The sequence below is a fragment of the Dama dama genome, chromosome 4, assembly GCF_033118175.1.
Source record: "Dama dama isolate Ldn47 chromosome 4, ASM3311817v1, whole genome shotgun sequence".
NCBI classification, from domain to species: Eukaryota; Metazoa; Chordata; class Mammalia; order Artiodactyla; family Cervidae; genus Dama; species Dama dama.
The window spans coordinates 66115493-66176233 of NC_083684.1; the positions used below are offsets into that span (position 1 = coordinate 66115493).

The 60741-nt window shown below is 42.3% G+C and overlaps 3 protein-coding genes across 4 annotated transcripts; all 3 read right to left on the reverse strand.

Moving 5' to 3' along the window:
• Positions 1-6350: 6350 nt before the first annotated feature.
• On the reverse strand, positions 6351-14697 carry LOC133054804 (zinc finger protein 665-like). 2 transcript variants are annotated; one of them, XM_061140123.1, is made up of 3 exons: positions 14642-14697; positions 10839-10961; positions 6351-8099 (listed from the first exon to the last, which is right to left on the reverse strand). In XM_061140123.1, exon 3 carries the CDS (start codon positions 7871-7873, stop codon positions 6488-6490), a length of 1386 nt encoding a protein of 461 aa, XP_060996106.1. In that variant the 5' UTR covers positions 7874-8099; positions 10839-10961; positions 14642-14697; the 3' UTR covers positions 6351-6487. The 2 variants fall into 2 exon arrangements, with proteins under 2 accessions (XP_060996106.1, XP_060996107.1); XM_061140124.1 differs by having other exon boundaries at positions 10835-10961.
• An 18072-nt stretch (positions 14698-32769) lies between these two features.
• LOC133055184 (zinc finger protein 83-like) lies at positions 32770-59805 on the reverse strand. Its single transcript, XM_061140616.1, has 6 exons — positions 59578-59805; positions 57072-57157; positions 55131-55257; positions 50682-51930; positions 33179-33750; positions 32770-32867 (listed from the first exon to the last, which is right to left on the reverse strand). Exons 3-6 carry the CDS (start codon positions 55162-55164, stop codon positions 32770-32772), a joined length of 1953 nt encoding a protein of 650 aa, XP_060996599.1. The 5' UTR covers positions 55165-55257; positions 57072-57157; positions 59578-59805.
• On the reverse strand, positions 49573-50089 carry LOC133054806 (ATP synthase subunit g, mitochondrial-like). The gene has a single exon (XM_061140126.1). The coding sequence runs from the start codon at positions 49948-49950 to the stop codon at positions 49639-49641; it is 312 nt and encodes a 103-aa protein (XP_060996109.1). The 5' UTR covers positions 49951-50089; the 3' UTR covers positions 49573-49638.
• Positions 59806-60741: the final 936 nt, after the last annotated feature.

Genomic DNA, 60741 nt, shown 5'->3' on the forward strand with positions numbered 1-60741 from the left:
TTAGAACTGGACGTGGAACAACAGACTGGTTCCAAATAGGAAAAGGAGTATGTCAAGGCTGTATATTGTCACCCTGCTTATTTAACTTATATGCAGAGTACATCATGAGAAACACTGGGCTGGAAGAAGCACAAGCAGGAATAAGATTGCTGGGAGAAATATCAATAACCTCAGATATGGAGATGACACCACCCTTATGACAGAAAGTGAAGAGGAACTAAAAAGCCTCTTGATGAAAGTGAAAGAGGAGAGTGAAAAAGTTGGCTTAAAGCTCAACATTCAGAAAACTAAGATCATGGCATCTGGTCCCATCACTTCATGGGAAATAGATGGGGAGACAGTGGAAACAGTGGCTGACTTTATTTTGGGGGGCTCCAAAATCACTGCAGATGGTGATTGCAACCATGAAATTAAAAGACACTTACTCCTTGGAAGGAAAGTTATGACCAACCTAGATAGCATATTAAAAAGCAGAGACATTACTTTGCCAACAAAAGTCCATCTGGTCAAGACTATGGCTTTTCCAGTGGTCATGTATGGATTTAAGAGTTGGACTATAAAGAATGCTGAGTGCAGAAGAATTGATGCTTTTCAACTGTTGTGTTGGAGAAGACTCTTGAGAGTCCCTTGGACTGCAAGGAGATCTAACCAGTCCATCCTAAAGGAGATCAGTCCTGGGTGTTCATTGGAAGGACTGATGTTGAAGCTGAAATTCCAATCCTTTGGCCACCTCATGCGAACAGCTGACTCATTGGAAAAGACTCTGATGCTGGGAAAGATTGAAGGCAGGAGGAGAAGGGGACGACAGAGGATGAGATGGTTGGATGGCATCACCAGCTCAATGGACATGGGTTTGGATGGACTCTGGGAGTTGGTGATGGACAGGGAGGCCTGGCGTGCTGTGGTTCATGGGGTCACAGAGTCGGACACACCTGAGTGACTGAACTGAACTGAACTGAGCACCGTGGGACAAACTGGTCACAAAATGCCTCCCAAACACTGGCTGAAATGAAGGTAGAAAGGGAAGGGATTGAAAAACAGACAATGCTGCCCTCCACCCAGTTCTACAAGAATCAAGTCATTAGACACCTACCGCTGCCATGACAGGAATTCCCAGGAGTATCACCCTCTGCTCGGGGTGGTCCCAGACAGAACAAGCCTTTAGATCAAGTACTTCCAGAGGAGAAATTTGTATAAGCCTGTATTCCTGTATCTTCCCATATTTAGAAAAGCACAAAAACCATTAAGGAAGGCATCTGTTCATCAAGAAGAGCGGTAAACTTCCACCAAGACGTGTGCCTGATTAAACGGTTCCCTTCACCAGCATCAACTAAACACTGTCCTCCCCCCACTTATCTCTTCAGAACAGTTCTCAAGACCTGTGAGCGACTGTCTGCTGGGTTATAATCTTCAGGTCAGCTAAAGTAAATTTTCTTTTTAAAAATTTTTTATTATTATTTTTTAAAAAATTTCCTTTTATTCCTAGATTGACTACAAATTTTTCACTGACTACACATTTTCTAGCTGGGTGGAATTCGGGAAAGAAACACCAGATGTCACAGGGCTGGATCAGGTCACCTTACCCTACATGGGGCGAGGGGAATGGGTGACCAGAAGGGGAGGACTGTGGAGCAGAAGGACCTGCTGAGGAGACGTGAGGACAGAGGGGCTGAGAGGGAAGGGGGTCTTAGGAGAAGGGTGGGCTCTCCAGAATCCCAGGACTGGAGAGAGCACGGGGCCTCAGCCAAGGGCAAGGCTGGGACTGTGAATCCATCTCCAGGAAGAAGACTTCATGGGAGCCCAGAGGTACTAAAGGGTTTTATGAAGGAAAGTGTCTTGAAAGGCAGTGTCTACTTGGACTGAAGGCAAAAAAGCCAAAAAAGGCAAATACACACATCATATCAATAACTTTAAGCCATCAGTTACATGAGGAAACACTCTCATATCTCTCCATTTCCTCTCTTACTCCTACCATTAAATTTCCAAATCATTTTAGCATTCTTATACTGTAAATGTTTTTTTAAAAAACATAAATACTATATTATGAATCTAGTAATATAAGACTAAATCTTATTGAACAAATAATATGCAATAAGTGCTAATTTATGGTTCCATACCTAACAAGATGGTTTTTTCAAGCTTTTAAAGGATTGTAGTTTTCCATTGGTCTGAGGGACTAAAAAACTGGTGCAACCTCAAATAAAAGTAATAAACTTATTTACCTCCTTTACACTACTCACAATATTCATATTAACAATACCAAGTATAACAACAAACTCTAACAGTTATAGAAGTATTATATATCTATTCCTATGTAAAATCATTGTCTCAAATGTATCTATCATCAGTCTGATTTCAACAATATTCATACAGACAAGAAATAATCAGTTCAAATGAACACTGAATCATAATCTTAACCTTAAAATTATCACTTCGTTTCAAAATAGATTATTCCTCAATGTTTGCACCAGTAGTACTATTTGTCACATGATCTACTGTAGAATTTACAGTATGATACATACGCTCTGATTCTAATATTAATCATTTCTTAAGATATTTACTCCTGCCTCTTACCTGGGCTTCCCAGGTAGCAGAGTTGGTAAAGAATGTGTCTGCCGGTGCAGGAGACATGGGTTCGTTCCTTGGGCCAGGAAGACACCCTGGCGGAGAAAATGGCAACCTGCTCCAGTATTCTTTGCTGGAAATCCCAAGGACAGAGGAGCCTGGTGAGCTGCAGTCCATGGGGTATCAAAGAGTTGGACTCGACTGAGCACATGCTTTTTATCACAATACTAATTTTTTTTCCCCAACCAGGGATCAAACCCAGGCCCTTGGCTGTGAAAGCATGAAGCCCTACAACAGGATCATCAAGGAATTTCCACAATACTACTAATTCTTGTTACCACACTCTTTTCCAACTTTTCACAGGCTGGGAAAGGGGTCAGAATTATGACTTTTCTATTTATTGGGTGATGACATGGCCAAGCAGATACAAATACAGCTGCTCTTCAACAATTTTATACAATCACAATGGAGGCTCTGGATTCATTACATTAACAGCATAATCTCTATTCAGCTTACACCCATGTGACCCACAACAAATGTTTATGCTTAACCTAATCACTAAATCTAACCCTGACAGGACTTGTATTGGACACAACTGGAAAATCCGCCCAGACTGGCCTCCACTCATGACTTTCCTCAGTGACAGAGGGTCCTGCTGCCACCTCAGCCCTACTCCACTCTAGCACAAGGGCTGTAGCAGTCATCTTTATCCACTTTTACCCTTTCATAGAAAAGAAGAAAATTGCCCAAACAGTTACAAAATGTTTAGGAGCTCAGTTCAGTTCAGTCGCTCAGTCATGTCCAACTCTTTGGGACCCCATGGACTGCAGCAGGCCGGGCCTCCCTGTCCATCACCAACTCCCGGAGTTTACTCAGACTCATGTCCACTGAGTCAGTGATGCCATCCAACCATCTCATCCTCTGCCGTCCCCTTCTCCTCCCGCCTTCAATCTTTCCCAGCATCAGGGTCTTTTCCAGAGTCAGTTCTTCGCATCAGGTGGCCAAAGTATTGGGAGTTTCAGCTTCAGCATCAGTCCTTCCAATGAACAGCCAGGACTGATCTCCTTCAGGATGGAGTGGTTGGATCTCCTTGTAGTCCAAGGGACTCTCAAGAGTCTTCTCCAACACCATAGGTCAAAAGCATCAATTCTTCAGCGCTCAGCTTTCTTTGTAGCACAACTCTCATATCCATACTCACATCCGTACATGAGTCCGGCCTCTGAGGGCCAAAACTGAAATTACTCGGTGTGGAGGAGCAGGTGAGCGTAATTGGACGGTCCGAAGACCTCGCAAATGGAGGAGAGGGTACACCCAGGCACAGTTTAGGGAAACTAAGGTACCTCACGCTCCCCACAGTGACCTCAGCTCCGCAGTCACGGTTTCGGAGCCTGCTGGAAACTTGCGGACCTGTGTAAAGAAGGGCGAGGAGCTGGGGGCGGGGCCTGAGCAGAGGGGCAGGGCCGAGCGGGTGCACGTCCTTCCGTTTGGTTCCCACCATAACTTGTCTGGGTTTAGAAGTACTTGAGGGTCTTCCGTGTCTTGTGTTGCACCATTGATTCCTCCCTAGTTTAGATAACTGTCACAGAACAGTTTTAAAGTAAAAACTTAAAATTCTGTGGGATCATTATGCTGTAAAGTAAGGTTTATTCTTAATAGGAGTCCTGCTGATGAGGCTGAAGGGATTCTGAGGTCTGGGAACTGAAACCTAGGGTGGTGGCGGGGCTGGGGGTTAATATAGGGTGGTGGTTGGACCCAGAAACCCAGATATTCCTGCAATTAGAATTAAACAGTTTAAGTAAGCAACTGGATTTGTGTCGGGATGACAAGCTAGAATGTGAAACACACAACTCTTACAATCTGCTGCTTCCTACTAACACCTGTAAGGAGAAAAGTATCTTGACACCCCAGTTCTTCAAGAATCAAGCTCATTAGACACTACAGTGCCCCAGCGACTGCTGCTGCTGCTGCTGCTAAGTCGCATCAGTCGTGTCCGACTCTGTGCGACCCCACAGACGGCAGCCTGCAAGGCTCCTCCGTCCCTGGGATTCTGCAGGCAGGAACACTGGAGTGGGTTGCCATTTCCTTCTCCAATGCATGAAAGTAAAGTCGTTCAGTCGTGTCCGACTCTTTGAGACCCCATGGACTTCAGCCTACCAGGCTCCTCCCCATGGGATTTGCCAGGCAAGAGTACTGGAGTGGGTCGCCATTACGAATTCAGGATGGAGAGAAACAGGCACCAGTCTGTGCTTTGGAGATACTACCTTGGTAAATCAGTAAGCACCTCATGGACCCATCCACCTCCTCAGCAAGTCCAGATAACTTTGAGTCCCACTCAGTGTGTTTGAACTAAGCCCGTTAATACACTGCCAAGTAAAACTCAGGGTCGTCAACCAGTAACTGGGAGATCTGAAAACTAGGAGATAAAGTGAAATTATCACTCAGTTGTGTCCGACTTTTTGTGACCCCACCAAGCTCCTCTCAGGGCTACAGTCCATGGGGTCACAAAGAGTCTGGACACGACTGACCCAGCACAGCCAAAAATAAACAAATGAATCATCCCCACTTTAAACAGACCTTAAGTTAAAAAGACAATTTACAGGCTGGTAGAAAACTACACTGATACCGCATTAGTAACTGCTTGAAGCAATAGCTAGGCCACATTTGGGTCAATTAATCCAGTTGGAGATTGACAAAGGGTCTTGGTGATTTTTTTTTGACATGCCATGCAGCTTCCAAGGTGTGCAATTTGAGTAAGGCACCGACCACACATATCATATTTACATATTTATATTTTCATATTGTATGAACTCTCTGATTGACTATAAGGACTAGTATCTGACTAAAGACTTTGCCACACTCAGGACATTTGTAAGGTTACTCTCCATTATGAATTATTTGATGAACTGAAAAGTAGGTCCTGTACCTGAAGGCTGTGCCACACAAATTACATTTATATGGTTTCTCTCTTGTATGTATTGCTTGATGGTAAATAAAGGTTGAACATGCAGTATAAGCTTTGCCACACTCATCACATTTGTATGGTTTCTCTCCAGTATGAGTTCTGTGATGAACTGCAAAGGAAGCCCTGTACCTGAAGGCTTTGCCACATAAATTACATTTATATGGATTCTCTCCTGTGTGAACTGCTTGATGTTTAGTCAAGTCTGGATGTGCACTAAAAGTTCTGCCACACTCATCACATTTTTTTATACTTATTTATTTTACTTTACAACATTGTATTGGTTTTGCCATACATTGACTTGAATCCGCCACGGGTGTACCTGTGTTCCCCATCCTGAACCCCCCTCCCAACTCCCCCTCCCCCCATCCCATCCTGTATCATGCATCAAACCTGGACTGGCGATTTGTTTCACATGTGATAATTTACGTTTCAATGCCTTTCTCCCGTATCATCCCACCCTTGCCCTCTCCCACAGAGTCCAAAAGACTGTTCAATACATCTGTGTCTCTCTTGCTGTCTTGCATACAGGGTTATTGGTACCGTCTTTCTAAATTCCATATATATGCATTAGTATACTGTATTGCCACTCTGTATAATAGGCTCCAGTTTCACCCACCTCATTAGAACTGATTCAAATGTATTCAAATGTATTCTTTTTAATGGCTGAGTAACATTCCATTGTGTATATGTACCACAGCTTTCTTATCCATTCATCTGCTGATGGGCATCTAGCTTGCATCCATGTCCTGGCTATTATAAACAGTGCTGCAATGAACATTGGGGTACACGTGTCTCTTTCAATTCTGGTTTCCTCAGTGTGTATGCCCAGCAGCAGGACTGCTGGGTCATATGGCAAGTTTTTTAAGGAATCTCCACACTGTTCTCCATAGTGGCTGTACTAGTTTGCATTCCTACCAACAGTGTAAGAGGGTTCCCTTTTCTCCACACCCTCTTCAGCATTTATTGCTTGTAGACTTTTGGATAGCAGCCATTCTGACTGGCATGTAATGGTACCTCATTGTGGTTTTGACTTGCATTTCTCTGATAATGACACTCATCACATTTATACGGTTTCTCTAAAGTATGACTTCTCTGATGAGTTTTAACGCCTGCACTCTGACTGAAGGCTTTGCCACACTCATTACATTTGTAAGGTTTCTCTCCAGTATGAATTCTCCAATGACTCCTAAGGTATGAATTTCGACTAAAGCACTGGCCACATACATCACACTGATATGGTTTCTCTCCAGTATGAATTCTCCAATGGAGTGTAAAATAATACCTGAAACTGAAGGCTTTGCCACATAAATTACATATATATGGTTTCTCTCCTTTATGAATTGCTTGATATTTACTTAAGTCTGAATGAGCACTAAAAGCTTTTCCGCATGCATCACATTTATATGGTTTCTCTCCAGTATGAATTTTACGATGAATCCCAAGGTGTGCATTTCGAGTAAAGCACCGGCCACATATATCACATTTATATGGTTTCTCTCCAGTATGAATTCTCCTATGAACTATAAGTGTTCCGTTTTGACTAAAGGCTTTTCCACATATATCACATTTATATGGTTTCTCTCCAGTATGAATTCTCCTATGAACTGTAAGTCTTGTGTTTTTAATAAAGGCTTTTCCACATACATGACATTTATATGGTTTCTCTCCTGTATGAACAGCTTGATGTTTAGTTAAGTCTGAATGTGCACTAAAAGCTTTGCCACACTCATTACACATGTAAGGTTTGTGTCCAGTATGAATTCCCCAGTGAACTGTAAAATAAGACCTGTGACTGAAGGCTTTGCCACATAAATTACATTTATATGGTTTCTCTCCTGTATGAACTGCTTGATGGTCAGTAAAGGCTGAATGTGCACTAAGAGCTTTGCTATATTCATAATATTTATATGGTTTATCTTCAGTATGAATTCTCCGATGAACTATAAGTCTTGCATTTTGACTAAAGGCCTTTCCACATACATCACATTTATATGGTTTCTCTCCTCTATGGATCCCTTGATGTCCAGTGAGTTCCGAGTCCTGAACAAAGGTCATGGCACACTCAGTACATTTGTAAGGTTTTCCCCTCTGTGCTTCCTGGTCTTGTGCCAGTACTGAAGGGTGCATAACAGCACTCTCACACATATTAGAAATGCTGGTGCAGAAACTAGGAGTTCTCTGAAGTCGTAAATCTGAGGTGGTACTGTTGATACTCCTCACAGCTTGAATACACAAATGTTTTCCCTTCAGGTTGAAGTATCTGCAGTTCATCTTGAAAGCTTGATCCATGCCTATTTTCAACACGCTTATTTCCTGCCGCAATTCTACTGTGCCGATCACTTTCATTAGTGAGATTTTTGTTCTGGGTTATAGTTACAGACATTCCTTTGTAATTTCTTTCATCATCTCTCCCCTGACATTCAAATTCATGCAAATTCTCCTGGATCTCTCTGAGGAAAAAATCTGTTTTCATGACTTTCAGGTCTTCCCAACATCACTGTGTGAAATACTTCTCCTTTATCACTGCTTGCTTTTGTCAGTAATTTCTGGCTTATATGTGTATGAGACATACCTACAAGATATAAAGAACCATAGGTATCCTATTAATTATAATTCATAAATAAATTCTTTCATGTTGAACACACGATCTTACACCAAAAGTAACACCCATCCTAAATGGAATTATGAATCTTCCCAGTGATGATTTTCAAAATAAAAGAAACACTAAAGGAATAGTGTTTAATAAAGAAAGAGTAATCGCGCTTCCCTGGTAGCTCAGTGGTAAAGAATCTGCCTGCCAATGCAGGAAACATGGATTCAATCCCTGACCTGGGAAGATCCTACATGCTGTGGAGTAACTAAGCCCATGAGCTACAACTATTAAGCCTATGCTTGGGAGCCTGGAAGCCACAACTATTGAGCCCATATGCTACAACTACACAAGCCGTCATAACCTAGAGCCTGTGTTCCAAAGTAAGAGAAGACAAGGCAATGAGAGGCTCACACACTGCAACTATAGAGTAGCATCTGCTCTGCTCTATACAAATAGAGAAAAGCTCCTGTAGCAACAAAGATGCAGCACAGCCAAATAAATAAATAAAATTTTAAAAAATTAAAAAAAAGTGATTACCTGTAATTCAAATGAATTGGCTCTAATTGGTAGTAAACATACTGTCTCATAATTGAGGAGGGAAAAAATACATTATACACAATATACACATACTTATACATAATTACATGCTAAAGAATAGACAGGGCTTTGCAGGAGGCTGAGTGATAAATAATCTGCCTGCCACTACAGGAGATGCAAAAGACTAGAGTTCAATCCTAGTTCAATCCTTGGATCTGAATGATCCTCTGGAGACAGAAATGACAACCCACTCCAGTATTCTTGCCTGAAAGAAATTCCATGGACAGAGAAGCCTGGCAGGCCACAGTCCATGGGGTCACAAAGAATCAGACAACTCTGTAAGACTGAGTATGCATGCAAAGAATAGACAACATATTGTAATGGTAAATAACCCAAAAGAAACTAAATAATGAATAATGTAAAAACTAAAGAGTAGTTTCTTAAAGAGATGGGAATACCCAACTTACCTGTCTCCTGAGAAACCTGTAGGGACAAGAAGCTAAAGTTAGAACCGGACATGGAACAACTAACTGGTTCAAAACTGGGAAAGCGGTATGTCAAGGCTGTATATTGTCACCCTGCTTATTTAACTTTTATGCAGAGTACATCATGCAAAATGCCGGGATGGAGTAAACAGAAGCTGGAATCAAGAATGCCAGGAGAAGTATCAACAATCTCAGATATGCACATGAATCTACACTAATGGCAGAGAGCAAAGAGGAATTAAACATCCTCTTGATGGGGTGAAAGAGGACAGTAAAAAGAAGCTGGCTTAAAACTCAACATTCAAAACACTAAGACCATGGCATCTGGTCCTATCACTTGATTGTAAATAGATGAGGGGAAAAAAAAACAGTGCCAGATTTTATTTTCTTGGGCTCGAAAATCACCATGGATGGTGACTGCAGCCATGAAATTAAAAGATGCTTACTCCTTGGAAGAAAAGCTATGACATACCCAGAGTAGCATTTTGTCTCACAAATCCTGCTCACAGCACCAATTTATGTTTTGCCAAAAGTTTTCACTTTCGACTGAGGGTCAAAGGATTTGTTAATAAGATAAGCCACGTGTTCTACACAAATGAAAGAAGTGAAAGTGAAGGTGTTCACTCGTGTCTGACTCTTAGCGACCGCACGGACTCTAGCCCACCAGGCTCAACTGGCCATGAGGTTTTCAAGGCAAGAATACTGGAGTAGGTTGCCATTTCCTTCTACAGGGGATCTTACCAACCCAGGAATCGAATATGGGTCTCCAGCATTGCATGCAGACTCTTTACCATCTGAGAAACCAGGGAATTCCCATACAAATAAATAATACATAATACAGATAGAGAATTATCTAGTTGACTTTCAACATACTAACATTAAAAGAAAAGAGAAATAGAAACAGCGGAAGATACATCATCAAATTGGCTTCCGACCAACATCCAGACTCAAACAGTGCTGGGAAGTCCCAGGACACAGCACATCTGGAGTCTCAACTGGGAAAAGGTCCCAGGCAGCGTGTCCACTCCGTGGGTGAGACTTCGAAGATTGCAGTTTGGGGTTCCTGCTTATAATCCCAGGACACAAACTGACATCATCATCAATCTGTGAGCAAACAGCAGCTCTGGTTTCATCTTAATGTTGTTTGTTTCATCTTATAAAACTTGGATGCTGCTAAGCCTGGGGCTTGGTTGGCCAGAGCCCCTCCGATGACTGAATAACTCAAGGTTTGTCCCCTAACTTATTTATGGTGCCACAGGCCTTGCACTCACAGCAGGCAGTAAGGGCACTCACAGTCAGGGTGTGTCCAGGCAGGTTAGAAGGAAGGTCAGAGGAATGTACTGCTTTGTCTTGAAGCCTAAACAAGACTACTTAATTTCCTTAACATCCTGGTGACTCTATGGTAAAGAATCTGCCTGCAAATAGAGGAGGCATGGGTTCGATCCTTCACAAGTTTGAAATCAGCTTCATAAACACTCAAGCTCTGGAAAAACTCCTTGTGTATCACACAGTGGGCAGGTCACCGGACGGAAAGACAAGTTTAAATTCCTGATGCCAATCACAAAGCCTTACATGTGAGAGTCAACAAGGCTTTGATCTCAGTAAGAAAAACAGGGGCTCCCAAGAGACACAGAGGGAACATGCAGAGATACCCCAAAGTATATCACCACTTCAGAGGGAAGTGATCCTCACTCACAAACAGCAGGTTACTGAAGTTCTCCACCATCACGTCCTCGTACAAGGTCCTCTGGGCAGGGTCCAGGCATTCCCACTCCTCAGGAGTGAAATCTATGAACACATCTTTGAAGGTCACCTGTGCCTGAAATGAAAACACATTTCACCAACGGGCTCTGAGGAGGGTTCCTGCTGTTGCTGCTGCTGCTAAGTCGCTTCAGTTGTGTTCGACTCTGCGCAACCCCATAGCCAGCCTCCCACCAGGCTCCCCCGTCCCTGGGATTCTCCAGGCAAGAACACTGGAGTGGGTTGCCATTTCCTTCTCCAATGCATGAAAGTGAAAAGTGAAAGTGAAGTCACTTAGTCGTGTCCAACTCTTAGCGACCTCATGGACTGCAGCCTACCAGGGTCCTCTGTCCATGGGATTTTCCAGGCAAGAGTACTGGAGTGGGGTGCCATTGCCTTCTCCAGAGGAGGGTTCTTAGTTTCACTCAAAATAAGAAGTGAGAGGAGTAAGGCTCAATTCAGTTGAAGTAATATTCTGATAGATACATGCAAATCTATTTGGAACAAACTGTTGGTCTCTAATTTAATTTCCTGTTTTTTCCTAAGATTATGATATCCTGCAATCAACATGAATCTGTCACTTGTGTAGACAATACATGAAAAACATACAAAAAAAATTCAATCAACGGGTTGTCTATGCAGAAGTGTTACACTCTACACTGAGTGACATTCACTATCTAGATGAGTTACAGCAAAACTGGTGTCTTCAGAGATGACAAAGTCCACAGTGACTTTAAAAGAACACACACATCATGATGGCGATGACATCATCACACTGACGACAGGTGTTTCAGCACGTCCTACACACTAAGCATTACTCTAAAGACTTCACACAGATGAACTTGTCATCAACATAACAGCACATTAGAGAAAGATCTGTGTCCGTCTTACTGGGGAGAAAATTTTCACTTTAAGAAACTGCTCTGATCAAATATTTAAGCAATGAGGCAACAGCATCTGAGTTCAGGTGGTTGGGAGTGAAAACTAAACCTAAGGAATCGAAGAGTTAACTAACAGAGCATAAAGACCATCCACAGAGTTCCCCAAGAATATGTGAAACAAATTCAAGGAAACTGAAATACAATGGAACAGCATAAATGGTCACTATGCAGAGTCACACCCTTTCCCCGCCAACCCACACAATGTAAATATCATTCATATGATGAGGCAGAAAAAGCTTAAGGCCATGGAATACACTTAAAATACAGTTGCAACTGCTACAAAGCATAAAACATATTTATGAGATAATGTTTTCTGATAAAATCATGGAGTTACATATCCATGCACTCATGCATGCATGTGTAAACAAGCAATCGATTTAAACAAGAGTTGCCTTTTTTTCTTTCGCTCAATCAAAATTTATTCAGCGTCAACTCTGTGCCTCAAATTGAGCATACAGCAGTGAACATGATGGAGCTTACAATCAAGCAACCAGTCAGCCAATTACATCCATAATTTTAGCATTACTGTTGTAGTAAGTGCTCTGAAACAGGCCTGGTGCTGAGAAGATTTAACAGAATGTCTTGACCTACATTGATAAATCAGACAAGGTCTCTGTGAGGAAGAAACACTTAGGATTGGCAAGGTGGGAAATGGAAGAGTGTTGCAAGGACAAAGGACAGCCTGAGTGCCGGCTCTGAGGCAGGAAGATATTTACTAAACAGAAAGCCAGTCAGTGTGACTGGGACACAGGGAACAAAGAGGGGTGATACCAGGTAGAGGCTGCTTTCTACAAGGTCTTTGGATTTAGGACTTTATTCTAAAAGCTACCGAAAGTCACTGAAGAATCTGTAGGAGGAAAGTTAGACATTTAGATTTGTTTTTCAGAGCTCAATCTGCTGTGTGTGGAAGTTGTTCTTTACCTGCTTACTCATGCCAGACTCTGCAACCCTGCTATCTGTAACCCACCAGGCTCCTCTGCCCATGGGATTCTTTAGGCAAGAATACTGGAGTGGGTGGCCAATCCCTTCTCTAAAGAGTTGCCCTTTGACTCATTCTGGGATGATACTCACATTTTCATTTTATTCATGCATATTTCGGCATCTTTGGGACATTAAAAATGAATTAACTGTACTTCAGTAACTTTGTGTTAGTCACTCAATCATGTCTGACTCTTTGCGACCCCATGGACTGCAGCCTGCCAGCTCCTCTCTCCATGGAATTCTCCAGGCAAGAATACTGGAGTGGGTTCCCATTCTCTTCTTTCATTTTACTTCTTCATTCAGTAACTTTGTCAACATTCTATTTCTTTTTCAAAGCTTACTTATTTTGCTTATGTTGGGTCTTCGTTGTTGTGAGTGGGCTTTCTCTAGTTGCAGCTGCAGTGCCGGGGCTTCTCACTGCAGTGGCTTCTCTTGTTTTTGAGCACAGGCTCTAGAGAGTGCGGGCTTCCGTAGTTATGGCTCCCAGGCTCTAGAGCACAGGCTCAGCAGTTGTGGCCCATGGGCTTAGTTGCTCTGAGACATCTTCCCGGACCTGGGATGGAACCCGTGCACCCTACAATGTGCCTACAATGGCAGGCACATTCTTAGCCACTGTACCAACAGGGAAGTCCTCAATGTTATCTTACTCTAGTTCAAAAAAATAAAAAGTAATACAAGCAGGAAATAATATACAGCAGATTTCTTCCAATCTCTATAAAGTACCTGTATGTAAAAATAGTATGTGGGCCTCCCTACTGATAACTCGTAAAGAATCCACTGGACAATGCAAGAAACACGGGTTGTTGCCTGGTCTGAGATCCCACATGCTGAGGGGCAACTAAGCCCGTGAACCAGAGCTGTAGAACCCAGGAGGTGAAACTACTGAAGCCGGTGCGCTCGAGACCATGTGCTGCAAGACAAGAGAAGCCACTGCAATGAAAAGCGTGCACACCGCAACCAGAGAGTGGCCACCAGTCGCCAAACTAGGGAAAAGACACTGAAGCAATGAAATCAGAGTACAGGAAATAAATATAATTTATAAATAATAATGTGATTTTCATTCTTAATTTTAGGTACGTACTTATTAACAAACTCCAAAATTCATTATTTTATTCCATTAAGAAAATACTGAATCATGATTAGTAAAGTTGGGAAATTCCCTCATGGTCCAGTGGTTAAGATTCCACACTTCAACTGCAGGGTTTCAGGTTCAGTCTCTACTCAGGGAACTAAGACCCTGCAAGCTGCATTGTGCAGCCAAAAAAGAAAGAAAAAAATAAATTAGTAAACCTGATTTCATACTTTAGATGGTGTAATGGAACACTGCCTAGCACTGACATCTCTTTCTGAACTTTCCTTTCCATCCCCAAACACTTAAGTTTTCAAGGAGGTCCTCATTTAGTTTTAAATGTACTATAAAAAGTCAGAAGTAATTTCCCCTAATTGGCCTCTTTTGCAGATTGTACCACATACTGTATATGTTAATACCTGACTCTAGGTGCAGCTTCCTTACCCTGGTTGACACAGAGTGGACAGCGCATCCAGATGGGCCCTAAACAGTCCCAGCTGCCCACCAGCACCGAGACCCCGTCTCCAACCCGTGGGTGTGAAGCCCTGCCCAGGATGGTGCCAAGGGGAGCCTCCTCACAAGGGCCAGGAACCAGATCATTGGGGGGACGGGATCTAAGTGGAGACAACAGGCCTTGACGGAAGGCCCCGGGTGAGTGTGCATGTACAGGAGTCAGACAGGACACTCCAGAGTCAGACACGATTAGGGAGTCCAGAGAAGGCCATTTCAGGAAGGCAGCGTGAGAATCCACTGAGAATATGACCTTACCTGAGAAAAAGCCATGCTTGACTCCTGTTCTTTCCTCTTCTTGGCTTCTTCCTCAGGCAAAACGAGTCTTCAGAGGTCTATAATGAAAGTTGAAAACATGCTGTTTAATGCTTAGAGTCAACACAATCCTTCCTGTGCCCCCCCCTCCCCCCACCCCACACACACACACAGGGAAGCCCTCACCATGAGGATCAGACAGTCCTCTGTGCCCACTGTCTCAGGAGGGACTCAGGACAGGCAACTCCTGCACAGAGACCAACACGGGACTTTCCCACACTTTCCCACGGTTCACATCCCCTCCTGGTGAGACCTCAAGCATACAGCAGTAGGGGGCTGCTGGGGTCCAGCCTCAGCAGGATCCAGGGGTACCCTCAGGATGAGCGGTGAGGGGGAGGGGGAGGGGGGAGGGGGGAGGGAGAGGGTGTGCAGCATAGTCTGGCAATGCTTTATTTTTCACCGTAGCTTTTATACCCTAAGTTAGTACACTTCTAAGGGGAAGATAGTTTAACATTACATCAGCTTGTCCTTCAGGAAACCAGGGTGTTTTCTGCATACTTCTTTGTTTATGTGCAAAGCTGTTTTCCCTAATCTATTCTTTATTGAATACAAAGATCAGTCCTTTTGCAGAAGTTATCAGCTAAATTTATCTAAAAGGTTTACCACACAAAGACTCTGTAGCTCCAGTGAGGCAGCCCCTGTTTAGCATTCCTGGTTAAAATTAACAATTCTAAACTCTTATTTTTCTAAATCTTTACCTATAACCACTTTTAGAATAGTATTTTTGTGTTCTCTAATAGAGCTTCCTCACCCCCCCAAGGGCTCTGTGCCTATTAGGGCCTTTATGTGATCAGGTTCTTTATGCTGTTTTATGATTAGGGTATTATGAGCAGTCATGCTAATACTGAGGGCTTAAATGCATTTGTCCAACAAACTAAAATGTCAGCAAAGGAGTTTAAATTAAAACACTCCTTTCACCCTGGATAATCTCATAAAGTACCACCACCTGGGAAAATTATTGATTCAAGTTCTAAGTAAATTCTTATTTGGAAAGGGATCAGGAAAGGCCTTCTGCCTATGTCACAGAAATTAGGGAGTAGTCTGTAGAAGCAAGCATCAAAAAGACAGATATCATCTTTAAGGTGAGCGCTAAGGGCAGCTTTTCGGAATCCCTGAAAACCTGATCCACCTTGCCTGTCAGGTTTTCTCCTCATCACCTTGTCATGGGCGGGATCTTGTGAGCTGGCCTTTTCGAAACCCCTGAAGACCTGATCCGCCTTGCTTGTCAGGTTTTCTCCCCATGACCTTGTCATGGGTAGGATCTTGTGTGTTGGCTCTAGGCAGGGGGCACCTCCGCTGACCAGGCAATCTCCTTCAGGTCACACAGCAGGCCCTGGTCCAGCCCCACTCAGAGCAGAGTGCCCTCCACTCCCCCAGGGCTTGATCTCAGTCTCAGAAGTGGAGGCTAAGAGCCCTGGTGCTCAATGCAGGATCCAGATCGGAATCATCTGCAGCTCTGTGCACATTCCTGGGGTGAGGCCCCACACGAGATCCTGAGGAGCATGTCTGATGGAGGAGAATCGACTAATGAAAGGGTTATGTATATACATACCATACACCCTGTGACCATGTGACACATGTGTACACTGTGAAATATTTATCACAAACCACTAACCAACACATCCATCACCTCCAAATTCCCATGTTCTGTGTGTGGTGACAACACTGATGACAAATTCCCAGCATGCAGTAACAGAACAGGATTAACTATGGTCAGCGTGCTGCACACACCTCCCCAGGACGCACTCATTTCACAACTCAAAGTCTGTACCTTTTGACCAACATCTCCCCATCCTCCCCACCTCCCAGCCCCAGATAACCACCATCCCACTGTGTGGTACTAGTGAGGTCCACTTTTTTACATTCTACATAATGGAACCACATCTTTCCCTGTCTGTTTTAATTCACTTAGCATAATATTCTCTACATGCATCCAAGTTGTCCCAAGTGACAAAAATCTCCATCTTTATGGGTACATAATACGTCATTACATATATGTATGTGGGTTTGCCTTGGTGTATGTTACCAACCAGGACTTCCCTGGGAGCTCAGAGGGTAAAGAATCTGCTGGCAATGCAGGAGACCCAGGTTTGATCCCTTGGTTGGAAAGATCCCCTGGAGATGGAAATGGCAACCCACTCCAGTATTCTTGCCTGGAGAATTCCATGGACAGAGGAGCCTGGCAGGGTACAGTCCCTGGGATCGCAAAGTCTGACATGATTGAGTGACTAACACTTACATTTCCTTGTTACCAACCTGGATCCTTGGGTTCTTTAATGAACAGAAATAGTTACAAAACCAGAGAAGAAATTCAGGGAAGGTTTTATTGGGATGCCTGCTGTATTAAAGGTGAGCAAGAATAAGAATCGGTGCCGTTGCTTTTGCCAAGAAGTGGGGTGATGTGGTCCCTTAACAGGGTGCAGGTAGGCGTGGATTGATGGTTAAGGCCGGAAGGAAGCTGAGGTGATCTGCCCTCCTCAGCACCCCCAGTGGTGCTGTGAGCAAGGATCAGGGCCGTGACCTGCCTTTGCTTTTGGAGCCTCAGAACAGCTGGTTTGTGGCCCTTTTTTCTCTTTTTGTTCAGAACTGCTGACTGCACATGAATGTGGTTAGTTTCTTTGTCTCTTACACTTTCTTTGTGGTCTGTTGCCCCAGGAGACGTTCGTCCAGGTGTAACAACTGCAGTAAAAGGTCCCAGGACCCAGGCTGTCTCATACACTCATGGTTTCATTATCCACTTAGCCGACAACAGACATTCAAGTTGTTTCTACAACAAGTGGCTGTTGTGAATCATGCAGTATTGGTTACAACAGTGCCGGTAACTCCCTCATAACACTGGTTCTGCACAGGACTTCCCTGGTGGTCCAGTGGTTAAGAACCAGCCAAGCTCTGTGGGGGATGTGGGTTCAGTCCCTGGTTGGGGAACTAAGATCCCACAAGCAGCAGAGCAACTAAGCCCAAGTACCACAACCAGGGAATCCGTGCACCAAAACCAAAGATCCTGCAGGACTCAGGTGAAGCCAAATACATAAACATTTTTAAAAATTTCTAAAAAAAAAAAAAAAAAAAAATTTCTGAGTGAGATTGCGAGACCCTGTGCATGTTGGGGAAACTCCGTACAATCTTCCAGGTAACATTCCGATCTATTGCGATCTACCGTTCACAACTGTTATCTGTATTGTATCCACACGTGGCACACACATGTGATCTGTAAAGACAAAAAGAACAGGAGAGGAATCTACTGCACGGGCAGCAACAAGTAGCAGCTGCGTCATGTCCAGAAGAAGCCTCTGTACTACAGGCCGCTGTGGAGCTGACGACCCTCGGATTCTAGGAACGATCCTTCCCGAAATCATGTGATTTTAAGGGCCCTCCCTGACGAAACTCTTCTGCCATCAAAGCCGAGGGCCAACTATTTCCCTTCAAGGCTGAAAGAAACTTCCAAACCTGAATCTGGGCCAACACACTCCCCAGAAACCCAGTAATAATCCACCTACTCTGCTATGCAATCCCCAGAAGGTTCGAAGCCTCAACAGCTCCTGTGTTAATGATGGAATAATACACATGAAGACGCCCAAACACCAACCAGATTCAAGACATCTTCTTATCAGTCACAGTGACCCCAGCAGCCCCCAAACTGTTATCTCCAAACTCTAATAATATAAGACAGATGTGTAGGCTGGTGCACATTCCCCAGTGCAACTTCAACATCTTCCAAGGAAACACTCCAAGTTCTCTTTTTTTAACCTTCCACCTGAAACCTTCTTCAGTAGCAACTGAAAATAACAGAAAAACTAAAGGTAACCCATGAACTTGTCTCCAGCATTTTATCAACAGTTATTCTGTGCGTTGCAGACTGATTCTCGCCCTCCGTAAAGACCGCAAAAAATCCACTGTGTGGAGGGGGTGCTGTGGGGCACCTCCTGGATCCACCCCCCTTCTCTGCGACCAGTGTGCCCATCCTCCTGCACCCAGACCTCCTTGTGGGCTCAGCTCAGGCTTTGCTTCTTACACACTGCAGGAAAACATTCTTCTTCCCAATCCCACGTCCTTTCTTCCTCCATAGGTGTGATCACGTTTCCCGATTAACCCAGGCACACAAACCTCTGTTACAGCATCCGTGTCCAGGGAAACTGAGCTAAGACACTGGCATGCCCACCACTCCACAAGCTGACAATTAACATAAGCCCACATGGAGGTCCTCCAGCCAGATCTGAGACCGCCCTTGTCAACAGTTTCACACACCCCGTGATCACACAAGCATGCCTGTCTCTTATACACACATACACACCCCGTGATCACACAAGCATGCCTGTCTCTTATACACAAGGATCACTGGGTTTATCCAGAGATCCACTCTTGCTCCCACAACCCTCCTGGAAACCCTGACAAGCTCCCCTTCACTTCTTCCCATTTCCTACCTCTTCTCTGGGCACAGCTGAATAAGAGGTTAAAGAGTAGTGACCATGGGCATGGGCATTGCAATAGAGTTGCTGCAAGCTGCAAATCCAAGGGCACTCGGCACTCAGTATGGAGACCAAGAAGCTGGCCCTCCTGGGTAAACCTGTCAGAGACTGGGGACATTACAAAATTTTAAAGGTCTTTGAGATTTGGTTGGATTGAGCTCAGTGAAGAGGTCACAAAGACAGAGAGACCCCAATCTCAGTGAACCCTGTTCTTCCCACTGAGAGCTAACTGGAAGATACCCCAGCTCTTTAAGAAGGGGGGACACCTTCATATCCCTTTAGATTCCAAACCTTCTGGCCACAGTAACCACACCTTCTAACCACAGTAAACTCAGCATTCCCTGCTCTGAGCAGATAAAAGGCTGGAAGGCAGAGCTACTGTCCAAGATGGCAACTGATTCCTGGGTGGACAGAGGTTAGAAGACCGGGGGGCTGCAGTGAGCAGTGACACAGCGGACTAAAACATGGGGACACCTCAAGACACTAGATCTATCAGGCTCATTAGGACTCCCCACATCTTTTTGCTTTTGAGTAATGAAGTGTCTACATGGGGTAAGGATCAATTAGACTTGAAATGTCCAGAACAGATACAGGAACCATCATCACCTACCCTGTCCCCTCTGTCTCCCCTGAGAGTTCTTCAGCCCAACACACAGTTCCAGTCCTCACCCCAAGTAAGATATCCATCTCACTGCAAGGAAGAGGAACTTGCTTCATTGAAACATCATTCAATGAAGGGAAAAGAGGAAAGACTCCAAATAATCAAAGGACAAGGGCATTTCTGATGAGGGTGATTAACACAGAGGCAGTAAACCTGATTAACATGACACAGAATATGGGAAGGAGATGGGGAGACCTCACTGGCCAAGACCTGAAGGAACAGAAAGAGCAAGAGCCATGGTGATTTAATGACTAAAGGTAGAAGTAGAAACTAAGATCCGAGACAGAGGTTTTGGTGTCTATGAACAAGGATCAAGTGAATGTGACCAGGACAGACTGACCAGGAGAACGGGGTTGGTTCCCAGGATGAGGCTGGAGACACTGGCAGAGACCTGAGGACACGGGAAAGCCAGCAGAGGTGGAAGGCGTCCCTGCACATTGACCCTTATTCATAGAAGACGGCTGCTGATAATCTATCTCACTTTAAGCATTGACCTTTATTCATACACGACGGCTCATGATTGCCTCTCAGACTCTGAGCCTATGTTCCTGCCTCCGTTACTGTTCTTCTTTTTCATTTTGCAAAACTGGGATCTATTTCAAACTCTAACTACAACTGGGTACTCCCTCCAAGAAATGCCACACACAGTCACATATCCAGTTTGGCCAATCATTTTAGGGATCAATGTTGCTCAGCTTCTGGACCTGAGGGAAGCATCATCATATCAGCTCATAGCTCACTAGTTACCAGATCACATAAGACAGGAAAATGGAAAGCACACTAACTGCTTAAATTAGGTCTTGACTGTTAATATAAAAAATCACTGACATCCTTATTAAGTACTCATCATAATAGTCTATAACTATTTACCAGTTACCAAAAAAATGTTGCGAAGATATAATGTTAAAAGGAAACAGCAAATGGGACTCAACTAAACGTGAAAGAAACCTTAAGCGAATCAGCTTGTTAAATTTTTTTCATTGAAAGATAATGGTGCAAAGTATAAAAAAAAAGTTGAGAATACAAAATGCAGAAGCCTTACAGACAGAAGTTTTGCAACTCCCACTCACATTTGTATAAACAAGTTTAAAATTTATTAGATTCTAACGCCAAAAATCAATGTCCTATGACTTAATAATCTTTATCCAACCAATTCAGCACTCTTCTGGATCTAGTCCCCTCCCCCACCTGCACCCTACTTGTTTCCACTTCATTTGGTTTATGTTTCCCTACTTCCTTCTCCATTTCCCTTTCTCTTCCCCTCTGCTCTCCTGCTGTGCCTGTCCTCCTCTACTTCTTCCCTGACTCCCAACCAGCTTCTCTCTCCCATCTGTTCCCCGTCAAAATGCTTTCTCTCCAACCTTCCTGGTGATCCTCAATCTCCATATTTCAGCCTTTCTTCCTCCAGCTCTGCCCTCCCTCCCAACTCTCTGGCACCCTCAAGTAGCTACGCTTCCTCTCAGTTTCCTTTCTCAGCTCCTCCAATCACTAGGATTCCCCTTTTCTCCTAGCAGGATATGGTCTGTAAGCCAAGGCCCCAAGTCTTGTATAGCCTTTGCAGGCTGTGTGAACTGCCTCTCCACTGTCGCCCCCTTTAGGGCCCCTGATTTACAGCCCCTCTCCCGTGAAGGCTATAGAAGAGGGCGGCAGAGGATGAGATGGTGAGATACCATCCCTGGACTCAACGGTCATGAACTTCAAACTCTGGGAGACATAGGGGTCGCAAAGACTCGGACTTAAGAACACCTACTTATTTTGCTCACCTTTAACTCCGGAGATCCTGCTTTGCTCTAAACTTCTCTCCTTTCCCCACCCGCTACAGAATGCTTATTCTCTTTCATGAAGGTGTCTCTTCCAAGTTCCCCACCAATCCTCTTCATTGCCATCGCTTCTCCCTCATGCTTTTCTCTATTTTCTATTTCTCTCGGAGTCGCTGTCTCTGCTTATCATGACCCCCCTCGCCCACTATTTACAGGGATGGCGACTAAATAAGAAGCCCCGCTCCCGCAAGAGCCAAATTCCAGCGAGTGGAATTTGGGAGGTAAGAACCATGGGTGACACGTGGCTGGCTCAGGTCACCTGCCCCCACACAGGGTCACTCTGAACGGAAGGTTTGCGGGACACAAGGATCGGCCTACGGAGACGCGAGGACAGAGGGGCTGGGAGGGAGGGGGCCTCAGGGGCGGGGCGGGCTCTCGACGCGGCCTCTCCGCGAGCTGGGGCCGTAGGACGAAGCTACGGCGCGACTAAACCAGCTCGCGGAACAAAGTTTTATGAGGTGCAGGAAGGGCAAAGGGTTCAGTGAGGTCAGTAAGTGGTTTTAAGCAGAAAAGAGGTGCCAAACGCAACGTCTCAGTGGACCAAAAGCAGGACCCGGCTTCAGAGCGACTTCAAAACGGAAGTCTCTCTTCATCGCTCACGGAGACGTCTCTGTTTGCTGGGGGTGGTGGGGCGGGCGTGGGGATATAGAGTCTTTAGAGTCAGTAGCGACTCTCAGACCCCGATACATAGAAAAGCAGACTGCGACGCGAAGGTCTGACTAGAAAGACAGAAACTCACGTGGCTCTGAGACGCTCCGCTTCCCGTCGTGTGTGACGCAGAGCGCACGCGCAGGGAAATGGCGGAGCGGCCTAAGGGCGGGGCCTGAGCAGAGCCAGGGCGTCAGGGGGCGGGCCGTGGAGAGAAGCCGGGCGAGCAAGCCGCCTTAGAAGGGTGAGGCGGGGCCTCGGCGCGCACCAGGCGGGGCGGAACAATTCAACACTCGTCACTGCAGAAGGTGACTGCAACCAGGAAATTAAAATACGCCTGCACCTTGGAAGGAAAGTTATGATAACACTGGACAGTGTATTAAGAAGCAAAGGCATCACTTTGACAACAAAGGTCCTTATGGTCAAAAATATGGTTTTTTCAGTAGTCAGGTGGGGATGTGACAGTCCAGAAAGAAGGCTGAGATTAGAATTGATGCTTTTGGACTCTTGACAGTCCCTTGGATAGCAAGATCAAACCAGTCAATACTAAAGGAAATCAACCCTGACTATTCATTGGAAGGTCTGATTCTGAAGCTGAAGCCCCAATACTTTGGCCACCTGATGCAAATAATGAACCCATTGGAAAACACCCTGGTGCTTGTAAAGATTGAGCGCAGGAGAAGGGGGTGACAGGATGACATGGTTAGATAGCATCACCCACTCAATGGACATGAATTTAAGCAAAGTCCAAGAAATAGTGAAGGAAGGGAAGCATGGCATGCTGCAGTTCATGGGATTGCAAAGAGTCAGACAGGATACATGGACTCAAAATTACAACCAAATAACTGACAGGGCAAAGAATGGGAAATTGTGTGTTTTTTTCCCAGGTACACAAGGGCCTGAGTGGGGGGTCTTATATCAGTGATAATGGAGAAGGCTGACTCTTGGCAGTATGCCTTTTTCTAGAAGTTAAGTGGGAGAATTCTTTAGTCATTTGCTACTTTCCACAATACAGGGTCTGAAGTAAGCTCAACTCTGTCACCATAAATCTTAAGACCAAGCAAAAATAAAAAAATGATGAATACATGTTATAGTTGAAAAATGGAACATTAGGAATATTAAACCAATAATAAATAAAAACAACAACAAACGCCCAAGAACCTTCGTGTATGTACCTTAGAATGTCAGTGAAGGGCCCTGCGTGTTCCTTTGGGGATGTATTGTGTCTGGTCCTGTCACATCGTAAAGATAGCATTAGGTGTTGAAAGATGTTCCTTCAAATCTTGAAGTCAGTGGTCTGGGTTGATATTAAATTGAACAAGATCCCAGAGGTTATATTAATGGCAAAATCTTTACTCTCTGTGCACCAATGCCAAACCAAATTACTTGAAATACAGAGAGGTATGGAGGAGAAAGAATGGCTTATATATTTGCCAGGCTAGGAGGAAACAGATTAGGCCCCCTCCCTGGTGAGTAGGGGAAGGTTATATTGTCTGCTAAGGATCAAGGCAGTCGCAGTATTGTATTCTTCTTTACTCAATATTATAAAATTGCAAAAGGATGGGTTTGCTGACAAGATTAGGGTGTCTGCAGGGTCTTAGGTGATCTGGTGTCCTAATCAGTGCAGTGGCAAAGAATCCACCTGCCAGTGCAGGAGACTTGGGTTGAATCCCTGGCTGGGAAGATCCCCTGGAGTAGGAATGGCAACCCACTTCTGTGTTCTTATCTGGAAAACCCCATGGACAGAGGAGGCTGGCGGGCTACGGTCCATGGGATCTCAAAGAGTCGGACAAAAGTAGACAGGATTGACCTGGCGTGAGCATCCTTCTTTGATTAGCAACTATTCTGCCCTTTGGAACTCACATAAGGTCATGCAGGCTAGTCTTGCCTATAGGAAATGGGTCGCAACATCAATACTAAGAAAATATTTTCCATTTTGCCATTTCTCTGGTGGTGATGATGAAAAAAAAGTTTTTGCACAGCATCGTGGATTTTATGTTCATGATTATAGACAGTAGTGAAGTATCATACTGAGGTAACTAAATTATGCACTTATCTCCTCTTTGACCAGCTGAGCCCTGCTGAAGAAATGATCTGGTGAGAATATGGTGTCCTTTTCTTTTTTTTTTAATGTATTTATTTCACCGTCTCAGGTCTTGGTTGTGGCACCTGGGCTCTTTCGTTGTGGCGCACAGGCCCTCCAGTTGTGCCTGTAGTTTAGTTGCCCCACGGCCTGTGGGATGTTAGTTCCCTGCCCAGGGATAGATCCCACAATGCCAGCATTGGAAGGTGGATTCTTAACCACTGGACCACCAGGAAGTCCCGAATATGGTTTTCTTGATTAATAAAGTGAAAAAAGAGTCAATTACTTTCCGTGACCTGAGAAAGCAAGCTGTGTATGAATTGTCCTTCATGTTGGGCATGCAGACAGTGTACACAGATGTGGATAAACTAGGTATTACCTTAATATTGTTTGGCTCAGACACCTGGGGGAAAGTCTTAAGGAAATTCCAAGAGTAGATCTACAGAGGATTTAGCACATCTGAACTAGTAAACACAAACTGAAGTGATTTATCCAAGAAATACTGAACACTGTTGGGAAAATAAAATTAAAGATAAAAATGAATGGGCCTGGAGATTATCATACTAGGTGAATAAGTCAGATAAAGACAGATTAAATGTCACTTTCATGTGGAATCTGAAACAAATGATACCAATGAACCCATTTATAAAACAGAAACATCCTACTGTATAGCACAGGGAACTCTGCTCAATATCATGTGACAGCCTGGATGGGACAGAAGTTTGAGGGGATATAGACATATAATTGGCTGAGTCCCTCAACATTGCCACTTATCCTGACCCCTTAAAAGACCTGAATCAAAAAAAAAAAAGAAAAGAAAAAAAAAAGACCTGAATCCACTTGGGACACAGCAGTACTCTACACTCATCCCCACACCACCCCCAAGTACAAAGCGCCTCTTCCCCTGCCATATCTTCACTGTTTTTTCCTTTTAACACTTTATTGGAGTATAGTTCATTCACAACATGGTGTTAGTTTCAGGCGTATAGCAAATTGAATCAGTTATACATACACATATATGCACTTTTTTAGATTCTTTTCCCATTATAGCTCATTACAGAGTAGAATTCAGTAGAATTCTGTGCTTTATGTTAAGTCCTTATTAGTTACCTACTTTATATATACCAGTAGGTATATGTTAATCTTTATCTCCCAGTATCTCTCTCCACTTCTCAGCCCCTGATAACCATCTATTCCTGTTTGAAGAGAAGTTCATTTTTACCCTTTGTTTAGATTCCACAGATACAGTGATACCATATGTATTTGTCTTTCTCTTTTGTCTCTTCTCGATAGAAAAGCTGAAGTCTTCCAGACCTCCCTGACACAAGAGAAAGACTCAAGCATCCAAAGGTTAGGACACAAGAACCAGACTCACTGTCTGATGCACATTTCTAAGTTCTTTTTAAAATATTTATATTTATTTGACTACATTGGTTGTTACTATTGGCACGTGGGGTCTTTCACACCAGCTTAATTGTTCTGTGCCATGTGGAATCTCACTTTCCCAACCAGTGACAGAACACATGTCCTCTGCATTGGAAGGCAAATTCCTAACCACTGGATCACAAGGGAAGTTCCACATTTTTGAGTTTTACAGATATGGTAACTGCTACCAGAGGGAAAAATGCTGACTGCACCCATGCCATAAACTGCTTCATCTTGATTCAGTGCCAAGTCTATGCCTAGGGCAGTTTCAAGAACTGGCCTTAGGAGAACTGGATTAACAGTATTTATTGCTCATAATAATCTATATCTCTGAGGGCATCAAAATAACTGTAGCTTGTTCTGCCTGTGTATGTAAATAGGCACGTACAACTGGCTATACAGAGATGCTACACAATGGTCAGGATGTGGAAGCAAACTAGACGTCCATCAACAAATGAATAGATAAGGAAAATGTGTAAATACAATGGACTATTAGTCATAAAAAGGAACGCGTTTGCATCAGCTGTAGTGAGGTGATGAATCTAGAGCTTGTTACAGAATGAAGTCAGAGAAATATTGTACATTAACACATATATATGGAATCTAGAAAAGTAGTACTGAGGAACCTATTTGTAAGGAGGAAATGGAGAGGTAAACAGAACGATCTTGTGGACAGAGTGGTGGAAGGAGAGGCTAGGACAATTGAGAAAGTAGCAGTGAGATATACACACCATCGTGTGTAAAATAGCTAGTTAATGGGAAGCTGCTATATAATACATGGAGCCCAGTCAGTCACTCTGTGATGACCTAAAAGGATAGAATAGGGGTGGGGGAGGGATGTCACAGAGGGAGGGGATACATATATATTTATGACTGACTCGAGATGATGTAAGGCAGAGACCACAAGATTGTAAAGCAATTATCCTCCAATAAAGACAAAAAAAAAGAGATGCTACAGACCCACATGAATATGTTCCACTATTAAGAATATGACCCTCTATGTCAAGAAGAAAAAGTTACAGAAGATGGTCCTTCACCTATAAGCCCATAGAAATGGAATGATGAAAAATAAATTTAAATAAATGGAATGATGTTCTGACAAGTCGGAATTTGTAGGCAGCTTTTGGCCGGAAATAATTCTGTGCAGGAGGCACTCTGTTGTCTTCTCACTAATGTTAAACCAGGCAGCCCTACGATCTACTCATCCCAAGTCCTAGCACATCTTTCAAACACTTTAATCACAAAATATCTTGCCTAACTTGTCTGTTCTAGCCATAGATCAAAGCAGTAGACATGAAGTTATTAACAGGTGATGATCACTTCCCTACTCCCCTAAGAAATCTTGTGAACAAACTGTGTGATCAAGATATCCTCTAGAGCCTAGAATTCCCTGGAGGTTCCGTGGTTAGGACTCTGTACTTTCAAAAGGGTGGCCAGCATTCAATACAAGGTCAAGGAATTAAGATCCTAGTTATGAGGCATAGCAAAAAAAAAAAAAAAAAGTATACATATATATAAAAATTATGGTGGATATTTAACACAAATGGTTAACATATTTATAGACAGTCTCAAATTAATGTTTTAATGAAAAGAAGACAAAATGTCTTCAGCATCAGTCCTTGCAATGAACACCCAGGACTGATCTCCTTTAGGATGGACTGGTTGGATCTCCTTGCAGTCCAAGGGACTCTCAAGAGTCTTCTCCAACACCACAGTTCAAAAGCATCAATTTTTCAGCGCTCAGCTTTCTTCACAGTCCAATTCTCACATCCATACATGACCACTGGAAAAACCATAGCCTTGACCAGATGGACCTTTGCTGGCAAAGTAATGTCTCTGCTTTTTAACATGCTATCTAGGTTGGTCATAACTTTCCTTCCAAGGAGTAAGCATCTTTTAATTTCATGGCTGCAGTCACCATCTGCAGTGATTTTGGAGCCCAAAAAAATAAAGTCTGACACTGTTTCCACTGTCTCCCCATCTATTTCCCATGAGGTGATGGGACCAGATGCCATGATCTTAGTTTTCTGAATGTTGAGCTTTAAGCCAACTTTTTCACTCTCCTCTTTCACTTTCATCAAGAGGCTTTTCAGTTCCTCTTCACTTCCTGCCATAAGGGTGGTGTCATCTGCATATCTGAGGTTATTGATATTTCTCCCAGCAATCTTGATTCCAGCTTGTGCTTCTTCCAGCCCAGTGTTTCTCATGATGTACTCTGCATAGAAGTTAAATAAGCAGGGTGACAATATACAGCCTTGACATACTCCTTTTCCTATTTGGAACCAGTCTGTTGTTCCATGTCCAGTTCTAACTGTTCCTTCCTGACCTGCATACAGGTTTCTCAAGAGGCAGGTCGGGTGGTCTGGTATGCCCATCTCCTTCAGAATTTTCCACAGTTTATTGTGATCCACACAGTCGAAGACTTTGGCGTAGTCAATAAAGCAGAAATAGATGTTTTTCTGGAACTCTCTTGCTTTTTCGATGATTCAGCGGATATTGGCAATTTGATCTCTGGTTCCTCTGCCTTTTCTAAAACCAGCTTGAACATCTGGAAGCTCTCGGTTCACCTATTGCTGAAGCCTAGCTTGGAGAATTTTGAGCATTCCTTTACTAGCGTGTGAGATGAGTGCAATTGTGCGGTAGTTTGAGCATTCTTTGGGATTGCCTTTCTTAGGGATTGGAATGAAAACTGATGTTTTCCAGTCCTGTGGCCACTGCTGAGTTTTCCAAATTTGCTGGCATATGGAGCGCAGCACTTTTACAGCATCATCTTTCAGGATTTGAACTAGCTCAACTGGAATTCCATCACATCCACTAGGTTTGTTCGTAGTGATGCTTTCTAAGGCCCACTTGACTTCACATTCCAGGATGTCTGGCTCTAGGTGAGTGATCACAACATCGTGATTATCTGGGTCATGGAGATCTTTATTGTACAGTTCTTCTGTGTATTCTTGCCACCTCTTCTTAATATTTTCTGCTTCTGTTAGGTCCATACCATTTCTGTCCTTTATCAAACCCATCTTTGCCTGAAATGTTCCCTTGATATCTCTTGAATTTAACTCAGATGAACTTTATATCTACTACTATGGGCAGGAATCCCTTAGAAGAAATGGAGTAGCCATCATAGTCAACAAGAGTCTGAAATGCAGTACTTGGATGCAATCTCAAAAATGACAGAATGATCTCTGTTCATTTCCAAGGCAAACCATTCAATATCACGGTAATCCAAGCCTATGCCCCAACTAGTAACGCTGAAGAACCTGAAGTTGAACGGTTCTATGAAGACCTACAAGACCTTTTAGAACTAACACCCAAAAAAGATCTCCTTTTCATTAAAGGGGACTAGAATGCAAAAGTAGGAACTCAGGAAACACCTGGAGTGACAGGCAAATTTGGCTTTGGAGTACGGCATGAAGCAGGGCAAAGCATAACAGAGTTTTGCCAAGAGAATGCACTGATCATAGCAAACACCCTCTTCCAACAACACAAGAGGAGACTCTACACATGGACATCACCAGATGGTCAACCCGAAATCAGACTGATTATATTCTTTGCAGCCAAAGATGGAGAAGCTCTATACAGTCAGCAAAAACAAGACCAGGAGCTAACTGTGGCTCAGATCATGAACTCCTTATTGCCAAATTCAGACTTAAACTGAAGAAAGTAGGGGAAACCACTAGACCATTCAGGTATGACCTAAATCAAATTCCTTATGACTATACAGTGGAAGTGATAAATAGATTTAAGGGACTAGATCTGATAGACAGAGAGCCTGATGAACTATGGACAGAGGTTTGTCACATTGTACAGAAGACGGGGATCAAGACCATCCCCATGGAAAAGAAATGCAAAAAGGCAAAATGGTTGTCTGAGGAGGACTTACAAATAGCTGTGAAAAGAAGAGAAGTGAAAAGCAAAGGAGAAAAGGAAAGATACTCCCACTTGAATGCAGAGTTCCAAAGAATAGCCAGGAGAGATAAGAAAGCCTTCCTCAGCGATCAATGCAAAGAAATAGAGGAAAACAACAGAATGGGAAAGACTAGAGATCACTCATTATTAGAGAAATGCAAATCAAAACTACAATAAGATACCACCTCACACTAGTCAGAATGGCCATCATCAAAAAGTCTATGAACAATAAATGCTGGAGAGGGTGTGGAGAAAAGAGAACACTCTTGCACTGTTGGTGGGAATGTAAACTGATACAACCATTATGGAAGATGGTATGAAGACTCCTTAAGAAACTAGGAATAAAACCACCAGATGACCCAGGAATCCCACTCCTAGGGATATACCCTGAGGAAACCAAAATTAGAGACACACGTACCCCAATGTTCATTGCAGTACTATTTACAATAGCTAGAACATGGAAGCAACCTAGATGTCCCCTGACAGATGGCTAAAGAAGCTGTGGTACATATATACAATGGAATACTACTCAGCCATAAAAAGGAATGTATTTGAGTCAGTTCTAATGAGGTGGAGGAACCTAGAGCCTATTCTACAGAGTGAAGTAAGTCAGAAAGAGAAATACAAATATCGTACACTGACGCATATATATGGGAATCTAAGAAGATGGTACTGATGAATTTATTTTCAGGGCAGCAATGTAGGAACAGATCTCTGGACATGGGGGAAAGGAGGCAGGTGAAAGTGAGTTATATGGAAAGAGTAGCATGAAAATTTAGAGTATCATATATAAAATAGATAGCCAGCGGGAATTTGCTATGATTCAGGGAACTCAAACAGGGGCTTTGTGACAGGCTGAACGGTGGGATGGTGAGGGAGATGGGAGGGATGTTCAGGAGGGACGGGCATGACTGTATTCTTGTTGATGTATGTTAGAAAACCACAAAATTCGGTAAAGCAATTATCCTTCAATTTAAAAATTCTTTAAAAAATAAAATGTTCTAACCAAAAAGAAAAAAGAAATCTGTGGTCGTAAGCATGTTTATTTCACCGTGTGACCTATGGTGCCTATTGTTTACCTCAATCACCTCTATTCCTAAAGGGCATTCATTCACTGTCTAAGTGGGGAATGATTCCAATCTTTAAATATGTAGCAAGAAACAAAATGAATACCCCAACTTCACGTAGCTTATATAAGGTAATTTCACCAAGATCATGATGAAGGTAAGTACATTGAAATTGTATATGAACAATGATAGTGACAGGAAGTCCTGGTTTAAAAACAGATTCAGGAAATACCTAGATGATAAGAAGATATTTGAACAAAACCACTAATTAACTGAGAATGTGTTATGCAAATACACATGGGGACCATTAGCCAAAGGAAGTAATTTAACCATGTCCTCTAGAATTGGGAATGGGCAAGAAAATGAATTGTGATCAGGAGAACCCAGCAGGAGCACAATGCGTTCGCTGGATACACTGGACATTTCTGGCCTCCAAAAAACAAGAGAATAAATCTGTGTTGGTTTAAGGTACTTAAATTTGTGGCAGTTTGAAACAGGAGACACAGAAACGTTAATATGGTGTATGTAGAAAAGCAAGAGTCTATAAAAATATCTAGAAAAAGCATAATTTGCAAGGATAGGAACCACATGAAAAAACTGAATGCAATTCTTTCATAACTGCCATTTACAAACTGGAATTGAAATTTTAAACATACATATTTGTATGCAAAAAGTAAAAGAAAAACTTAATCTAGCAAAACACGGGCTTTTATGCTGAAAAATAGTATGGTAGTAAAAGTTAAAAATAACCTTTTATTTAGGGCATTTTTGAGAAACAAACCATAGTCGTTGAATTGCAAGGCAAATATACTATATTCATTGATTGGGAGGAACAAGAAATATCACCTCACCTCAATGTAACATTTGTTTTAATCCACTTCTAGTCAACACATTTATACACTCAAATAAAATTATTCTAATCATAAGAAAGGGAAAAATAATGATAGCTAAAATATCTGAGAGCACTGAAGTGGTTGAGATCACTCCACATGATATCAAGATTTCAAAGATTTCAGTTGGTGGAGGATACTGTCCAACACCCCTTGTGGCCTATGAATGGAAGTGCACCCTGAACATAATGAGTATGATGAGCCATGACCTAGTTTTACATTATTCTGTTTCTACCTGACCCTAATTCACACACTATTCAATTTGACAATTTCAGCTGGATGTGAAGAAAGGGTACCTAATGAAGTTGGTCCTTCATCTTACTCTTTTCCAGGGAATATTGTGAAAGGCCTATAAAAGTGTAAGATCAACAGACTTCATGTTGAAAGACATGAAAGGTAACGTACTCAAAATCACTGACTATTCATACAATTAAGATACCCGGCCATTTCAACATATCTCCTTCAACCTCTCATATAAACATAATGTCGTAAGTGTTTGGGCTTCTCACGTGGCTCAGTGGTTAGAACCAGCCGGCCAAACAGGACATATGGGAGACACAGTTTCCATCCCTGGGTTGGGAAGATCCCCTGGAGAAGGAAACGCTACCCTCTCCAGTATTCTTGCCTGGAAAATCTCATGGACAGAGGGACTGGTGGGGTACAGTCCATGTGATCACAGAGTCTGAGATGACTGGGAGATTAACCCACCACAAGTTTTATTTTTTATTTTGCCATGCTGGGTCTTCGTTGTGGTGCAGGCTTTTTCTCTAGTTACAGTAAACAAGGGCTACTCTCAATTTGCAGTGTATGGACTTTTCATTGCTGTGGGTTCTCCTGTTGGATAGCACTGGCTCTAGGCTTCAGTAGTTGCAGCTCCCAGGCTCTAGAACATAGGACAACAGTTATGGACCATGGGTTTCATTGCTCCATGGCATGTAGGATCTTCCTGGATCAGTGATGGAGTCCGTGACTCCCGCATTTAATAAGAGGATTCTTTACCTGAAGCCACCACTGAAGCCCCCATATTATACGTTTTAACATAACATGGTGTGACCTGTAATGACTCTACAGCTTTTACTATCTTAGAGAACTAAAGACTCATTCATTTACAGTTATCTATTCCCTGCTGTGGGCTCTCTTTTAAGTAATGCTCACAAAATTCACCAAATCCATAACATTTGAAGAGTTCTTTGGTGACATCTGAGGACACAATGTTTCTCAACGTTTTTACATGGACAGTATACATGTATGGCAGACAGGGAAGAGGCATTAAAAGGCCTCTTGATGAAGGTTCAAGAGGAGAGTGAAAAAGCTGGCTTAAAACTCAACAATTAAAAAAAAAAGATTATGGCATCTGGTCTCATCACTTCATGGGAAACAGATGGGGAAAAAGCAGAAACAGTGTCAAATTTCATTTTCTTGGGCTCCAAAACCACTGTGGACTGTGACTGCACTCATAAAATTAAAACACACTTGCTCCTTGGAAGAACATTTCTCTCTGTGATGAATACGCTTATGAACTGAAAGGGCGGATGTTCGCCGAAACATCTTGCCACACTCTTTACATTTGTAAGGTTTCTCTCCAGTATGAACTGTATTATGATGTGTAAGGTAGCTCTTGTTGCTGAAGACCTTCCCACATTCATTACATTTGTAAGGTTTCTCTCCAGTATGATTTCTATTATGAAGTATAAGGTATTTCTTGCTGCTGAAGACCTTCCCACACTCATTACATTTGTAAGGTTTCTCTCCAGTATGAGTCCTCAGATGGCTTGTAAGGCTGTTCTCATGCCGATAAAGCTTGCCACACTCGTTACATTTGTAAGGTTTCTCTCCAGTATGAATAATCAGATGGCTTGCAAGGCTGTACTTATACCGAAAAAGCTTGCCACAATCATTATATTGGTAAGGTTTCTCTCCAGTATGAATTCTATTATGAATTGGAAGGTAATTCCTTCTACTGAAAACCTTGCCACACTCATCACATTTGTAAGGTTTCTCCCCAGAATGACTTCTTTGATGATCAACTGCAAGACTTTCTTTTTGACTAAAGTCCTTGCCACACTCATTATATTTGTAAGGTCTCTCTCTAGCATGAATATGCTAATGAAATGAAAAGGTGGCCCTATGCCAAAAGACCTTGCCACATTCATTATATTTATAAAGTTTTCTTCCAGTATGAATTCTATTATGAATTTTAAGGTTTATCTTTCTACTGAGGAGCTTCCCATATTCATTACATTTGTAAAGTTTCTCTCCTACATGAATTATTTGACGATGACGTGTAAGGTTTCCTTTTTGAGTAAAGACCTTGCCCAACTCATTACATTTGCAAGGTTTCTCTCCAGTGTGAATTCTCTGAGAACATTCACAGGTTCTTTGACTAAAGTCCTTGCCACGTTCTTTAAATTTGTCAGGTTTTTCTTCATTGTGGATTCTGTTATGAATTATCAGTAGTGAATTCTTACTGAAGACCACTTGTCTTTTATCAGCTTCTGCTTTTAGTTGTAATTTCTTGATCACATGTTCACGAGACATAGTTAAAACATAGAAAACCACAATTATCCTGTATATTAAAATTCATAAATAAATGTCTCACATTAAATACATGCTACTACACTAAAAAACCACTTATACCAAACAAAGCAAAGCAAACACCTAGAATCACCTATGATGAGCTTATAAAACACAAAGGAATAGGATTAGTTTCTAAGAAAAAAACTGATCAGAGATAATTCTAATATTTCTAAGAGCACTGCCATTTTAAATAAGTGGGGACAAAAACACTCAACATAAACAAACTCCTTTTGGGAATCAAAGAAATTGTATATTTCCCCTATGCCCACAATCTATGGATCAAGTAATGAAACACTGCTGCTTCAATACCAAAGAGAAAAAAAATCATAATTTACATATATTCTGCATGTGCCTGTGTGCTGTTATATCCAACTCTTTGTGATCCCATGGACTGTGGCCCGCCAGCCTCCCCAGGGAATCTTCCAGAAAAGAACACTGGATTGGGTTGCCAATTCCTACTCCAGGAGGTCTTTCTGATCCAGGGCTTGAACCTGCATCTCCTAAATCTTCTACACTGGCAGGCAGGGTCTTTACACCTGGTGCAACTATTAGAGGTCCCATATTCTGCATTCACACTATAAATAAGCAATGATAAAGAATGATAAAAATGATAAAGAATACACAATATATTGTAAAACTAACCAAGTCAAAATTAGCTTATCTAATTAATAACCTATATAAGTGGAAGTTACCAATTAGACAAAAACAGTATAAAGAAAGTGAAGAATTTCCTTCTGGTTCATGACGGCAGAGTAGAAGGACGTATGCTCCTCTCCTCCTCTGAGTGCACCAAAATCACAACTAGCTGTTGAACAACAGGAGGACAATGGAACCCATGGAAAAAAGATGCCCCATGTCCAAAGACAAAGAAGACACTGAGGCAAGACAGTAGGAGGCATGTAATCACAATAAAATCAAATCCCCTACCCACTGGTGAGTGACCCACAAACTGGAGGACAACAAACAATACCAAAGAAGCTATACCACTGTTGTCAAGGTTCTGAACCCCACATCAGGCTTCACAACCTGGAATCTGATAAAGGCACTGAGAATCCCCAGTGAATCTGACCTTGAAGTCCAATGGTATCTGATTACAGGACTTCCACAGGACTTGGGCAGACTCCATTCTTGGAGGGCACAAATAAAATCTTGCACACACCAAGACCTAGAGGAAAGGAGAAGAAAGAAAGAGCCTGAGAAAATATTTGAAGAGATGACAGTCAAACACTTCCCTAAAATGGGAAAGGAAATACTCAACCAAGTCCAGGAAGCACAGGGAGTCCCTGGCAGGATGAACCCAAGGAAAAACACACGGCAATCAAACTGACAAAAACTAAAGACAAGATGAAATATTAAAAGCAACAAGGGAAAAAAAATCACACAACATATAAATGAACTCCCATTAGGTTATCAGCTGATTTCTCAACAGAAACGCAACAAGCCAGAAGGGAATGACACAGTATATTTAAAGTGATGAAAGGGAAGAACCTACAACCAAGAATACTCTACCCAGCAAGACTCTCACTCACATTTCACAAATAATTCAAAAGCTGTCCAGACAAGCAAAACTTAAAGAGAATTCAGCACCACCAAGCCAGTTTTAGAACTAATGCTCAAGGAAGTTCTCTAGGCAGGAAAACACAAGAGAAAGAAAAGAGCTACAGAAAATAAATCCACAACAATTAAGAAAATAGTAATTGGAGCACACATAAGGATGATTACCTTAAATATAAATGGATTAAATGCATCAACCAAAAGGCATAGACTAACTGGGCAAATGAACACATGTGAATGTATGCAATTTCAATTACCGTAATAACCTGCTTGACCCCACAAATTGAATGCCATTATATTATATTGTTAGCTTAATCTCGTTCCCATTATGGCTTTCAATTGTAATGATCTCTAATCCTTCGTCTGGATATTAATCATGAAAACTGACAAACATCTTTATTATTGTGACTATGTAACTATTGTGACTATGTAATATCACATATTACATATATGTAACTATTGTGACTATGTTACTATACCATGATTAGTCAACAGAAAAACAGTAGAATTCTATATCACCAAAACTACCATTTAATAGCAAAAGCTTTAATCACTTTTTTAAAATCCAGATGCATATCAGAATTATCTTAGAACTTTTTGAAAAATACAACTGCACAGGTATTGCTTTTACCCTATAAAGCTCCAGGTATGTTTCCAATGAGCAGCCATAAACAACTGGAGTACATAATGATCTTTTACTTTTATCTAGTTTGTTACACTTTTTCTATTTCATATTCAGTGCTCCCATTTCATTTAGCTTGTGCTTTCCAATTTCCCCATCCTCTTTTTAATGTTCTTTCTCAAGCCTTTATCAAGTGTATATACAGAAGCTTTTGTATACGTATATACAAACAGTATGTATAATATATATATTTTAGAAAACTTATGAATTTTTGGTTAACTAAAAAATTTATGACATTTCACTTGTTTGATTTAGTATGAATAGAATGACAGATTCCTAATTACAAAGTAGATATGCAAAAAGCAACAAAGATTTCCTGTATAGCACGGGACCTACAGTCAATATAATGGAAAATAATCTATTTGAAAAATAATATATATGTATAACTGAGTCACCTTGTTGTGTACCTGAAACACTATAATTATACTTCAATAAAATATATATATTAAGAAAAAATAGAAAGTGAATTCAATAATAAAAAATCAAACTTAAATGTATATAAATGAAATATTCTGTAGTTACAGTAAAAATGAATAAATAGTACAATTTACTACCTATGCAGTGCCATTAAATATCCAGTTCACTGGCTCCAAGTCACACCAAAGAGAGAGCGGTATGTAACTTTATTAAAAGGGTCAGAAAGCACATTGTTGAGAATAAGTGTGATAGGAGAGCACTCAAAATATAATGCAAAGGATGTCATAATAAGTATTATAGGATATTAATGTGTCTAGGAACAAAGCTAGTGGAGGTGATGGAATTCCAGTTGAGCTATTTCAAATCCTGAAAGATGACGCTGTGAAAGTGCTGCACTCCATATGCCAGCAAATTTGGAAAACTCAGCAGTGGCCACAGGACTGGAAAACATCAGTTTTCATTCCAATCCCAAAGAAAGGCAATGCCAAAGAATGACCAAACTACCGCACAATTGCACTCATCTCACACGCTAGTAAAGGAATGCTCAAAATTCTCCAAGCCAGGCTTCAGCAATACGTGAACCGAAAGCTTCCAGATGTTCAAGCTGGTTTTAGAAAAGGCAGAGGAACCAGAGATCAAACTGACAACATCCGCTGGATCATCCAAAAAGCAAGAGAGTTCCAGAAAAAAAATCTACTTCTGCTTTATTGACTATGCCAAAGCCTTTGACTGTGTGGATCACAATAAACTGTAGAAAATTCTGAAAGAGATGGGAATACCAGACCACCTGACCTGCCTCTTGAGAAACCTGTATGCAGGTCAGGAAGGAACAGAACTGGACATGGAACAACAGACTGGTTCCAAATAGGAAAAGGAGTATGTCAAGGCTGTATATTGTCACCCTGCTTATTTAACTTCTATGCAGAGTACATCATGAGAAACGCTGGGCTGGAAGAAGCACAAGCTGGAATCAAGATTGCTGGGAGAAATATCAATAACCTCAGATATGCAGATGACACCACCCTTATGGCAGGAAGTGAAGAGGAACTGAAAAGCCTCTTGATGAAAGAGGAGAGTGAAAAAGTTGGCTTAAAGCTCAACATTCAGAAAACTAAGATCATGGCATCTGGTCCCATCACTTCATGGGAAATAGATGGGGAGACAGTGGAAACAGTGTCAGACTTTATTTTTTTGGGCTCCAAAATCACTGCAGATGGTGACTGCAGCCATGAAATTAAAAGATGCTTACTCCTTGGAAGGAAAGTTATGACCAACCTAGATAGCATGTTAAAAAGCAGAGACATTACTTTGCCAGCAAAGGTCCGTCTGGTCAAGGCTATGGTTTTTCCAGTGGTCATGTATGGATGTGAGAGTTGGACTGTGAAGAAAGCTGAGCGCCGAAAAATTGATGCTTTTGAACTGTGGTGTTGGAGAAGACTCTTGAGAGTCCCTTGGACTGCAAGGAGATCCAACCAGTCCATCCTAAAGGAGATCAGTCCTGGATGTTCATTGGAAGGACTGATGCTGAAGCTGAACCTCCAATACTTTGGCTACCTCATGCGAAGAGTTGACTCATTGGAAAAGATTCTGATGCTGGGAGGGATTGGGGGCAGGAGGAGAAGGGGACGACAGAGGATGAGATGGCTGGATGGCATCACCGACTCGATGGACATGAGTTTGAATAAACTCCGGAGTTAGTGATGGACAGGGAGGCCTGGTGTGCTGCGATTCATGGGGTCGCAAAGAGTGGGACACGACTCAGCAACTGAACTGAACTGAACTGAGGGACTGAACTGAACTTAATGTGTCTTTTTATACAAAAGTAACTTTTGAGCCTTTAACATAAGATAAAGCACTATTTTAAGCCATCTGCTGCTGCTGCTGCTGCTAAGTCACTTCAGTCGTGTCGGACCCTGTGCGACCCCATAGATGGCAGCCCACCAGGCTCCCCTGTCCCTGGGATTCTCAAGGCAAGAACACTTGAGTGGGTTGCTATTTCCTTCTCCAATGTGTGAAAATGAAAAGTGAAAGTGAAGTCACTCAGTCATGTCTGACTTGTAGCCACCCCGATGGACTGCAGCCTACCAGGCTCCTCTGTCCATGGGATTTTCCAGACAAGAGTACTGGAGTGGGGTGCCACTGCCTTCTCCATTAAGCCATCTAACAATCTTTTAAAAGAATGTGATCCCTCACTATGGATCAAACCTGTGACCCCCTACACTGCAAGGCAGATTCTTAACCAGGGAAGGCTCTGAAATGAAAGAATTAAAATTTTTTTTCTCTTTTTTAAATTATGAAAGTATGATAACACATTTATAGGAGACTTGGAAAATACAGAACAAGGTTACATAGAATGACACTATATATTACAATTGATTTTCAAGTAGATAAATCAAGATTTTTAGTTGGAGTTACAGTATCAAACTCTCAAAAATTAACAGAATGAATAGACATAGTAGTAGAAGGACACAGTAGACATGAAGAGCATGAGAAAGCAATTCATCATAATTAAGATTTATACAATTTTCACACAACAGTAGGATAAAAATTACTCAATTGCCATAGACTATCAACTAGTCCCAAAGACTAAAACATTGATACAGTGCCATGTATTTTGGCATCTAGTATTACTGCTGGAAGTCTCGAAAATTTATTATCTTAGTGATTGAAATGAAAGATTTTACAAAGAAAAGATTGTGATATTGAAGGAAGAGAAGTTTACATCTATTACACTATTCACTATGTCACGTATCATACTGCATATTCCACAACTCCATTTCAACACACATGTTTGATAAAAACATATGCAATATTCAAGGTGAATGGGCAAGCATTTCCTTAGCAGAAATTAGAAGAAACAAGAACAGTCCAACCAATGGAGATGAGTTAACTCTGAGCACACATAGTGTACACCTAAGGAATCCACAGTAACATAGAGTAGGGAGACCAGGATTTCAGAATGAAGTTCCTGGCTGGGCGAGCAGAATCGTCATGGAGAAGCGAGGCTGGCAGAAGGTGCTTGCTACAGTCGGAGCACTTTAAGCCCTGGGGTACCACAACTAGTGAGCCCTCATTCCATAATGACAGAAGCCAGTGTGATGAGAAGCCCACACACCACAACCAGATAAAGCCTCCGAGTAGCAACAAAGACCCAGCCTAGTTAAAAAATAAAATAAAAACATAATAAGGAAGATAAAAGAACTATAAATGACAGGTACTCATTAACCCGAGAGGAACACAAGTTAAAAACAATGAACGAGAAAGACTTTGGGGAAAAAAGAAAAGAAGGACGTTGGGAAAAGTCTACAAACCAGTAGAGAAGCTGGAGGACCTATGTGGGAACCATATTTTACTGCTTTCTCAGAAATATCTCCCGGAATTTAATCTTACTCCTGCCCTCTTCCTTGCCTGCTCCCCTACTCCAGTCCTTCAATTAGACGTTGTGGTTGACAGGTCAGCATTAGCTAGGTGCAGTTCTGCATGCAAAACAAACCACCTTATCTTCAAAGACCTTTCTTTACAACTCTCCTGTGATTACCTCCAGACCTCCACAAGGAAGCTTCCTTAATCCCAGAGTTCTGGTCTCTGTCTGGCTTTACTGCTAGTAGTTAAAAGATAGTAAGATAAATTACCAATAAATATGCACTCAGAATTTTCTCACGGAGCTGCTCTTCTGCAAGCTCTCCCTGCACTGTGTCTCACATTCCTGTGCATGTGTGAGAATTATTCAGTGTGAAATCACCACAGACCTGAGACATTGCCTCTCCTGAAAATACTAAAACGAAGAGTGTGGGAAAGTTTATGACAATTTCCTGGCCTTTGACTCCCCAGCTCATTGAGATTGAGGAATAGAAGACTCCTACTTCCCATGTGTACCCTCCAAAGGAAATGCAAAACAAAATCACACTGAGATATTACCTCAGTCCTACTGAACAGCTGTCACCAGGATGAAGGGGATATATGTATACTTACGGCTGAAGCACACTGTTTATGGCAGAAACCAACACAACACTGTAAAGCAATCATTCTCCAATCAAAAAGCCAGAGATTCCTGGAATCAACCTTCTAAGGCACGTGCACCCACGCATACACACAAACACACACACAAAGACAAGAGATGACAACTGTTATCGTGAATGTGGAGGAAATGGAACTCTAATAATTATACTGAAGAATGTGAATTGGCGTACAAACTTTGAGAAATAGCTTAAGGTTCCTAAAAATATATTTTTACGAACTTCCCTGGTGGCCCAGTGGTTAAGACTTGAGCTTCCAGTGCATGCGGTATGGGTTAAATTCCTGGTCAGAGACTAAGATCTGGCACACTATATAGCATAGCTAAATAAATACATCATATAATGCATCACTTCCATTATGAAATCTTTATCTTAAAAAGATACCTGCACTCCCATGTTCATTACTGAAGTATTTACAATAGCCAAGACATGAAAACAACCTAAGTGTCCAACAGACCACAGACAAAATCTGAAAAAGGATGAAATCTAGCAACTATACCAGCATAGTTGGATACTGCAAATATTTGCTCAGTACATTATTCAGAAATAAAGACCCTCACTTAAATAAAGACCTCAGTAAAAAAAGAAAATTTAGAAAAGATGTAGCATAAGAAAAGAAATCAACACTGAAAAATCAGTTGCAATTGTATACACAATGAACAATGTCAACCGGAAATTAGAGAACAATCCTATTTATTATAACATCAAGAGGTAGAATACTTACAAAATATTGGCAAAAATATTAGCAAAAAAGGTCAAAGACTTACACACTGAATACTGCCAAGCATTGCTAAAAGAAGTCCACGGAAACACAAATAAAAGAAACCCTATATTCAGGAACTGACAGGATTCTTAAAATGATCACAATACTCAAAATTTTCTATGTATGTGTGTGCTCAGTCGCTTCAGTTATGTTCTACTCTTTGCGAGCCTATTGACTATAGCCTGCCAGGCTCCTCCTCTGTCCATGGGATTCTCTAGGCAAGAATACTGAAGTGGGTTGCCATGCCCTCTTCCAGGGATCTTCCCAATCCAGAGATCAAACCCACATATCTTTTGTCTCTGCCTGCACTGGCAGGCAGGTTCTTTACCACTAGCACTACCTGGGAAGCCCTAAAGTTTTCTACAGACACAATGAAATCCCTATTAAAATTTCAATGGCAATGCTTGTAGTAATAGAACAAATCATGTGAAAATTCCTATAGAATCTCAAGAGACCCCTAAATAGCCGAAACGGTCTTCCAAAAGGAACTGGAGGCTAACACTTTTAGATGGGAAAAATGATGAAATCATCTGGGATGTGGTACAGGCATAAACAAATATACAGAAGCCATGGAGCAAATCAGAAAGCACAGAAATAACCCTTAGAATATACGGAAAATGTAATGACAAGCATTGCCAAGATTACACTAAGAGGAACGGAGAGCCCCAATAACAACAAATGGTGCCGAAAAACTAGATACCTTAAGAGAATGGAATGAAGATGGAACTTTACCTGCATCAAAGGTAAAAACTTCTTTGTGTCAAACAGTAAAATCAACAAAATGAAAAGACAACCTTTGGATCATCAAAAAAGCAAGAGAGTTCCAGAAAAAAATCTACTTCTGCTTTATTGACTACACCAAAACCTGTGTATCACAACAAACTGTGGAAAATTCTTCACGAGATGGGAATACCAGACCACATGACCTGCCTCCTGAGAAATCTGTATGCACGAGTTAGAACCGGACATGGAACAACAGACTGGTTCCAAATTGGGAAAAGAGTATGACAAGGCTGCATATTGTCACCCTGCTTATTTAACTTATATGCAGAGTACATCATGTGAAATGTGGGGCTGAATGAAGCACAAGCTGGAATCAAGATTGCTGGGAGAAATATCAATAACCTCAGATATGCAGATGACACCACCCTTATGGCAGAAAGTGAAGAACTAAAGAGCCTCTTGATGAAAGTGAAAGAGGGGAGTGAAAAAGTTGGCTTAAAGCTCAACATTCAGAAAAGTAAGATCATGGCATCCAGTCCCATCACTTCATGGCAAATAGATGGAGAAACAATGGAAACAGAGACTTTATTTTGGGGGGCTCCAAGATCACTGCAGATGGTGATTGCAGCCATGAAATTAAAAGACACTTGCTCCTTGGGAAAAAAACTATGACGAACCTAGACAGCATATGAAAAAGCAAAGACATTACTTTGCCAACAAAGGTCTATCTAGTCAAAGCTATGGTTTTCCCAGTAGTTCTGTATAGATGTGAGAGTTGGACTATAAAGAAAGCTAAGCACCAAAGAATTGATGCTTTTGAACTGTGGTGTTGGAGAAGACTCTTGAGAATCCCTTGGACTGCAAGGAGATCCAACAAGTCAATCCTAAAGGAAATCAGTCCTGAATATTCATTGGAAGGACTGATGCTTATGTTGAAACTCCAATACCTGGCCACCTCATGGGAAGAACTGACTTACTGGAAGACCCTGATGCTGGGAAAGATTGAAGGCAGGAGATGGGGACAACAGAGGATGAGATGGTTGGATGGCATAACTTACTCGATGAACATGAGTTTGAATAAGCTCCAAGATTTGGTGATGGATGGACAGGGAAGCCTGGCATGCTGCAGTCCATGAGGGTGCAAACAGTCGGACATGACTGAGCGACTGAACTGAAGAAAGGAGGTGATGAAAGTGATCTAAACAATTTCCAACTGCCACAGATTTAGGTTGATTTCAAAGGATACTTCAGAGTCAGGCAAGATTAGCACTTACAGAGAAGAACATGTCAGGAAGGGAAGATTGAGAAATCAACTGAGAATATGATTTTACCTGAGAAAGAGCCATTCCTGATTCCAGTTCTTTCCTCTTTCACCTCTTCAGGCCTTCTTCAGACAAAATGAATCTTAAGAGGTCTGCTCCGAAAGTGGAAAACACGCTGCTTAATGCTTAGAACAAACATCCCTGCTTCCTGTGCCACAACCACAAACACAGGGAAGATCTCACCATGTGGAACACATAGTCGTCTGCTGCCCACTGTCTCAGGTGGGACTCACGACAGTCAACTCCTGCACACTGCAACAACGAGTTTTCCCACATTTTCCCTCAGATCACACTCAGCTCACAGTAAGGCCTCATGTACACAATGGCAGTGGCGGGAGGGGTGGAGGGGGCACCTCAGCTGACCTACAAGCCCCTTCAGGTCACAGACCAGGCCCTTGTCCATCCCCATGCAGAGCCCAGATCTCAGCCCTCAGGAAGTGGAGGACTCAGTCACCATGCTCAGTGAGGGATCCAGATGGGAATCACTTGGGGCATTTTAATTATTATGGAGCTTTGGCCCAACACAAACTATCTGAAGGGGAATTTCTGGTCAACAGGCACAAAACATACATGCAATACGCCTCAGTGACCTAATGTGATATCTGAGTTGAGCACCACTCAGAGGAGACAAGCCCAGCAACACTCTATTTCCTTTCCATATTTACTGAAGCATAACTGAGGAATAAACAGTATTCATAAGATACTTGAAATGTGATTATTTGACAGATGTATACACTGTGTAATAAGGATCACAATCGAGGAATTTTCACCTCCATCATCACACAATTTTCGTTTTCTGTTTCTGGTGAGAATATACAAATGATATTCTCTCAGCAATTTAGGTATTTAGTAACACACTCTAATTAAAGAACTAGTATGCCAAAAATAAAAGCATGTTGTATGATCAGATCCCCAGAACCTTCACTTTACATTATCCATCTCCTCATTTGTTTCTGTGATTTCATTCGTCTCTACTCTTCCTGTTCCTGCCTTCCTATTTCCACCGCAGAGTGCTGCCCGCTCTGCCACTTGTTTTCCCTCTCACAACTCTTTCCCCACAACCTTTCTAATTACGCTAAATTTTTAGGTATTTCTGCCTCCTTCCACCATCACTGCTCCTTGTTTGCCCTCCAGGTAACACTCCTTCTACCCCCTTGTTGTTCGGGCGCTCAGTCGTGTCCGACTCTTTGTGACCCCATGGACTGCAGCATGGCAGGCTTCCCTCCCTGCCCTTCCCTACATCCAACAGTTTCCTCAAACTCATGTCCATCCAGTCGATGATGCCATCCAACTGGCTTATCCTCTGTGGCCTCCTCCTCCTGCCCTCAATCTTTCCCAGCAACAGGTCTTTCCCAATGAGTCAGCTCCTCCCATCACGTGGCTAAAGTATCCTTTTGATGCTCCCTTTGTCCCCACTCTAGAGCACTCCCTCCTGGTTATACTTCCTCCCCTCTGTCTTCTGCTGCTCCAATCACAAATTATCCCTCTCTGAAGGCCAAGTTTTCAAATACCTTATCCCCTCCCCCATACTCTCGCGAAAGTCTTACTATAGTTATCGCCCCTCCTGCGTTGCATCTAGGGCACCCCCTCCCTAAGTTGCTCTCCAATCCCTGCAAATACTGTTTTAACTTTGATTTCACTGCGGGACTCTTAAGAGTAAAAAAAAAAAAATTTTTTTTTTAAATGTTACAGCTTCTTTGCAACATCCTCAGCCATCGTGCACCTTCCCATCGGTTTTCCCTCTTTTTTGTCCGCAGTTGTCATTTCTCAGTTGCTTTGTCTCTGACCGTTTGGAACCTCCTGGCCCACGTATTTACAGTAATGACGACTGAAAAAGATGCCCACGGACCGGAAAGACCATCTGGAATTGGAAAGAAAAGAACATCCAGTGGTACAAGGTTGGTCCAGGTCACCAGCTCCTGTGAAGGGTGAGGGGGCGGACTAACAGGAAGGGGAGGACTGAGGGGCATAAGGACCAGCCTGAGGAGACGCGAGGACAGAGGGGTTGGGAGGGAAGGGGTCCCAGGACCGGGGAGAGGACGCGGCCTCTCTGGGAACGGGGCAACCGGCGCGGCCTCCAGAGGCCGAGAGGGTGAGGCTGCGGGGGGGGGGCCGCGAATCCACCTCCCAGAAGACTTTACATGGGGCGGAGAAGCAGAGGTAGTAAAGAGTTTTAAGCGGGAAAAATGTGGCGAAAAGCGCTGCCTTAACGTGTAAAGAAGGCAGAAAAGTCAAGAGCATGCGGCCAGCCTCACACCGAAATCAAGCCCAAATGAACACATACCCGACGAGTAAGGACGAGGTATGGATTTACGCGGGCTGGAGTGCCGGGTGCTGGGTTTTAATGTCGAGAGTCACTCCCACGACCTTAAACAAAGAACACCGTAGAAAACGGAAACAACGGCTCGCAATAAGACGCTCACCAAGCGAACTCCACCTGGGTGATAGCGGAAAGAGTGGCTGAGAGGAGGAGGCGGGACTTCCGGAGTCGGAGACTGGGCGGAGCGTCACCGCTGGGGGCGGAAGGAGGCGGGGCCCAGGAGAGCCGGGTGCTGAAGGCGCTTTCCCTTACCTTTACCTGCTTATCCTAAGTGACTATCTGTAACAGTTTTACGGTAAAAGCTAAAATTCTGTGGGCCAGTCACTTTACAAGTAAAAATTGTACCCCCTTCGCGAGTGGAGGAGACAGGATTGGGAATTTGGGATTTGTTGTTCTGCCTCTTGGGAGCACTCCAGGCTCCCTTGTCCTCCTCGATCTCCTGCATTTTGTTCAGTTTCACGTACACTGAGTTAGTGATGCTATCTAACCATCTCATCCTCTGCCCGCCCCCGTTCTCCTTTTGCCTTCAACCTTTACAGTATCTTATGTTACAACATATTAGAGGGACTTCCCTGATGGTTAAGACTCCATGCTGACAATGCGGGTAGCGGCAGGTAGGATCGTTTGTCAGGGAAGTAGATCTCACATGCCCCAGTTCAGATGCCACAACTAAAACTCTCTCAGGCTGGTAGGAAGAGGGAAGATCCCATATACCACAATCAAGACCTGGTGAAGCCAAATAAGTATTTTTTTTTTAAAGCTACCGGTTTTTCAATTAAACTTAAAAAATATACACTGTTCTATATAATAATTATGTGTAGTTATATAACATACATAATATGTATATTATATAATACATATTGTTACTGCTGTACAGCAAACAGAAATCAACACCAGGTTGTAAATCAACCACACTTAAATAAAAGAAAAAAAAAAAACCCACAAAACTATTCTCTCTCAGAAAAAGATTATTTAGTGACAGAAGCAAAATGGAGGATTTCAGGGAAAAAAATTTTTTTAGGTGATCTGCGTGGCTTCTGGGATCTTAGTTCCCAGATGAGCGATTGAGGGACTTCCCTGATGGCCCAGTGATTAGGAGTCTGCTCTTCCATTGCTGGGGGCAAGGAAAAAAGCAAATTGATGCTTTTGAACTGTGGTGTTGGAGAAGACTCTTTAGAGTCCCTTGGACTACAAGGAGATCCAACCAGTCCATCCTAAAGGAGATCAGTCCCGGGTGTTCTTTGGAAGGACTGATGTTGAAGCTGTAACTCCAATACTCTGGCCACCTGATGCGAAGAGCTGACTCATTTGAAAAGACCCTGATGCTGGGAAAGATTGAAGGCAGAAGGGGACGACAGAGGAGATGGTTGGATGGCATCACCGACTCAATGGACATGAGTTTGGGTGGACTCCGAGAGTTGTTGATGGACAGGGAGGCCTGGCGTGCTGCAGTTCATTGGGTTGCAAGAGTTGGACACGACTGAGTGACTGAACTAAACTGAACATATACACACAGGATTCTGGCACTTTGGATTACATTTCTCTTTCACAATTAAAAACTGCCCTCTCTTTAACTTCAAAGAGCAAGACTAATTTTTCATTAATCACATGTATAGAACAGCTATTCCCAAGCAATGCAGAATGTCACCGCCTTTCCATGTGTATTGTTGCTACCACATAATAACTATTAGCTTTTCACTTTCTTCCCATGTAAAGTTCAGTCCATTAAGGTTCTGCTGATCTGTTCATAGTGATTGGCAGATGCTTCTGTCTAATGATTCATTGTGACCTATCTCCAAAGGGCACCCTTGAATAATAAGCATGGCTAATCATGTCACATTTTTATATTACTTCTTGTCCCTCTCTGATGCTAATTCACACAGTATTCAATTGGATAATTTAAGATCCTTCCTTTTCTAGGAAATAAGGATATGCATCATCCACACTAAATGAAGTCAGCCCCCTCTTTTTATTTCTTCTCAGACTATCATAAAAGAGCTGTAATGAACTCATAAGATCAACAGTCTTCAAACTTCAGGTAGAAAGGTATAAACAAACAAACAAAAAAAGGTATAAACAGTTCAAAAAGACTCTAGTAATTACATATATAGATAATGGGCCATTTCCACATATGTCCTTTCTCTCATATAGCGAATATGTCATTAGTTTTAACATATTGTCACTTGCAATGATTCTGCAGTGTAATAATCTCAGACTAATCTCGGAGAAATGGGCTCTTCCTGATAGCTCAGTAGTAGAGAATCCGCCTGCAACGCAAGAGACGCAGGTGCAATCCCTGGGTTCGGAAGACCCCCTGGAGGAGAAAATGGTAACCCACTCCAGTATTCTTGCCTGGGAAATCCCATGGATACAGAAGCCTCAAGGGCTACAGTACAAGGGGTCACAAGAGTCAAGACACAACTCAGTGATTAAACCACCACCACCACAATCTTGGAGAAATAACTTATTTACTCCTAGTATTAAATTTTCCAATGTGTAGTCTGCTGAGAGAATTACTCAAAAAATTTACCAACATCATCACACTTGAAAGGATTCTCTGCAATATAAGTTCTTCAGTGAATGCTGAGGATGCACTGGTTTCCATGATTGGTAAATTTCTAGTTTCTGAGCTGTATAGGTGCACTTATTACACAAAAGGTGTGGATACCAGATGAAAATTTTTACAATACTCATTACATTTGAAAAGTTCCTCTCCAGAGTAAGTCCTGTTTCAGAGTGTCTATCTTCTTGGACAAGCCTTAGCACACACACACACACAAAAAAAGCCTTAACACAGGTATTGCTTTGTGTGGTTTCTATGAAAGATGTATATTGAAATGTCTAGTGCATTGTGAGACCTGCATTGTGCCTCTACGCATGGATTTGAAGTGTTCCTCTTCAATGGACTCTCTGATCTTGCCTTATTCTTGAATTCAATGTAACAGCGAGTGGGGGCTACCCTCGAGTTGCGGTATGCAGGCCTCTCTTTTGTTGCAAGGAGCACAGGCTCTAGGGTGTGTGGGCTTTCAGTAGTTATGGCGCACAGGCTCAACAGTTGTAGCGCATGGGCTCAGTTGCTCTGCAGCATGTGGGATCTTCCTGATCAGGGATTGAACCCATGTTTACTGCACTGACAGGCATATCCATTACCACTGAGCCATTAGGGAAGCCCTGTGTCCCATTTTCTGAACTTTGGGTAAAATCCTTGCCACACACATTTCCGTGTCTTCTCTCCAGGATATATATGCTGATATCTAGTGATGAGGGAGTCATAATGTGAAATTTTGCTACAGTCATTGCATTTTAAAGGATGATGTATTTGGTGATTTGGATGTTTAAGAAACCACCTAAAAGCTTTGCAAAATTCAATACACTTGTAATGCTCTGTGCAGTGCAGATTACTTGATTATTGGTGAAAAGTGAGACCCAAGTAAGAGTTTTTCTAGTGTTCACCCCAATTGTGAGGTAATTTTGAGAATGAATTCTTTTTTTTTTCTGACACATTGTCTTATTTTATTCAAGTATCAGTCTGCTCACACATGGTCCAAGAACACTTGAATAATAAAGCAAATATAATCACATGTTAAAAACTGGTCTTCAAACATCATAGCCAATGATGCCACACTTGCCTATGATCTCGCCAACATAAAACGACATCCACACCTCAGTGGCCACCAAACCATTCAGTAGAGCTTCCTTAACAGTGAGCTGTTTGAAGCTACTGGTTTTAGCACTGTTGATAATTTTTTTCAAGCTCTGAATTGCTGTAGGGATCTCAGCAGGGGTTGGAGGAACCAGCTCAACCTTGGCATAGTACCAAAATGTGGCCAATCGAGGCTTTGAGTAAGTCACAGCAGCGTTGATCAGCGCCGGGGCCTTCTCCGCGAGGTTACGGACAAACTGGGCCATGGTCCTAGAACGGAGAGCCCATTGCCCTGACTGGCCGGCTGAATGTCACCCACCCGGAAGCGAGAATGTATTCTTTGGTGATTGAATTCCTTGTCTAAAACACATTTATCTCCAAAAGGACTGATCAAATGAAGTTAAGAGGTGGACACCTGCCAAAACCATTTCTTAAATTCCCTCACAAACACGGATTACCTAACAGTAAGTTAGACTTGAGAGTACACCAAAGGATTTGTCACACTCATTTTATTAATAAAGTTTCTCTCCACTATGATTCTTTGGTGGACTTTAAAGTACAAATTTTGACTTAAGATTCAGAGACAGTTATAAAATTTCTACAATTTCTATCCAGTACACATTTTCTTATAATAAATGAAGCCATGCCACACTCATGAATGTGCACAAGTTTCTCCCCACCATGAATTTCCCATGACTTTAAAATGTAAGTATTAAATGAAGATCTTCCCACATATATCCATTAACTTGGTTTACTATCTGTATTGATTCCCTGATGCGTAGTAAGGGTTGAGGTCTGAGTAAAGGCTTTTCATTACTCACTGCCTTTGAAAGGTTTCTCTCCATTATGAATTCTCTCATGAACTGAAAGGTCTGAATACTGACTTCGTCACATTCCTCACAATACTATAATTCTTCTCCGGTCTCATTTCTCAGGTGTTGAATGAGGGTTGACCTGTGATGAAAAATTTTGCCACACTTAACTACATTTCTAAGACTGCTCTCCAGTATGAATTTTCTGATGACGTCTAAGGTGTACTTTCTGACTAAAGACCTTGTCACAACCATTACATTTGTAAGGTTTCTCTCCAGTATGAATTCTCTGATGAATTTCAAGGTTTGATTTTTGACTAAAGGCCTTGCCACATTCATCACATTTGTAAGGTTTCTCTCCAGTATGAATTCTCTTATGTCTTGGAATGCTGGAATTATGATGGAACATTTTGTCACATATATCACATTTATATAATTTCCCTTCCGTGTGGATTAACTGATGTCTATGAAATTTTGTGCTGTAATGGAAGGACTTCCCACACTCATTACATTTATAAGGTTTCTCATCAGTATGATTTCTCTGATGAAACACAAGGGTTGCCTTTTCCCTAAAGACCTTGCCATACTCATTACATCTATAGGGTTTCTCTCCAGAATGAATTCTCTGATGCCGTGGAAGGGTTGCTTTTTGACTAAAGACCTTGCCACACTCATTGCATTTGTAAAGTTTCTCTCTAGTGTGAATTTTCAAGTGATTTGTAAGGTGTGTTTTTTGACCAAAGAGCTTGCCACACTCATTACATCTGTGAGGTTTTTCTCCAGTATGAATTCTCTGATGATTTGCAAGGTGTGAATTTCGACTAAAGACTTTTTCACATACATCACATATATGTAATTTCTCCTCTGTATGGATGACCTGATGTCTACTGAGGTTTGATCTCTGAAGAAAGATTTTGCCATCCTCACCGCATTTGTAAAGTCTTTCCCTCTGTGCTTCCTGGTTTTGTGTCACTATTAAAGGGTGCATGTAATTACTCCAATATATATCAGAAACATTCATTTCTATGCTAGAAGAAATTCTTTGAAGCAGTGAAAATGGGACACAACTGTTGAGAATCTTGTCAGGTTGAATGAATTTATCAGTTTTGTCTTCACTTTTAAAAATATGCAGTTCATCCTGAAAGCTTAAGGCAAGCCAATTTTCAATAGGCTTGATTCTGGCAACACTTTCATCATGTTGATCTTTATTATCAGTGAGATTTTCATTATGGGTTATAAGCATTCCTTTGTAATTTTCTTCCTCATCTTTCTGCTTAGACTGAAAGTCATATATATTTTCCTGAATGACCCTAAGGTAAGAAAGGTCCATTTCATTCCTTTCAGGTCTTGCCAGTATCCATGACTTGAATACCTCTCCTCTATCAGAGTTTGTCTTCAGTTGTAATTTCTTGATCACAGGTTTGTAAGAGATATCTACAAGATATAACAAACCGTATATATTCAATTCATTTAAATTTTTATAAATAAATGTTTGTTAAATGCACAGCAGTATACCAAAAGTAATACTATGTCAAGCAGTTATGAAGCTCCCTAACCATGATCATAGAATTTGTAGCAATAACAAAGTAATGATTCTTCACTACAATGAAAGGGATCAGAGGTAATTCTAATAATTTTAGGGCACCCTAATTTCAAATAACCTATCACAAAAATAGGCATATTGGAAAAACTTCCATTATATATTAAACAAAGTGTACTTTTCAACCATTAACACCAAAGCGCATACCAATTACATGTAAACATTATGGTCTTCTTTAAGTGAAGCGAAAAGAATATTAAACCATATATATATATATATATATATATATATATATATATATTCTGCCTAATTATTTACACATGAATAAATGAAAAAGAACATAAAATATATTCTAAGACTAAATAATCCAAAACTAGATTATCTAATGAATACCCTAAATGAGTGGTGGTTCAGAATTGAGAAAGAAATACAGCACTGTGAAAATGAAGAATTTGATAAAGTAGGTTTTGAAAAAGCTAAATATTTTTCTAAGTACCTTGAGTATATCTGTATACCCATGAAGTAGCATAAAACATTCTGAAAACCATCATCTGCAAATCAAAATTAAATAAATGAAATGTGAACAAATGAAACATTCTTTAGTTATATGAAGAGCCAGTAAATAGAGCAATTCCGCACATATGCAGGAAGTTTAAATATATAGTTTATTGGCTCCAAATTATATGTAATGAAGAATGAACAACATGTCAATTTATTTAATTAGGTTCAGACATAATATTGTTAAAAAACTTCCCAGATGGCTCAATGGTAAAGAATTCGCCTGCCAATGCAGGAGAAACAGGAGACATGGGTTTGATTGCTGGGTTGGGAAGATCTCCTGGAGGAGGAAATGGCAACCCACTCCAGCATCCTTGGCTGGAGAATCCCATGGACAGAGGAGCCTGGTGGGATACAGTCTAGGGAGTCACAAAGACACGGACATGATTGAGCAACTGAGTATGCATGCACAATATTGCTACAAACAAATGGCAAAAGAAAGAGATACAAGACATAAGGCAGACAAAGTGATGCTATAATAAATTTAACAGGATACTGATTTTTTTTTTCATATAAAAGTAACTTTTGAGTCTTTAAAAACACACTATGCTCAGCCATCTAATTCTACTTATTCATTTTTAAAGGCATGAGGAAGATGATCACAATTCTTCAAGTAAGAGAAGTGATTCAGGGCTTTACATACATGACCTCAGTTGACGAGCAGTCAGAGAAAGAAGGTGTGAATCTGAACTTACAGACAGACAAAATATTCTTTTTTTTTAAGGCTGCACCACATGACTTCCAGGATCTTAGTTCCCTGACCAGGGATTGAACCAGGGGCATCAGCAGTCAAACTGCAGAATTCTTACCACTGGACTGCCAGAGAATTCCCAAGACAACATATTATTAGCATGACTCCCCATCTGAGCAGTCCACCAGACTAAGGTATCAAGGCAATTCAGTGAAGAAAGGATTTTGAAAAACTGGTGCCTATCAAAAGAATGTTCACAGTGGGAAAATAAAAGGATCTGCATCTGAACTTTACATGTGTACAAATAATAGCTCCAATTTAAAAGTTTTGCCTATTATGAAAAATCTTCTATTGAACATTTTGTACAAGATGTTTATATGGATGTTTTCAAATCTCTTGGGTATACCTGTAAAAGCAACATTGCTGGGTGTGATATTGTCATTTATAAGAAACAGGAATGTGGTCATTCAGATGAGAAATTCATTAATTCCACTCACACCTTATTTGGCTAAACTAATCTTCATTAAGGCCTTGCCTTGCTGGAAGGATACTGAGAAATTAGGGGAACCCATGGCTATGGGTGCATAAAGAATTCTAGAACCACAATGGCAAAAACAAACAAACAAACTAAATTAGAAAATGGGAAAAATGAGAAAGACTTTTCACTAAAGCTGGAATATAGAGTAAAAGTTGGAGAAAGAAATATTTTCAACATCACTAACCAGCAAGTGTGGGACCTTCACATTTTCTGTTTCTTCCATGTACATCCACTACTACCTTTAGAATTCATAGAAAACTAAGAGTCTCTACGACCCACTGGAGAAGATCATTACAAACTTGTAATTGTGGAAAGTGGCAACTGGGAACAAAGGTTTTCAAAACCATTCTCAGCGTACCAAGTGTGTGCCGTCACTGCACTAGAGTTGAACTTATATTACATTTCCAGGAGATGGCATATTAAAATCACAAAACGTATCTCAGAGACAGGCTATCTCCCTCCCAGCCAACAGTTCCGGTAGCAGGAAGGCATCAGATAAGTACTTTGCTGAAGCAAGAGAGTCTGTAAGGGGAAAAACGAGTAAATGCTCACATCTCAAACATGCATGTCTCCTGGATCAAGACCAACACACTGGCAAAGACAAGGAACAATGATTCTGAAAACTGGACAGAGACTATGCAGGGAAGCTACAGGTCCTGAAAACCACAATAACCCCTGACAACTACTACTATAATTTCATGGATGCTCGCTGATGGTGGTTGTGGATTTATCTATGTAGCATTTAATCTGACGGTAAATTTATCTATGATTTCATGTCAGTCCCCACAGCCCCGTGCTCTGCCTCTTGCTACACTATGATCAACAGAAATTTCTACACATAAGAAGAAAGAAGTGATTTGCTGTGGCTTTTCCAGAATCATCGTTCTTTATCTTGCTAAGGACTGAGGACACAACAGAGAGGTCGAGGAAAACGTTTCAGAAACTTACCCTTCTGCTGGCCTCCTTCAGAATACACAGGGAACAGTATATAATGCAGAAATGTAGCTCACTTTCTAGAATGGCTAACTCAAAACACACATGAGTAGAAAACAGGACAGTGGGACTGTTAAAAGTTTGTCATTGAGCTTTAAATATAGAGTGAGTTCTGAAATAACTGTATCATGAAGTGGGAAGAATTTTTGAGGAAGTCAGGTTTAAGTTCCTGATGCCACATCCTGAAGCTTTTCATGTCTGAGCCAACAGGGCTTTGAGTCAGTTAAGCAAGGCAGGGGTTCCCAGGAGGCAAAGAACGGAAATGCAGAGATACCCTAAAACAGATCCCCACTTCAAAGGGAAGTGATCCTCACCCACAGAGAGCAGATTCCTGTAGGTCTCCAGCATCACGTCCCTGTACAAAGTCCTCTGAGCAGGGTCCAGGCATTCCCACTCCTCCTGAGAGAACTCTATGTCCACATCAGTGAATGTCAACGATCCCTGAAATGAAAATACATTTCACCAAGGGGCTCTGAGGAGAGTTCTTATTCTCATGGAAAATGAGAAGAGGAAAAAGGGATAAGGATCAATTCAGTTGCAGTATTTATTCTGACAGATCTATGCGAAGGGATATGGAGCAAATTGTGTGTCTCTAATTTTAATTCCTCATACTTTTTCACATAATTATAATGTCCTCCAATCAATGTGGATTTTTCATACTTGTAGACAATACATGAAATACACACAAATAAAAGCCAGCCATGGGTGGTCTAGGCTGAAGTGTTATGCAGCATCTGAATGAAAATAAAAACACAACATACCAAAATCGATGATATGCACTCAGAGCTGTACTAAAGGGGAAGTCCACATTGCTAAAAGCTTACAACAAGTAGTAGAAAGAGGCATGCTCAACACTACTGTTCAAGACACTAATGAACATCTCTGCCAAAGACATTAGACAAGAAAAAATTCAAAGTTATCCCTGTACAAAAAAAATTCAAAGTTATCCCTGTACAAAGTCAATAGTAAAATTACCTGTTTTTGTAGGTGAGAAGGTTTTACATGTAGAAACCAAAAAGATTCCAAGATAAAACTACTACCTTAAAAAACAACTTTAGAAAAGTCACAGCCAAAAAAAAAGAGCACACAAAAATCAATTGCATTTCTATACACAACGAACAATGCCAACAGAAAATTAGAGAACAATCCTATTTACTATGGGCTTCCCTGATAGCTTAGTTGGTAAAGAATCTGCCTGCAATGCAGAAGACCCGAGTTTGATTCCTGGGTCCAGAAGATCTGCTGGAGAAGGGACAGGCTACCCACTCCAGTGTTCTTGGGCTTCCCTTGTGGCTCAGCTGGCAAAGAATCTGCCTGCAATGAGGGAGACCTGGATTTGATCCCGGGGTTGGGAAGATCCCCTGGAAGGGAAAGGCTACCCACTCCAGTATTCTGGCCTGGAGAATTCTATATTCCAGTCTAGAATTCCAGTCTATGGCCTGGACTATACAGTCCGTGGGGTCGCAAAGAGTCAGACACAACTAAGCAACTTTCACTTCACTTCACTTCCTATTTACTATAGCATCAAAAGGGGTAGAATACCTAGAAACAAATGAATCAAGGAGGTGAAAGACTTGTACATTGAAAACTAGTAAATGTTCTGAAAGAAGTCCATGGAGATAGAAAAATAAAAAGATAGCCATACTCATGGATTCGAAGATGTAATATTCTAGAACACATTACCAAAGTGTTCTAGAGAGTCAACGGAATCTATATCAAAATTTCAATGGCAATCTTTGCAGTAACAGAAAACAAAAATCATGCTAAAGTTCATAGAAAATCTCAAGGGACCCCAAAGGGCCAAAATTTTTCAAGGAGGTGCTCATTTAGTTTTAAATGTTCTATAAAAAGTCAGAACTGATTTCCCCTCATTGGCCTCTTTTGCAGATTTTACCGTATACTGTACATGTTAATACCTGAGGTCCACGTACAGCTTCTTTACCCTGGTTGACAGAGAGCAGACAGCGCATCCAGATGGGCCCTAAACAGTGCCTGCTGCCCAACAGCACTGAGACCCTATCTCCAACCCGTGGGTGAGAAGCCCTGCCCAGGGGAGCCTCCTCACAAGGGCCAGGTCACCGGGTCATGGGGAGACGGGAACTAAGTGGAGACGACAGACCCTGAGGGAAGGCCCCGGGTGAGTGTGCACGTGCAGGAGTCAGACAGGACACTTCAGAGTCAGACACTATTGGCGAGTCCAGAGAAGGGCATTTCAGGAAGGACAGACTGAGAATCCACTGAGAATATGACCTCACCTGAGAAAGAGCCACGCCTGACTCCTCTTCTTTCCTCTTCTTCAACTTCAGGGCTTCTTCCTCAGGCAACACAAGCTGTCAGAGGTCTATCATGAAAGGTGAAAACATGCTGTTTAATGCTTAGAGTCAACACATCCCTTTCCTGCGCCCCAACCACACACACAGGGAAGCCCTCACCATGGGGAACAGACAGTCCTCTGTGCCCACTGTCTCAGGAGGGACTCAGGACAGTCAACTCCCGCAGAGAGACCAACACGGGACTTTCCCTTGGATCACACTCCCCTCCTGGTGAGGCCTCACGTACACAGCAGCAGGGGGCACCTCAGCTGACCCCACGATCCCCTTCAGGTCAAACTCCAGGCCCTGATCCATCCCCACTCAGGGCTGAGCGCCCCCTCCTCAGCCCAGATCTCAGCCCTCAGGAATGAGAGGACTCACAGTCCTGATGCTCAGTGAGGGATGCAGACTGGAATCACCTGGGGCACCTTAAACATTATCAAGCTGTGGACCAACACAAACTACCTGAAAGGGAATCTCTGGTCAGAGGGTACAAAACATGGGTGTGCAAAATGCCTCATCAATGAAACGTGAAGTCTGGACTGAGCACCACTCAGAGGGGACAAGAGTCCTGATGCTCTGTGAGGGATACAGATTGAAATCACCTGGGGCACTGTTGCAGTCTTTTACACACCGGGACCTGGGGACTGGAGTCCACGAAAAGAAAGAGAAAGAGAGAGAGGAATATCCCTCGGGTTACATGGAAAACCAATAAAGCCCATACACAGGACCTGTACCGCTCAAGAAGGCACAGGGCGTCCTCTAGAGGTCTTGAAAGCCCCGGCAAGAAAGTGAGCTCAGTAGGCTTCCATGCTCCGAAGAAGTAGCCGGAGACAGAAAGAAGGACATGGGGGACCCAAGTCTCTAGTGGAACAAGGGTATTTTATTAGCAGAAATGCATGTTTATATATCTTCAGTAAAATGATTACTCAGCCATTAAAAAGAATGAAATTCCACCAGTTGCAACAAAATGGATAGTCTATTAAGTACAAGGTCGCTGAAGAGTCACTGAAGGGAATCCAAGCAGGTGCTCTTTTCCATGATCTCAGTCCTGAGAACTGTGTGCAGCTCTACTCCTTACTGTATTCCAGGAACTGATAAGGAACACAGCATCCTTGAGAAATGGCACACAAAGGAAGAAAATGCCACATATTGGATTCCTTGAAGTTGAACGTCCCCTGACAGGGCACCTAAAATATACATTCACAAAATGTGCACAGGCCTTATAGATAGGAGTTTTGCAGTTCTCATCCTCACCTGCATGATTTGAGCAACTTTTGAATTTACTACATTCTAAAGCCACAAAAGCTACATCTGAAATTAATCAGCCACATCCAAAGACCTCAGCACCCATCTGGATCCAGTTCCCCTCCTACCTACACTCCTAGGTGTTTCCACTTCATTCTCTTTATTTGTTTTCCTATTTTATCTCTACTTCTGGGTCTCCTCTTTCCCCTGCTCTCCCACTGCTCCTACCCTCTCTATTTCTTCCTTCACACCTCTCCTGCCCTTGGCTACAACCTGCAACCTGTTCCCTCTCTTGAGGCTCTCTCCCCGAAGCCTTCTCGATTGCCTACATCTCTAAGTATTTCTGCCTCTTTCGTCCCCCACCCCTGCTCCCTCTCTGTCCTCCTTTTTCCTCGGCTCTCCTTATCACCCTTTGTACTGTCCTCTCCCAGGACCACGATGCTCTGAAGGCCACTGTCTCACATTTCACCCTATCGCAGACTCTTTGTGTGAAGGGCCTCACCACTGTTACCTGTCCCCCTACTGATGATCCACGGCCCCCCTTTCTCTCTGGTGCTCTCCAACCCCTGGAGATCCAGGTTTTTATTTATTTCTCTATTTGATTCATCTGCTCCTTTCAAGGCGTAATCGCTTTCCTTTTACAGTCTATTTACAAGTCACTCAGCCATGCTCTATGTTCCGATCTCTTCTCCTTCATTCTGTTGCCTCAAGTTTTTCCTATTTTTCTGATCCGGCTCTTCGCCTGATCGCCTAGCCCATGAATTTACAAGGATGGCCAGCGAGTAAGATGCCCGCCTACAGCAAGAGACCATTTGCCATAGGGTAAAATTTGGCACCGAAGAACATTGGCTGTTACAGGGCTGGCCGAGGTCACCTCCCTCTACGTGGGGTGAGAGGAAGGGCTGACGGGAAGGGGAGGTCTGCAGGGCAGAAGGACCGGTCTGAGGAGACGCGAGGACAGAGGGGCTGGGAGGGAGGGTATCTCAGGAGCGGGGCGGGCTCTCCGGAATCCCGGAACCGGGGAGAGGGCGCGGCCTCCCCGGGAGCCGGGTGGCCGGCGCGGCCTCTAGGGGCCGAGAAGGCGAGGGCGAAGCTGCAGGGCGGTGGGAAACCATTTCGCGCCAGAGGACTTTACTTGAGTGATGGGGAAAGAGGTATTAAACAGTCTTAGGCGGGAAAAGAAGTGAAAGGCGGTGTCTACCTGGACTGAAGCCAAGGGAACGGACCAGCCTCAGCGAATTCAAACACAAAGGAAAACATACCCGACGAGTATCGGCGCCGTGTGACTCTGCTTGCAGGGGAGGGCCGGGTGCTGGGATTTTAGGCCCATAGTAGCTCCGAGACCCTGACAGTGGAACAAGTGAGACCGCCTACCACTGATTTACCCTAAAAACCATTAGTTTACGCTCTGCAGTGCGACCAGCCCTCGGAGAACGTTTCCGGGTTAGACCGCGCACGCACGATGCTAGAGGCGGGACTTCCGGTTGCAGATTATGGGCGGAGCGCTACTGGGAAGGGCGGGTCACGATGAACCCTGATCCACTCAGCAGCGCCTGGAGGCGGGGCAGGGGACTGTACTTTCTAGTATCGTGAAAACGCTCCTTTTAAGATCCTGTGTGAAATAGGTTTAACACCTTGTATTTGTGTCTGAAAGTAGGATGTTTCCTCCTGACAAGTTTAAAACGGTGTTAATAAAAAGCTGTTTTTGCTAGCAGGTTTCTCTCAGGTCCCTCTCCTGAGACTCAGGCGCTTTATTCAATGGTTAGGAACAGTGGTCTCCAAGTGGTTGCTGTGGGATGCTAGCTGGCTCCTGGAACTTTCCGCAAGTAGAATCAATTTAGGCAGTTAAAGGGACGAAGAACTGGATTCGCCTCGATAATAAAAACTAGAATGAGAAATACAAAATGCTCCCTGGGTAGAATTCTACCCTACAGAAGAGTTTTTCCTTTCTATTCCTCATTCAGTCAGGATGAATGAGGCTGAATGACAACACACTGTCAGTTGCAGGCATTCAGGGACTAATCCTGGAGTCTGAGTTAAGGACTAAGCCGTGTGATAATTTCCAACACTAACCATTGCTTTAAAGAGAATAAGACACGCTAAAAAAAAAAAAACTGCTCTAAATTGCACTGTTCATTCTTTTTTCTCCAAAGTGTTTTGCCTTTGAAAACTTTTCCTCCCAGTGTTATTGAGATGAACTTGACATACATCACTGTATGAGATTTAGGTGTACAGCATAATGTTCTTTCATATATTGAAATAGTTATCATTAAGTCAGTAAGCATCCATCATCCCATATAGATTCAATAAAAAATTAAAAAAAAATATTTTTCTGTTTATGATACTGTCAACTTAAAAAAACGCA

Coding starts and splice junctions, on each gene's coding strand:
- LOC133055184 (XM_061140616.1), bottom strand. CDS start 55,164: ATGCTGGAGACCTACAGGAATCTGCTCTCTGTGG. Junction 51,931..55,130: donor CAGGAATCTGCTCTCTGTGG/GTGAGGATCACT, acceptor TATATCTTGTAG/ATATCTCTTACAAACCTGTG. Junction 32,868..33,178: donor CGCCCTTTCAGTTCATAAGC/GTATTCATCACA, acceptor TTGTGTCCTCAG/ATGTCACCAAAGAACTCTTC.
- LOC133054804 (XM_061140123.1), bottom strand. CDS start 7,873: ATGAAAGTGATCGGCACAGTAGAATTGCGGCAGGAAATAAGCGTGTTG.
- LOC133054806 (XM_061140126.1), bottom strand. CDS start 49,950: ATGGCCCAGTTTGTCCGTAACCTCGCGGAGAAGGCCCCGGCGCTGATC.